The sequence below is a fragment of the Zingiber officinale genome, chromosome 7A (assembly GCF_018446385.1).
Source record: "Zingiber officinale cultivar Zhangliang chromosome 7A, Zo_v1.1, whole genome shotgun sequence".
Classification (NCBI taxonomy): Eukaryota; Viridiplantae; Streptophyta; class Magnoliopsida; order Zingiberales; family Zingiberaceae; genus Zingiber; species Zingiber officinale.
In genome coordinates, this window is record NC_055998.1 from 115481743 (window position 1) to 115553831 (window position 72089).

The following is a 72089-nucleotide window of genomic DNA, read 5'->3' on the forward strand; positions in this document are numbered from 1 at the left end:
TTGACTTTTGGATTTCCCATGAAACTCTAGGTCGATCAGACGCCTATTGTTCCCTCAACGGGGAACACATCCTCACCTGCTCCTCTTAGGAGAGTTTACCTGATGTCATACCAGTCATCTAGACCATTTGGACTTTTGCCCAATATTCGAGACTTCAGGACTTTCCGATAGATGTCCAATCCCCAATCTGTCTAATCTTCTGCCTGGTGTCTGCGACCTCTAGGACTTTCACCTACTATCCTAGACTAGTAGGATTTTCTACTTGATATCCTTGACTTGCTAAGACTTTTGTCTAGTCTCTCAGACCAGGACTTTCTTGCCTAGCCGCAACTAGGCTTTCCACATGCCTAGTATTCACTAAGACTTTCATCTTACTTAAGCTCACTTAGGACTTTCCTGCACACTCAGTCAGACTTATTAAAATTATATAACCCTTAATTTTGAATCATTTATCATTATCAAAATTTATGTTCGATCATCTTATGCTTCTTGCACCAATAATATATACATTCTATACACTTACTCATTCAATCCCATAGCAAAATTTTAGAAATCCAAGACCCCTAGGTCAATCAATAGGTTTCGGTCAAAACCATTGATAGATCTAGAGGATCCCGATCGGACCTATTCTAAGTTCAATGGGTTCACATGGCTCACAGGAGTCCAAATATGCCCTCATTTACTCTTTTTAGGTCTTCCCAGCATTAGTCCAAATGATTTGAATCTTTTTTGTACATTATGGTGCTGATCTAAGAAGATCAACACCACCTTGGTGCTAATCTTGAAAAACCAGCACCATGCTTTATGATAAGAACCCAAGACAACGTTAGTGCTGCTTTTGCAAGACCAACACAAATATGGTGCTAGTTTTGCAAGGCTATCACCACATTGGTGTTGGTTTTGCAAGCTCAACACCAACGTTCTTGCCACTTGGCACATAACCATAGATTCTTGTGTTAGTCTCATAATGATAGTTGGAGAGTATATATACATTCTATACACTCACTCATTCTATCCCATTCTAAAATTTCAAAAATCCAAGACCCTTAGGTTAATCAATAGATTTCAGTCAAAATCTATTGATGGACCTAGAGAACCCCTATCAGATCCATTCCAAGTCCTATGGGTTCACATGGCTCATGGAAGTCCAAATATGCCCTAATATACTCTTTTTAGACCTTCCCAGGATTAATCCAAACGATTTGAATCTTTATGTACATTATGGCGCGGTATGAGAAAATCAGAACCACCTTGGTGTTGATCTTCGAAAATCAAAATCATGCTTTGTGATGAGTTTTGCAAGATGTTGGAGCTACTTTTGCAAGACCAACATCATGTTGGTGCTAATTTTGCAAGATCAACACCACATTGGTGTTGGTTTTGTAAGACTAGCACCAACTTTCGTGCTACTTGGAATGCAGTCATAGATTCTTATGTGAGTCTCAGAAACATGGTTAGAGGACATATATATACATTCTATACACTTATCTCTTCCATCCCATTCTAAAATTTTAAAAATCCAAGGCCCCTAGGTCAATCAATGAATTTTAGTCAAAACTCATTGATGGACTTAGATGACCTCAATCGAACTCATTCTAAGTCTTATGAGTTCACATGACTCACAAGAGTCTAAATATACCTTAATTTTCTTTTTAGACATTCCCATCATTGTTCTAAATGATTTGAATCTTTATGTATATTATGGTGTTGGTATGAGAAGATCAAAACCACCTTGGTGTTGAAATTCGAAAACCAACACCAAGCTTGGTAATCAAAAGTTCAATGAATTTGGCCATTATTATAGTGAGGCCCACCAAATATATAGTAGTAATCTATGAAGAAGCCTATCAAAATAGAAATTCTTAAAAGTGTTTGGAGTATGTTCAATGCATGCCAATTTTGTCATGAATGGAAATGTTAAAACATTATTGTAAGGGCATCACGAAATCTCCAGAACGAAGAAATTGATTAAACAAATTCAAAATGACATGGAGAAATATTCATATTATTATAAGACCTAAGAGTTTAAGTTTTGATTACAAGATAAATATTAATCTTCAAAGGATACGTTTTTGTAAAAAATGTATGAAGTAACTAATGAAAGACTCCATTGGAAGATGGTTAGGGATGATTTTCCTTTTATTGCTTGCGCTTGGTCCTCTGGTTAATAGCATCTTCTAGTGTTAACTCAATTTCACACAATTGTTGGCTCAGCAAATTAAATTTACTTTGATTACTCTCTCCTAATGGAGGGCAGCATTCAGTTTGCTTCATGCTTGGTCTCGTTGCTGCATTAAGATCCTTATATGAGGCGAATCCAACTCTTGTTTAGGATTTTGGTCAGATCCTATTTTAGTTAACATATCTAGATTGAGCATAAAATTCAAAAACCAGATGTATCCACCGCAAACAAAATAAATTGATTAGATGGTAAAGAAAAGAGTAGTAAGATGTCACCAGGAAGCAGAATAAGTTTCCAAATCTGAGGAATCCATTGAAGTAAGAAAAGCATGATTAGAATTCAAAGAGGATTCCTCTAAAGGGAAGAGAATTTTAACGATCCCCTCACAAGGTCTCATCTTTCAACTATTTTGTGTCATCCACACTCACAAGGAAATGAATGAGGCATAGAAGAGATGTAAATAAACAAAGTGGATGTGGAAGAATGGTCTTGGATATCCATTTGTAAAGAAACTATGAAAGTCCTGTCTATTCATGATGGGAAGTTACTATAAGGAAAAGCTGCCTTACCCCCTCGAAAATGTAAGTAAAATAGTGGAATGTTATGCAACACTTTGAATTATGACAAGACTTTTTGACCAATGATGTTCTCTCCAAATTTTATCTTGTTATATTTCTATCTTCTCCCTCATTGTAATTTATTTATTACGTATACTTATGCATACTTATTAGTAATTGATATTTTCTTATAAAATATTTTAGAAAATTAAAAACATATTTAGTATTTACTATTTACTATTTACTATTAATTTTCTATAAAATTTATCCTTTTCATAATAATATTCTCTCATTATCTTTTAAAATTTTACTAATAAAATTAATAATGTTATTGCTACGTGACCTAATTGATCATTGATTTTCAATTTTTGATTGTAAAAATATTATTTTACCAAGTATAAAATTATCCTTTTTAAAATTTTACTGATAAAATATTTCTAATATTATTTCTATTATTTCGAATATTATTTCTTTTATTTTATAAGACCAGAACTAATGTGGTGTTAGTTTTACAAGACGAGTAGCAACGTGGTACTAATTGTGAAAGACCAGCACTAACGTGGTGTTGTTCTTAGGGGATCCGCACCAGGGTTGTTAATTTCATACCCGATCCATTAATTTCATATACACTTGATCCATAACTTAACCATTTAATTTCATATAGAACAATACCAATGTGGTGTTGTTCTTGAAAGGTCCCTCACAGTACCAAAATTTGGCGATCTTCATCTCAAGTGTCTCCTGACTCTCCTTCAACCTGTACGTTACTTTAGTTTTATTTCATTAATGCTCTATCCTAAGTTTTTCAATATATTTTCTAGTATTGGTGGATTAGGGTTTATGTCGATAGTAGTATAGTATAGGGTTTATTAGTCATTGCCTAATATGTGTTTAAGAGTTTAGGAAGTCTTAACATCAAAGCTTGGACTCTCATGTTCCATATATAACATATTCATTGGTTTATAGTTCGAGATGCCTTCTGATTCATCTAGTGCGATTGTTGCTTGAATAGTCTGTAGGATTAAGATGCGCTAGAAGGGGGTGAATAACATTTGTGGCTTTTTCACACTTTTCGAAAAATAGAGAATAACACAGCGGAAAGAAAGAGAAGAGAAACAACGCTAACAAGACCAAGTTTTACTTGGTTCAAAGCCTATAACGACTCCTACTCCAAGACCCGCGATCGTTGATCGCTTTCTTTGGGTAATCACTATAATTTCAAAAAAAAACTTTATAAATTACAGAATTACAAGTTTAGAACTTAATATTGTAATTTAAAATTATACCGACAATGTGAAATTATGAAAGCAGAGCTTTTAGTCGTCGGAGCAGCGTTACAGCTTCGTTGGATCGTCTTTAAAGCAACACGCAAGAGAAAAATCACGAAGATGAGTTGTTGTGAGGTATCTGTTGGGACTTTGACGTCTACTAGAGGGGGGGGGGGGGTGAATAGCATCTCACACAAATTGTCACTTCCTACACTTGTTAGTATGCAGCGGAAAATAAAATATAAACTAACAAGAAGAAAGCTAAACCCTATAAACAATAAGGAAAAGACAATAAACCAAAAACAAATCGTAACACAAGGCGTTTACGTGGTTCAGAGATTAGGGCTCCTACTCCATGACTATCCGTAAGGTGGAAGATCCCAATCCGTCGGTGGATGACTCCCCAGAAACCTCCGGCTAGCTCAAACCTCCTTCTCGGTGGAGAAACCTCACCACAACCTTGATCCAAACACTCTTAAATCACAAGAAGAGCTTAGAGGCTTTGGAAGACTATTAATAGGGGTTAACCGCCTTTATTTCGTCAACCATGCCCAAGCATCTCGAGCTCTATTAAATAGAGTTCGGGAGGGAAACACCAAGTGTTTTCCCGCCACCATTCGCCTGGTGTATGCACCAGTCGACTGGTCCTTTAAGTAAAGCCGACCATTACCCAACGGTCAGCTACCAGTTGATTGCTACAATGTACAGTCGACTGCTACAATAACGAGTCGACTGTTACAGTACTGCTACAGTGTTGCAATAGTACTACTACACTGTCGCTACAGTAACTCTAAAAAAAATAGGATTTTGTCCCGAGTGCAATCTCTCAGCACTCGTCCTCGCCCGACCAACCTAGACTTAGCCTTCTAGCCTCCTTCATCAGCTTCGCGTCCCTCGGATGTCTCCCCATCCTTCACGTCTTACCTTCTGGAGCTTCCTTCGGCCTTGCCCTTATTGTCGGGTCTTCCTTTGCCAAGAGGCTCCTCACCTCCGAGACTTCATCCATTGTCACGTCACACTTGGACTTATGTTGCCAAGACTACATGCTTGGACTTACACTGCCAAGACTCATCCTTGGACTTTCCTCCTTTGTCAAGATCACACTCAGACTTTTCTTGTTGTACATGTATCCTGCACACTCACAATGCATATCAAATACAACAATAAACCTAACTTAAACCTTTACCAAACATCAAAGCCTTAGGTACTCAGATTGCTCCAACAATCTCTCCCTTTTTGATGTTTGACAACCCGTTTAAGTTAGGGAAAAAAATATAACAATACATATATAAATAAATATGCAAATCAACTCATGGATAAATAATGGAACCTAAATCCCTAGGCTCCTCCTTCACCTAAGCTCCCCCTTGAGCTAGGATTTCCCGCAAAGGTAAACTTCTCCCCCTTTGCCTAAACAATCGCTCCCCCTTCACCTAAGCTCCCCTTAGCTAGGATTTCTTGCAAAGGTGTGTAGGTTTCCCACTTAAACCTAAATTTCTCCCTCTTTCCCATATATCAAAAAGAGCTTCAACAATATCCCAATTATTGAAAACTCGTCATCCAAACTGACCCTGAACTCATGTATTTATCTCTCATAGATCTCATACATCTAAATGAGTTGATACGATCAAGAATAGTGTTGAAAAACACTTCCAGACTGGTATCAGTCGACTGCACTATAGGTACTAGTCAACTGCCCCCTTCAATTTCCACTCACAAAGCTCTCTATGTTCAAAATACACTATTACCAGTTGACTAGTATCGGAACTAGTCGACTGCCCTCATCAAAATGAGCTTATAGAGATATTTTGTGCTAAAAAATACTATTACCAGTCGACTAATATCTGCACCAGTCGGATGGTACCCTATTTCTGTAAAAATCAACCTTTTCTGACCAACTTCAGAAATGCACCAGAAATTCTACAAACCTCCAAAAAATTCTAAATTTTGTGGTGAAGTCTATTTTAACCTTGTCTACTTGGAAAAAATATATATATAAATATATTTATTATAGATCCCAAGATTGACATAAAATTCAAAACTAACTAAATTATTCAATTGAATCTTAACTTAAAGTCCTAGTTTTGACTTCCTCTTGATGTATCAACCCATACTAAACTACAACACATCCCTATCATTGGTTTATATGACATCTATACATCTAAAAATAATTTTCATGCAATATGAACTCAATTCATATTTCCATGCATGAAATACATCCCAATTGTGTCAACCCATTAGGTTAGAGACTCAAGTTCGTCTCTTAACCACTTGACACATTTGATAATTCATCTACCATGGGTCCCAAAGGATCTTCCTAACCTTAGGATTCTTAATCTTAGCCACCTCCCTAGGGGACTCATCAACTATGGCTAGACCACTTCAGTGCACCTCGGGTGACACTTGACCTACAAAACTCACCTTCTTAACCTTAAACTCCTTGTCTTTGGTTAATTTCTTCTTGTCCTTAATCTTGGACACATCATCCTTGCTATAATTATATGTCACCCTAGCATATTCCTTCTTATTAGCTTTGGATGACTCCCCGTTGTCCTTAGTCACACCTCCCTTACTAATATCATGTGTCACTTTAGCATTTGACCTCCTTTTGGTCTTGGAGGGACAAAACTTGATATTTTTGGATCTTTGACCACCCAAATACAAGTCAAGTCCTTTAGGTCGAATAATGAACCTTTATAGGACTTTCTCCATTTCCTCAAGCTTTGCCTTCAAGACTTGATTTTCCAACTCTAGGGTTTTAACCCTAGAGTCAACATGTTCACCTTGAACATCTCTAGACCTACCCACATTCCTAGGCATATATCTCCCTTTCTTGGGATTAATGCTTAGGTTTTCACCTACTTTTGTTTCTTCCCTTTGGCAAAGTGGTTTGAGTCTTATTAAGTCTACTCTTACTAGATTTAGTATAAATAAGTCTCATAGGGTTATCTCCTATATTAACCTTTTTCTTATCATTATATCTAAATCCATGATTATGCTTGGATAAATAATAAAAATTATTTCTAGCATGCATGGAAGAATTTAAATTTGAACTTGAATTCAAATTAGAGTTTACCTCCCTTACCCTTGAAACTCTCTTCTTCTCCCACTTCTTCAGGTGCACTAATTTCTTGAGCACTCCTTTCCTTGGGCACTTTGTGTGGTAGTGTCCCCACTCACCACACATGAAACATCTAATGTGCTTCTTCTCCTTCCTATAACTCACATTAGTTAAATCAACCTTGTTGAGTTTAGGCTTTACCTCCCTTACCTTTTAGAGCATTGGACACTTACTTTTATAGTGTCTCATCTTACCACACTCAAAGCATTTGATGTGATCCTTTGTACTCTTTTTGGTAGTTGAGGTTGAGGGTTGAGCTTCCAATACCTCCTCATCCTTGGATTGCTCTTCTTCTTCTTCACTTGAAGATGTGGATGGTTCCACTTCGTCCTCCCTTGAAGATGTGGATGATACCTCCTCATTTTCCTTCTCCTCCTCAGATGTTGAATTCGTGTCAATATCCGATTGGTCCTTCTCTTATTGGACCAATGAGTCCTTCTCCTTGGGCTCCTCATTTTCTTAGATTTGTGTAGGACTCTCATGAAGTGCAATTACCATTTTCCAAAGGTCGCTTGCATTCTCGTATTCACCTACATTCAATACTGCATTAGGAGGTAATAAATTAATTAAAATTCTAGTTATCTCCTTGTCCATCTCCGATTGCTCCCTTTGCTCCTCGGTCTAATATCGAGGTTGGAGACGCTTTCCCTTCTTATCCGTTGGAACTTTAAACGGTTCTTCCAACGCAATCTATTGGTTCTAATTCATTTGGAACCACGTCTCTATGCACTTCCTCCAATAGTTGAAGTGCTCGCGCTCGTATGGCGGTGGGATTCGGATGTCCCATCCTAGCAGACCTTCCAACTCTATCTTCTTCCTTTAGCACTCGCTTCCTTGGCTATTAGTCTAACAAGAGCTCACCTAGCTCTGATACCACTTGTTGGGACCTTAACATCCGCTAGAGGGGGTGAATAGCGTCTCACACAAATCATCACTTCTTACACTTGTTAGTACGTAACGGAAAATAAAATACAAACTAACAAGAAGAAAGATAAACCCTATAAACAATAAGGAAGAAATAATAAACCAAAAACAAACCATAACATAAGGTGTTTACGTGGTTCGGAGATTAGGGCTCCTACTCCAGGCTGTCCGTAAGGTGGACGATCTCAATTCATCAGTGGATGACTCCCCGGAAACCTCCGGCTAGCTCAAACCTCCTTCTCGAAGGATAAACCTCACCACAACCTTGATCCAAACACTTTTAGATCACAAGAAGAGCTTAGAGGTTTTGGAAGACTACTAATAGGGGTTAACCCCTCTATTTCGTCAACCATGTCTCAACACCTCAAGCTCTATTAAATAGAGTTCATGTCTTGCCTTCTGGAACTGCCTTCGGCCTTGTCTTTATTGTCGGATCTTCCTTTGCCAAGAGGCTCCTCACCTCCGAGACTTCATCCATTGCCACGTCACACTTGGACTTACGTTGCCAAGACTACATGCTTGGACTTACACTGCCAAGACTCATCCTTGGACTTTCCTCCTTTGCCAAGATCACACTCAGACTTTCTTTGTTGTACATGTATTCTGCACACTCACAATGCATATCAAATACAACAATAAACCTAACTTAAACCTTTACCAAATATCAAAGCTTAGGGTACTCAGATTGCTCCAACAACATCTGCTCATGGTCTCCTTTTATGGGCTATTGAAGGCACCTTCAACCCCATGGAAGGTGTCTCTAGCTGTGAAACTTATCCCCGCAGCTTCAGTCTCGATAACTTCCGCTTTCTGCGAAGTTTATCTCTTAGAAGGCGCCTTCAAGCTCATGGAAGGTGCCTTCCATCCAGCATCCAAGGCGCTTCAGGCGCATGGAAGGCGCCTCCGCGCTTCTCCACGTGAGCCTTCAGCCAAGCCACCCGAGGCACCTTCAACAACCTCTGAGGCGCTTTGAACATTGTTCATCTGAGCTTATCTTATGCTTTTCACTCCCTGCAAGATACGTTAATCCAAAATACCAAACATACCCGGCAAAACAAGATTAACATAATAAAATATGATTAATAAAATGTTTGACAATCTCTGGACTGTCCAGTTCTAACTTTCAAATTTCCTAAAAATCCTAGGTTGAATTGATGTCTATTGTTCCCTTAATGGAGAACACACCCTCACCTACTCCTCTCAGGAGAGTTTATCTTTTGCCAGATTGATCCTCCAGACCGACTAGACTTTTGCTCAGCATCAAAGACTTCAGGACTTCATGCTGGGCGCTCACTTCATCATCCATCTAGTCTTCCACCTGATGTTCACGACCCTTAGGATTTTCACCTAGACTGCTTAACTCTAGGATTTCATCCAAAATCCTCGACTTTCCAAGACGTCACCCAGTCCCCTAGGCTAGGACTCCGTTTCCTAATCGCAGCTAGAATTTGTCTTTGCCTAAGATCACTTAGAACTTTTCTACATACTTAGTTGAACTTGTTAGATCACAAGATAACTTAACTTTGAACCCTTTACCATAATCAAAACTTATGTTCGATCATTTGGTACTTTCTGCACCAACATAGTCACCTCATGAGAGGTCGCATGAAGAGAATAGATTGGAAAATCAATGTTTTCTAATTCAAAAAAATGATTACATCTGTGCCCTCAAATATTGAACAAACAGAAGCTTGGGTTTTGGGCTGTTGGTTGCTACTCGGAAAACCTAGAGGTTCCACTGTATAAAAATTTTGTACAAATGTCTGAACCTTTTCCTAGCTACCATGTGTTCTTTTAAATTAAATTTTGGATTGCCTGCGGAACTTAACACGTTTGATCCAAAACTTAATCTATTCGTTCTTTTAGGTTTTGACTTGGGTCTCCTGCGGAACTTAACACGTTCGACCCAAATCATCTTAAGTTATTAATTTCATTAAATATTAATTTCCATAATTGGTTCCCAGTACTGACGTGGCGAGACACATGGCCTTCTTGGATATGGGAGCAACCACCACCGACTAGACAAAACCTTTTATGGAAAGCTAATATTTAATTTCCTAAAATAACTTTAGGTTAACCGAAAAGAACAATCAAATCACAAGGAAAAGAAAAACAAAAGAACACTATATCGAAAACAAATTCGAAACTCTAGAATCGTATACCTCTTGTATTTGGTATTATTTCCAAAAATAACTAGTATGATGCGGAAAGAAAAATTACTAGTTATACCTTTTAGAAAGACCTCTTGATCTTCTACCGTATTCCTCTTCTAACCTCGGACGTTGTGTGGGCAACGATCTTCCGAGATGAGAACCACCAAGCACCTTCTTCTTCCTTGCAAGTTTCGGCCATCAAAACTTCTCCTAGGATGAAGAGGTTCGGCCACCACCACCATGCTCCAAGGGATGCTAGAAAAGAGGCTTCTCCTTCTTCTCCTTCTTAGATCCGGCCACCAAAGCTATCTCCACCATGAGAAGGTTTCGGCCACACAAAGGAGAGGAGAGGAAAGAAAGGGCCGGCCACACCCAAGGAAGAAAAGAGGGAGAAAAATAATAGAGTCGTTCGTTTTGAAGCCTCCTCTACCCCCTCTTTTATAATCCTTGGTCTTGGCAAATAAGGAAAATTTAATAAAAACTTCCTTAATTCTTTTGCCAATGAAAAAGAAAATTTATTTAATTAAAATAATTTTTCCTTTTCAAATTTCAATGGCCGGCCACAACAATAATCTTCCAAGCAAATAAAATTTTAAACACCAATTAAAACTTCCTTATTTGCTTCCGGAAATTTATAAAATTTCTCCAATAATTTTATCCCTTCATGATTGGTTTATAAAAAGGAAATTTAATAAATTAAAATCTTTCTTTTAACATGTGGATAAAAAGAAAGTTATCTTTAAAAATTAAAAACTCTTTTAATCTACAAATAAGGAAAGATATCAAATCTTTTCTTAATCTTTTGTAGAAACTTATAAAAGAGAATATTTAATTTTAAACTCTCTTTTAAATCATGAACATGGTTAAAAAAGAAAGTTTTCTTAAAATTTAAAATCCTCCTTTAAATAACAAATAAGGAAAGATTTCAAATTTTAAACTCTCTTTTAAACATGTAGATGATTTACAAATAAGGAAAGTTTTTACCAAAAATTAAAACTATCCTTTTAAACTACAAATAAGGAAAGAGATTAATCTCTTCTCTTAATCTTTTGTAGAAAGCTATAAAAGGAAATTTTTAATTTTTAAACTCTCTTTTAAAATCATGATATCCATATAAGAAATAATTTTAATAAAAATCATTTTTAATATTCTAGTGGTCGGCCACCTAAGCTTGGGACCCATGCTTTGGCCGACCATCTACATGGCTCATCCACTTGGTCTTGGCCGGTCCTAGCTTGGGTTCCAAGCTAGCTTGGCCGACCCCATTGGATGGGTAAGAAGGTGGGTATGCGGTGGGTATAAATCTCTATATACTAGAGGCTACGATAGGGACCGAAAGGAGGAATTGGTTTTGGTCTCCCGATGAAATTAAGCATCCCGTGTTCGCCCCGAACACACAACTTAATTTCATCAATAATAATTCATTCCACTAAAGAACTATTATTGAACTACCGCACTAATCCCAAATTACATTTTGGGCTCCTTCTTATTATGAGTGTGTCAGTCTCCCTGTGTTTAAGATAACAAATGTCCACTAATTAAGTAAGTTACTGACAACTCACTTAATTAATATCTAGCTCCAAGAGTAGTACCACTCAACTTCATCGTCATGTCGGACTAAATCCACCTGCAGGGTTTAACATGACAATCCTTATGAGCTCCTCTTGGGGACATTCTCAACCTAGATCACTAGTGTTAGGATCGATGGTCGCGGCTAGAGAGGGGGGTGTGAATAGCCGACTTCAAATTCTTTCGTTTCTTCCTAAGATTAGGGTTAGTGTAGCGGAAATAACAAATAGAAACGAAAAAAAAGAGAAGCAAACCTCAACACGAAGATGTAACGAGGTTCGGAGATGATACTCCTACTCCTCGGCGTGTCTGTAAGGTGGACGAAGCCTATCAATCCGTCGGTGGATGAGTCCCCGGAAAACCGGCTAATATAAACTCCTTATGGGTGGAGAAACCTCGCCACAAAAACTTACAACAGCAAGAAAGAGTACAAGTACAGCAAGAAGCAAAATACAATACAACTGTAAAACCTTCGCTTACTTGCCTTCTCTTCGACTGGATGAAGCAGCAGCTTCAAGCGACACCTACAACAACAGGAACCCAGCCGAAAGGAAGCTCACGCGAAGCTTAGACGAGAGCTCAGCAAAGCTCTAGAGAAAGTAGTAGCAGCAAGAAGGAACAGAGAGGAAGAAGAAGAGTAAGAGAGAGTCGCCCTCGATCTCCTTTTATACCTGCACTGCAAAGAAGACAGTGAAGAAGACGGAGATAGCCGTTGTCTCTCAACGGATATACCTGGACCGATCAGGACATATCCTGATCGGTCCAGGAAGACCCTGATCGGTCCTGGGGACCGATCAGAGCTTACTCTGATCAGTCCAGGGACCGATCAGCATGCATGTCCCTTCCTTTTCTCCCCTTCTGATCGTTGTTTCCTGATCGGTCTGCAGACCGATCAGATAACACTCAGTAGGCTACTGTTTGGTTACTGATCGGTCACCAGACCGATCCAGATACCCAGTGTATCACTGGATCGATCCACTGATCGATCCAGAGCTTGGTTTTTGCCCAAACCAAGTCCCAAGCCTTCCAAACCAACATCCGGTCAACCTTGACCTGTTGGTACATCATGCTTAGCATCCGGTCACTCCCTTGACCTGCTAAGACTCCCCACCAAGTGTCCGGTCAATCCCTTTGACCCACTTGGACTTTTCTCTTCGTGTCACGTATCCGGTCACTCCCTTGACCTACTTGACCTTCTCAACACCAGATGTCCGATCACCCTTGATCCATCTGGATTCTCCCTTGCCCGGCTTCACTCACCAGGACTTTCACCTAGCTTCACTCACTAGGATTTTCACCTGGCTTCACTCACCAGGATTTCCAATCTGCCCGGCTTCACTCACCAGGACTTTCCACATCCGGTCCAGAGAACGAGCTACCGAGCCCTCTCCGACTTCCATCCGGTCCAGAGAACGAGCTCCCGAGCCCTCTCTGACCACAGTCCGGAGAACGAGCTACCGAGCCCTCTCTGACTTCCCATGTGCCAAGCTTCCATACTTGGACTTCTCCGTGCCAAGTCTCCATACTTGGACTTTTCCCGTGCCAAGCTCCTTGCTTGGACTTTTCATCATGCTAAAACTCCCTGCTTGGACTTTTCACCATGCCAAACTCCCTGCTTGGACTTTTCCCATGCCAAGCTCCCTGCTTGGACTTTTCCGAGTCAGGTCAACTCACCTCGGGTCAACCAGGTCAACCTTGACCACAGGTTGCACCCACAATCTCCCAAGCTTGTATCCTTGTAAAACATCAAGATACAACGTCAAACATTGTCAAGCATAACTCGTCAAACATCAAAACACAACTCGAGTCAAGTCAACTCGAGTCTGGTCAACCAGGTCAACCTTGACCTAAGGTTGCACCAACAATCTCCCCCTTTTTGATGTTTGACAAAACTCATAATCAAACTTAGGTTTTCTAATGTTCTTCCTTGAACATTCTCCTTAAACCTACACTCTCCCCCTTTTTGACACACATCAAAAAGAGTGAATCAAGGTCAAGAGTTTCTTTCTAATGAAGGTCCCATACCTTTCATTGAAACCCTTAATTTCCCCCTTGATACTAAGGTCAACAATTAACTTAGTGATAATCTCATATCACTCAAGTCTTTAGGAGTAAAAACTCCCCCTAAAAGTCAACTCCCCTTGACTAATAGGTAAAATTCCCCCTAAAGGTCAACTCCCCCTTGACCATTGCACCAACAATGTCTTGGAGAGTTTCAAACCTTCAAAATACCAACTCCCGAGCTGAAATTTCAGACAACCAGTCGAATTTCAGCAATTTGGCACGCCCTGATCGGTCACCAGACCGATCAGGTGACCGATCCACACAAACCTGGACCGATCAGGGAACCTCCTGATCGGTCCACGACCTCTGATTTCTGAATTTTTCTTCTCCCGAAATTCAGAAATCTCTAGAAAATCATAGAAAATTTCAAAAATTGTAAAATTTTGAGGATACATTCCTCATAACATATACTATCATGGAAAAATAGTTTTCTATGAAAATAACTTCCATTTTTAAAACTTGATACAAAGTTCGAAAAACTTTGAAATAGTTCAAGTTTAACTCAACTTTGTTTCAACTTGCTCAATGATGAATGCTATCACTAGAAAAGCTTCATCAAGGTTTTTCAAATCAATTTTGAAATGATTTTAAACCCTTCAATTTAGGACCATAATCTTAGGGCTAAATGTACATGACTTGTACACAAGTTTTCCCTATGATCCCCAATTAGAATTAGGCTCATCTAGGTACAAGAACTATGCACCTTGATCCTAACTCACAATCCTAATATCTCACACACATCTAAGGTGTATCAAACACATTCAAGTCAATTTTGATGTGAGATATGGGTTTAGGTCGTCTTAAGCTAAGTTCTCATGCATTTTCTAAACAACAATTTGATTTCCATATCAAATTATGTTTTTGTCCTTAAATCAAATTAATTGATTATAAATGCAAAAGATGATGACATGGCATAAAATAGTATCATAAATGAAAACATGTGCCATTGTCATGATGTCATGACATAAAGTGTGAAACTTAACTAGAGCATGACATATAAATAACTTAAGCATTATCATGACATTTCAAATGATGATAAATTAAGTATGATGTCATGACATGGCATATGACAAGCAATATATGGCAAATAACACGTAAAGGTATAGAAAATACCTAACTCTAGCCTTAGTTGCCATTTTTGATCATTTTGCCATAAAATCCATATTCCTAAGTGTATTAAACCTAAAATCATATACTAAGGATTTTTAGATCACTATGTGCCAATTAGATTGACCCTAGAAAACTCTTCAATTGTGATTGACACATCCTAAACACCTTAGGAATAATTTTCCATTTCATTTCCAAGGCTTGATTACACCTTGAAAATTCCTAAAGTGCCACCTTTTGCCATGATTAGGTTAACTACCTATTCAAGTAAGGTTGGCACACCCTAACTCATCTAGCGTGATGAAATCACGCTCCAGGAACCCAATACCTATTGGAGCTCATTGGGTTCACTAAATATTCACTAGGGATGACTTCCCTAGAAACCCTCCTAATGACCCTCCTAGGCTTTAAAGCCTTGGTCATTTGGGACTCATCAAGATCCACTCTAGGGGTGACTCCCCTTGGGACCTTGGTGATGGTCTTTCTAGCCCTAGGTCTTGTTCCATAATCGAATGGAACATTGTGATAAGTGGGCTTGACCACTTGGGACTTAGGTTTGTGACCCAAACCTTTCTTGTCCTTGGACTTGGGTTTTTGACCCCTAGACTCTAGAGTCAAATCCTCAAGAGCCTTTTCTAGAGAGTCAAGTCTTGACCTCAAGACAAGATTTTCCTTCTTTAATACCTCAAGACTTGATTTGTCATTTTTCTTTGAGGCATTCCTAGACATGTGTCTAGTTGATTTGGGATTCCTACCTAGGTTTTCCTTAGCCTTAGATGAGTTAATTCTAGGGTTGGCTTTCCTAGTGTTATCCTTACCTAGGCTAACATGTTTAGCACCTAAGCACCTATATTGGTTCCTAAAGTTAACATGCTTATCATTATTAACAATTGCAACAAAACTACTAGCATGTGTCTTATTGCAAGAGTGAGACTTAAATGTTACCTTAGGGTTTGCCTTCGCTCCCCCTATTGACGTGCTCGGTCTCTTGTCCTTGTGAGGTTGCCTCCCCCTTGGACATTGGCTCCTATAGTGTCCCCTTCGCTTGCATTGGAAGCACACCACGTGCTCCTTGCCCTTACATATCGGGACTCCGGCTTCCTTGACTTTTGGTGCCGGTGGAGTCTTCCTAATCCTCCTTGGACACTTACTCTTGTAATGTCCATACTCCCTACACTCAAAGCACATTATGTGTAATTTATTTGAAATTGAAATGCTTGAGTTACCTAGGGTTGAGGATGGATGAAGACTTTCTTCTTCATCCCTTCCGGAGGTAGAAGCTTCTTCATCTTGCTCCATTCTTGAAGAAGAACTCTCCTCCTCTTCTTCCTTAGATGTTGAGTAGCCCTCAACTTCTAATTCCTCTCCTCCATGATGTGAGCTACTTGGCTCACTTGACTCCTCTTCATGACTTGAAATGGAGCTTCCCTCATGGAGCTTGGCCAAGTTGTTCCACAACTCCTTGGCATCGTTATATCCACCTATCCTACACAAGACATCATTAGGTAAAGAAAATTCAAAAATTTTCAATACCTCATCGTTGACTAGGGATTGGTGGACTTGTTCCTTGGTCCACTCCTTCTTCTCTAGGGTTTCTCCTTTCTTGTCTATCGGAGGCTTGAAACCTAATTGAACACAACTCCAATTTTCAAGGTTAGTCATAAGAAAGTACTTCATTCTTACCTTCCAAAACGCGAAGTCGTCACGATCGTAGAAAGGTGGAATTGTGACGTCTTCTCCAAATAACTCCATTCTCTAGCTTGTGCTCCCTTGGGTGTTAATCCGTCGAAGAGCAACCTTGCTCTGATACCACTTGTTAGGATCGATGGTCGCGGCTAGAGAGGGGGGTGTGAATAGCCGACCTCAAATTCTTTCGTTTCTTCCTACGATTAGGGTTAGTGCAGCGGAAATAACAAATAGAAACGAAAAAAAAAGAGAAGCAAACCTCAACACGAAGATGTAACGAGGTTCGGAGATGATACTCCTACTCCTCGGCGTGTCCGTAAGGTGGACGAAGCCTATCAATCCGTCGGTGGATGAGTCCCCGGAAAATCGTCTAATATAAACTCCTTATGGGTGGAGAAACCTCGCCACAAAAACTTACAACAGCAAGAAGGAGTACAAGTACAGCAAGAAGCAAAATACAATACAACTGTAAAACCTTCGCTTACTTGCCTTCTCTTCGACTGGATGAAGCAGCAGCTTCAAGTGACGCCTACAACAGCAGGAACCCAGCCGAAAGAAAGCTCACGCGAAGCTTAGACGAGAGCTCAGCAAAGCTCTAGAGAAAGTAGTAGCAGCAAGAAGGAACAGAGAGGAAGAAGAAGAGTAAGAGAGAGTCGCCCTCGATCTCATTTTATACCTGCACTGCAAAGAAGACAGCGAAGAAGACGGAGATAGCCGTTGTCTCTCAACGGATATACCTGGACCGATCAGGACATATCCTGATCGGTCCAGGAAGACCCTGATCGGTCCTGGGGACCGATCAGCATGCATGTCCCTTCCTTTTCTCCCCTTCTGATCGTTGTTTCCTGATCGGTCTGCAGACCGATCAGATAACACTCAGTAGGCTACTGTTTGATTACTGATCGGTCACCAGACCGATCCAGATACCCAATGTACCACTGGATCGATCCACTGATCGATCCAGAGCTTGGTTTTTACCCAAACCAAGTCCCAAGCCTTCCAAACCAACATCCGGTCAACCTTGACCTGTTGGTACATCATGCTTAGCATCCGGTCACTCCCTTGACCTGCTAAGACTCCCCACCAAGTGTCCGGTCAATCCCTTTGACCCACTTGGACTTTTCTCTTTGTGTCACGTATCCGGTCACTCCCTTGACCTACTTGACCTTCTCAACACCAGATGTCCGATCACCCTTAATCCATCTGGATTCTCCCTTGCCCGGCTTCACTCACCAGGACTTTCACCTAGTTTCACTCACTAGGATTTTCACCTGGCTTCACTCACCAGGATTTCCAATCTACCCGGCTTCACTCACCAGGACTTTCCAACTGCCTGGCTTCACTCACCAGGACTTATCCGTCTTCCTGGCTTCACTCACCAGGACTTTCCATATCTGGTCCAGAGAACGAGCTATCGAGCCCTCTCTGATCACAGTTCGGGGAACGAGCTACCGAACCCTCTTCGACTTCCATCCAGTCCAGAGAACGAGCTCCCGAGCCCTCTCTGACCACAGTCCGGAGAACGAGCTACCGAGCCCTCTCCGACTTCCCATGTGCCAAGCTTCCATACTTGGACTTCTCCGTGCCAAGTCTCCATACTTGGACTTTTCCCGTGCCAAGCTCCCTGCTTGGACTTTTCATCATGCCAAAACTCCCTGCTTGGACTTTTCACCATGCCAAACTCCCTGCTTGGACTTTTCCGAGTCAGGTCAACTCACCTCGGGTCAACCAGGTCAACCTTGACCACAGGTTGCACCCACAATCTCCCAAGCTTGTATCCTTGTAAAACATCAAGATACAACGTCAAACATTGTCAAACATAACTTGTCAAACATCAAAACACAACTCGAGTCAAGTCAACTCGAGTCTGGTCAACCAGGTCAACCTTGACCTAAGGTTGCACCAACAACTAGGACACATTTTCCTTCTATAATCAACAACACACACTATAAGTGATATCATTTCCCAACTTATCGGGCTTATTGATTCATCGAACTAAATCTCACCCATTGATAAATTAAAGAAATAAATATCAAATATATGTGCTTGTTATTATATTAGGATTAAGAGCACACACTTCCATAATAACTGAGGTCTTTGTTTCTTTATAAAGTCAGTATAAAAGAAACGACCTCTAATGGTCCTACTCAATACACTCTAAGTGTACTAGTGTAATTATATAGTTAAGATAAACTAATACCTAATTACACTACGACCTTCCAATGGTTTATTCCTTTCCATTATGGTCGTGAGCTACTGTTTATAATTTATAAGGTATTGATAACATGATCCTCTGTGTGTGACACCACACACCATGTTATCTACAATATAAATTAATTGAACAACTACATTTATCATAAATGTAGACATTTGACCAATGTGATTCTTATTTCTAGATAAATGTTTATACCAAAAGCTAGGCTTTTAGTATACACTCTAACGCATCCCTGAGAATCCATATATTAGAGGTCTTGTTCAAAATATGTTTGATAATTGGGATGCTGAGCAAAATGCCTTCATTTTCCATGAAAAAAAACTAAACTTCACAAGGATCGATGTAACGATCATTCTTAGCTTTTCAGACTGAGGAGAACCAGTACCAATGGAATTATATGATGCCTCTAGTCCACTATATTTGCAACATTTCAAGGATAAAAGTTGTACATACAAGAAGGTGGAAAAACATATAAGGAGTTCACGATCCCTTGAAAATCTAGTATCTAACAAGCTATATTTCTAGCTGATTATTTTATATTTTTTGTATGTATTTTTTTCTACTACTAGCAACATTCCTATATTACATGTGTTATCACTAATAGACTTCCTAGATGATTTTGACAACCTAGCCAAGTATAACTGGTGTCATGCGCTCTACAATTACATGACTCCTCAAATAGAGTCAATTGGGTTGGTAGTAACATTGAGATCAAAACCACAAAACGTTGGTACGATGGGATTTCCTATACTAAGGGATTTCCAACTTTATTGGTTGTAAGTTAATTTTTTTTCATAGTATTAGTATTTATTATTTTATTTACATATTATGATCATGTTGTAGGTGTGGATGTGTGAGCATGTCCCTATCATGAATCCACAATAGCCTTATGTGTTTCCCATGTTATTGAGATGGACAGAATTTGCCTCTCATATAAGTAATGTCAAAAGGATGATAGATTGTCTGTCACCAGATAAAATACTGATTGACTTATTGATTCTAACAGAGTCAAAGGCCTATCTGCTATAAAAAATAGCTCCACAAACTCAATAACCTGAATATGTTGTTGCATCAGTCTCACACTAGTCCCCTAATACTTCACAATATGATCCTAAAAAAGAAACCTATGTATATTGTTAGGAAAAAGACCTTATAATCTCTTAGAAGGATAAAGACATTGAAGATCTTCTTCAATGTATGGATGAGGTTAAAAGAGATTACTCCTTCATCATCTCTAAGAAGGAAAAAGAAAATCAATAGCTTCTTAATCCCATTAAAGAGGTGAAAAAAGATATGGACAGTGTCATATCTGAAAAAGACAACATGATAAATGAACTCAAATTGTTAATTGCTGAAAAAGACTATTTAATAGCTTCAAAAGAATTAATAATTGAATCAAATGAGGGCGTAATAGTTCAACTACATAAGGATGTTGAACAATCCAAGTCAAAGCATCTAGAACCAACACTAACACTACGATAGCCTACCGGTATTGATATAAAAAAAAAAAGAAAGGTTTGTGGTAAAAAAAATGTCTTCTATTAGAGGAAAAGCAAAAGTGAAGCTCGATAAGCAATTAGTTGTTGTAGAGTCTACCCAATCATCCGGGAAGGGTGGAAGTGAAATGGGTGGTGAAATTGGTGCTCAACATGAACTTACTGGTGGCCATGAAGTAACTAACAAAGACACTGATGTTCACAAGGCGAAAACATTGAAGAAATGGAAAAGGATCCAATTCAAGTTCTCGATGAGATGAAAAATAAAATTATCAAGCAAGTGTATGACCAATTTGGCAACAAGTTGGATCTAGTTATTGATGATTCAGTGTAAAGGATCAAGAAGTTAAAGTGAGATAATTGTTCTTACAATAATATTTTTTTTATTCTCCTGATTTGATCTTTTGTTCAACTTTGATGCAAGACTTATTGCTTCGTCACTGTTTTTTTGGTGCAGCTTAACAAAATAGGCAATATGGTCAATATATTCAATCTTATTATACATGAATTCATTATTAACGATATTCAACTGGAATATTGACCAATGGGGAATGCATTGATCTTTATCTTATAGTATTAGATGATAAGGGGAAGTTAGTGATCATGCCTACCACCCATCGATCTTCTGTGTGTCCGACTTCCCTGTAGTTTGAGCTTCCTTTTCTTTTAACCATAAAATTTTATTACATTCAGCAACTCTGACTTTGAATTTTACACAAGTTATGTTCCCTGTGATGGGAACTAAAGCATTCGTACATACGGTTCAAACCAATGGAAATAATAGATTCATATACATATTCTATCCAGTGCATCATGAACTAGCTAAACACTATCACCTTGTAGTGTTTGATTTACAAAATTATGAGATTGTATATTATAATTTCATAATAGAAAAAGAAGTATACTTGGAGCAATCAAACCTTTTAGTAATTAGTATTTTTGTATCTTATACTACAACATATGTTTTCTAGTTGATGATTGAGTATGTTTGATGGTTGTAGATTCAAGTATTTTTAAGAATGGACAAATCGTCTTATGACAACCGACATCTTGAACTCCATGCCACAATGCATGCCCACCCATTCATAGTCAAGGAAGTGTTTGTTCCCAAACAAATTAAATTTCATCTTAAGTAATTATATTAACTTTAATAGTTAATCATCTTATACTAATTCTTTTAATTATTATTTGTTTATAGATATGACTGTGGATTTTTGGTATTATGATACATTGAATCACTATATTATGGGATAACTCTAAATTTCACACAAAGACACATGAAGAGTTATAGATTTACAGTGGGGAATAAGATAATGTGTCATTCAGCTTTCAAGTTTCTACTATGACAAATCTTATCTAGTGTTTTAAGCTTGTAGACACTATTTTTTATGGGATAATAATACACAGAACTAAAAATTTTACATTAATATGTAACTAATTCTTTTGTATCTAAACCATCTAAATTATAATTTGACAGATAAATTTGTGTGATACAAGGGTTGTCACTACCACTTGTGATGGTTTTCTCAATAATAAATGATGCATAAATTATGAATTTTTGTGAAAAGGTATATATGGTGTGTCATGTGGACCCATAGGACATGTAATGAGTCTGATTGAGGTCCTCTAAGTCCATTAATAGATTTTGATTAAAACCCATTGATTGACCTAGGGGCTTTGGATTTCTGAAGTTTTGGAATGAGATGGAAGGGGTGAGTGTATAGAATGTATATATACCCTCCAACCATGGTTCTGAAACTCACACAAGAATCTTTGGCTATGTGCCAAGTGGCATGGACGTTGGTGTTGGTCTTGTAAAATCAACAACAATGTAGTGTTGATCTTGTAAAGCTGGCATCAACGTCTTGCAAAAGCAACACCAATGTGGTGCTAATCTTGCAAAACCATCACCAATGTGGTGCTGGTCTTGCAAAAGCTAACAACACTAACGCGGCCTTGAGTACACATTACAAAGTATGATGCTAGTTTCTGAAGACCGACACCAAGGTGGTTATGATCTTCTCATATCAGCACCACAATAGACATAAAGATTGAAATCATTTGGAACAACACTGAAAAGTCCAAAAAGAGTAAATTAGGACATATTTTGACTCTTGTGAGCCATGTAAACCCATAGAACTTGGAATGAGTCTAATCAGGGTTCTCTAGGCCCATCAATATATTTTGATCGAAACCTATTGATTGACCTAGGGGCCTGAGATTTTTGAAATTTTGGAATGAGATGGAAGGGGTGAGTATATAGAATGTATGTATTCTCTCCAACCATGGTTCTGAGACTCACACAAGAATCTATGGCTGAATACTAAGTGACACGGATGTTGGTGCTGGTCTTACAAAAGCAGCACCAATGTGGCCTTGGGTACTCATCACAAAGCATGGTGCTTGTTTCCTAAGATCAACATACTACAATGTACAAAAAGATTCAAATTATTTGGACCAATACTGGAATGACATAAAAGGAGTAAATTAGGGCATATTTGGACTCTTGTAAACTATATGAACCCATAGGACTTGGAATGAGTCTGATCGGGGTTCTCTAGGTCCATTAATGTGTTTTAATCGAAATCCATTGATTGGCGTAGGGGTCTTGAATTTCTGAAATTTTAGAATGAGATAGCAGTGAGTGTATAAAATATATACCCTCCAACCATGGTTATAAGATCCATATAAAAACTATGGTTGCGTGCCAAGTGGCACGAAAGTTAGTGCTAGTCTTGTAAAATCAGCATCACAGTGGTATTGATCTTACAAAATTAGCACCAACGTGGTGCTGGTCTTGCAAAATCAGCACCAATGTGTCCTTGTGTACTCATCATAAAGCACAGTGCTAGTTTTCGAAGATCAACACCAAGGTGGTTCTGATCTTCTCATATCAGCATCACAATGCACATAAAAATTGAAATCATTTGGAACAATACTGGGAAGGTGTACAAAGAGTAAATTAGGGCATTTTTAGACTCCTTATGAGCCATGTGAACTCATAGGACTTGGAATGAGTCTAGTCGGGATCCTCTAGGTCTATTAATGGGGTTTGACTGAAATCCATTAATTAATCTAGGGGCCTTAGATTTCTAAAATTTTAGAATGGGATGGAAAGAGTGAGTGTATAATAGATATATATATGTCTTCCAACCATGGTTTTGAGAAGCACACAAAAATATATGGTTGCATGCTAAGTGGCTAGAACATTGATGCTAGTCTTGTAAAAGCAGCACTAACGTGGCCTTAGGTACTCATCACAAAGCATGGTGTCGGTTACCTAAGATCAGCACCAAGGTAGTGTTAATCTTTTCAAACTGGCACCACAATATACAAAAAGATTGAAATCATTTGGACTACTGCGGGAAAGGCCTAAAAAGAATAAATAGGGGTATATTTGGACTCCTGTGAGTCATGTGAACCTATAGGACTTGAAATGAGTCCGATTGAGATTCTCTAAGTTCATCAATGAGTTTTAACTGAACCCCATTGATTGGCATAGGGGTCTTGAATTTCTAAAATTTTGGAATGGGAGAGAAGTGGTGTGTGTATAGAATGTATGTATGCCCTCTAGCCATGGTTCTAAGACTTACACAAAAATATATGGTTGCGCATCAAGTGGCACAAACGTTGGTACTAGTCTTGTAAAACCAACACCAACTTGGTGTTGGTGCAAAAGTAGCACCAATGTGGCCTTGGGTACTCATCACAAAGCATGGTGCTAGTTTCCAAAGATCTACACCAAGTTGGTTCTGATCTTCTCAAACCAGCACCAAGGTGGTGTTGATCTTCTCAGACTAGCACCATAATGTAAAAAATAATTTAAATCATTTGGACCAATGCTGGGAAGTCCTAAAAAGAGTAAATGAGGGCATATTTAGACTTCTATGAATCATGTGAACCCATAGGATTTGGAATGAGTCCGATTGGGGTTCTCTAGGTCTATCAATGAATTTTGACCAAACCCATTGATTAACCTAGGGGCATTGAATTTTTAAATTTTGGTATGAGATAGAATGAGTGAGTGTAGAGGATGTATATATGCACTATAACCATGGTTTTGAAACTTTCACAAGAAGTTATGACTGCGTGCCAAGTGGCATGGACGTTAGTGCTAGTCTTGTAAAATCAGCACCACGTTGGTGCTAGTCTTGCAAAATATGCACTATGTTGGTGCTAGTCTTTCAAAACCAGCAATATCCTGTATCAATTGCTAGTCTCCATTTTATGAATCACAGCATCAATGACTTGTATACAATGACATCATTTCACTATCAATATTGGTAGCATTCACATGCAGAACTAAGCTTCATAAAAAAAATATAAACCTTTGTTAAAAATATGGCAGATATAAAATATCAACAAAGATTTAAAAATTCTAGTTTTACAAATTCCAGGTCACATGAGAAAAATTGTCTACACGAAGGCCAAACAAGCCAAATGTCATGTCGCACACAGTTACAGATTAAGGAAGCACTTCTAATCCCAATACTAAGGGAATTTCAACTTGATTGAGATATGGGGCATGTGTAGTCCTCCTATATAAACCTGTGTGTAATGTAAATCAATATAAATAAATTGCAATAACTAGAAAATAACGCATGGTTTATACACAATGAATTTCAAAATGAATTTCTGAATTCATTTTGAATATTAGAATGAATTTCCAAAGTTTGTATCTTTTTTGGGTCTGGAAATATTTGCATTCAGATACACTAAAATAGAATCATAAAAGGCTTAAACCAATCCACTTCTTAACTATTAAAAGACTTGGGTTTTCATGTGTAAATTGTAATTTTAAAGTATGAGAAGGTTTTATTTTTACATGAACAGAAGAAGTTAGCAATCCTATCTAACTTCAACAAACTCATATTCAGAATAGATAGCATATAGGAAAATCATAATATATTTTAATTTGTGAAATATAACTAGCAATAACTTGTAACTATTAAATGGAATGTAAAATATTTTAAGTATAGGATTGAAACCTAACACTGTGACTAGCGAACAAGATATAATAACAAGTAACTGCACGTCCTCATTCTCATCAGTATTCTAAATCTGCACAAGGTATGAACTCCAATTCATCTAGAGAAAATTCAAAGTAGTTATTTCACTATTCTCAAACTATAATTTAGTTAATGAAACCTTTTATTAGTAAGAATGCTAAAAAATACAGATAACAAAGATGATGTTGCAATATTAAAATGAAGAATGCAAATAGAAGAAAGATGCTAAACCTTCATTCATCTTACAGTATGTTATTAGAACCTACAACAATAAAAATAATTACTAACTTCAATTTTCTTAATCAAATGCTATAATTTAATAAAAAAAACTTTGATAGTACCGACTACATATGACAAATATTCTTCATATATGTTGTCATCGCTTGTCACATTTTGGTTATCTATAATTGATTTGAAAAATAAACACATCCTTATATTTACATAATTTAATAAAACTAATTGATTGGGAATTAAAATTATAATACCAATATAGAATTAATCGACACATACTCTTGCTGCAAAATTAGACTGTTGTGCTTGTCATGTGATACACCTTGAAGCCCGCATCCACAACATAGCCTAGACTTTGAGGTTGACTTCTTTTTTAATGATTTCAATCTCTTCCCACTTCCCTTTGTTCTTACTAAAGATAGATCAACAATACCAAGGGCTTCATCTATGAATTTATTTCTTTGACTTTCATTGTCGCATGTTCTACTAATGTTCATCTCTTAAATTTTACTATTGATACAATTGAATTGTTGATCCAAGAAATTTATCCCCTCATCCGTCAAAGACGTATCATCAATTAATATTGAAGCTCTAAAGGATAACCTCGAGTGTCTTATCATCAAAAACCTTTCTGGATCATTGGTTAAATTTTCCTTTTCCAAAGAAAAACTAGCTTCAACCTTTGCATCTCATGTCCATCGTTCAAGTATATACTTATCAAGTAAATGAAACACTTGGTTGATATGAAAATAAGCTAACATATGCCTGTATGAAATACCCTTGAACTCAAATTTCATACATCTACAAGATATGTAGTCCCTCTATTGGTGATGTGTGGGTGTCCTTTAGAGGAAGAATAACTTTGAAAATTCACCACATGGTAAACCACTGAGTCAACTAATGTAAATGCTTGTTACACATAATAACCAAGATTATCACTCATTTTACTTTGAAACTCCAGCTACATCTTTTTTGTGTACAACTTAACTATTTGAATTTCTATTGGGTAGTTTGTTTTAATCTTGGGATACTCATTTATATCAATATGATTTGCAACTGACTCATTGTGTCTTTGATGTCTTAGTGTCCTATTGAAATGGATGATAAAATCCATTAATGAGTTCTAATTTTAGACATACCTCTTGAAAAAGAATATGAGCTTTCAGATCTCTGACTACTTGACATTCTAACGTAAAATATATGCCTAAAATAAACTGGCACGCACTTGTGTGACAATTCATATATCAACAATAACTAATCATTTTTCTTCAAGTTAGCATACTTGATAACCTCTTGGCATGACTTCTCAAATTCATCTAAGTGTTGTAGAATTTGCAATAACATTCTTTATGCTTTGATAGTGGTTTCAAAAATTCAAATGGTGTAATTTATATGGGAATTTGTTCATTATATACCATAAACAAAATCGATGCACTATTTGAGGGAAAACTTGGGCAATAACTTTCATTTTAGTAGGATCTTGATCTGTGATGATCACGTTTAATGCACCTTTAGGTATGACTTCTATGAACTTCTTAAACTCAAACAAAAGATTTAGTTTTCTCATCACTTAAAAAACCACAACCAAAAATAATTATTTGATGATGATGACTGACTCCTACAAATGGTGCAAAAATTAACCTATATTTATTGGTGTTATATGTCGTATCAAATATAACTATATCACCAAATACACTATATGTCCTCCTTGATACATGATCCGTCCAAAAATATCTACTAAATTTGTTATCTGAATCAGTATCGTAATCAAAGAGAAAACCTAAATTTTTCTCTTTCTTAGAGGAAAATAACTCAATTAGTGTTTCAACATCAATGCCTTTTTGTTCATCCCTTAGCTTTTTCTTGAAGTTTCTAATATCTCTTTCTATGCAACCTACATGCTCAGACCCTCCATACTTTATATCCAATAATCATACTTGTTGACAAGTTGGCACATTAGCATATGAAAACTGTTGAGTCAATGCTTTCTTTACTGTTGAAACTGTTGGGGTTGCAAAGTTACAAACATAGTTCCACATTGAAAACACATGGGAAAGATCATGAGTTTATAAGAGAAAAGATATCTCCATTGGTATGAGACCTTTTGGGTAGAGCCCAAGAGCAAAACCATGAGGGCTTAGGTCCAAAGTGGATAATATCATATCATTGTGGAGATATCTAAATTCTTTTCGATCCTACAATTGGTATCAGAGCCCGGACTGCTAGAAGATTTAATCGCTGACTGTGTACAAGAGCTATGGTCTGATTGAGCCATGTGGGTACAATATTGACCTCGAACAAAGAAAGTGGGGACTCCTATGTTCGGATCAAGAGGACCAGACACCAGGTAGGAAGTCCTAGTAGGTCGGGTGGACCGAGGGGCAGGAAGAATTGGTGGGGTCGAGGATCGGACGTAGGAAGCCTGTGTCATTTGTTTGAGGGGGGAATTTTTGGGGTTGCAAAGTTGCAAACATAGTCCCACATTGAAAACGCATGGGAAAGATCATAAGTTTATAAGAGAAAAGATATCTCCATTGGCATGAGGCCTTTTGGGTAGAGCCCAAGAGCAAAACCATGAGGGCTTAGGCCTGTCATTTGTTTGAGGGGGGAATTTTTGGGGTTGCAAAGTTGCAAACATAGTCCCACATTGAAAACACATGGGAAAGATCATAAGTTTATAAGAGAAAAGATATCTCCATTGGCATGAGGCCTTTTGGGTAGAGCCCAAGAGCAAAACCATGAGGGCTTAGGCCCAAAGTGGATAATATCATACCATTGTGGAGATATCTAAATTCTTTTCAATCCTATAGAAACACTATGATGTGAGCGTAGAAAATGTACCTTTATAGGAGTTGAGAGTGGATGATTCTGATTTTCAATGAAGTTAGTGAGAACCCAATTAGGTCTAATTTGTTCCTTCACTAATGAAACCTTTGACTTACATCCAGTTCTAACTTCGCCATGTGGTCTTATCTTTTTTATTTTATCACTTTGTGTCTGCATATTCCGTTGAACATCTATATGTTCTTCTTTAAAGCATATAAATTTTTTCCAGGTTACCTCATTAGTTTTCTTATTTTTTCTTGTTATTGCTTATTCCCATGCTAAATCTAGCTTCTTGTGCATATTGATTATAGAACGTAAATGCCTCCTCGAGTAATGCAAATTTTATCCCAGTTTTTGGCTTTCGATCATTATCAACTTAGGGAACGTATAGCTGATCATCACAAAAAATTTCTTTCATTAATGTAGAATGCCAAATTCAAAAAATCAAGCAACAGTACAAGCGAGAGCACAAACAATATATCAATTACTAGACAACTATAAGTCGAGCAACAGTTTTCTTACTTAATCCATGAAGTTCACTACAATCATAATCTCATCCAAAATATAGTATGATATTAAATTTTTTTTGTTCAATCAAGATAGGGAAGAATTCTACAAAGGTCCATGTGAATTACAAAATGATAGTAATAATAACAATACAAAATCCAAAAAAAACATTACTTTGTAACACTAGGTACGTTAGTGCTGGTTTATAATAAGCAACAAATATAGTGTTGTTTTTTATAAATTAGCATCAATGTGGTGTTGATTTTTAAAATCAGTACCAACATAGTACTGGTTTTTTAAAACTAGTACCAATGTGAAGTTGTTTTTTTTTTAAAAAAAATAGCCCAATGCATCCAAAGCAACCAAATCGTTGCGTAAGAAACTTCCAAATAGCGTTTAAAAATTATAACTTCTATACCCTACTATCAATCAACTACAAGAATCAACTACAAAATGGATCAGCTATAAAATTAATCATAAAACATGGTGAAAAATCAACTACAATGTTGGTGCTGGTTTTGAAAGATTAGCATCAAGTTGGTGGTAGTTTTCATAGATCAGCACTAACGTAGTACTCATTTTGAAAGACTAGCACCAGCGTTGGGGCACTACGTTTTGAACGACCAGCACCAACATGGTGCTAATTTTTAAAAGAAAATTAGCACCAATGTAGTGCTGATTTTTTAAAAGACAAGGACTAACGTTGGGTCCAGTACCAACGTGGTGTTGGTTTTGAAAGACTAGCACCACGTTGGTGTTGGTTTTGAAAGAAAACCAGCACCAATGTGGTGCTAATTTTTTAAAGGCCAGGACCGACGTTGGGTCCAGCACTAACGTGGTGCTGGTTTTGAAAGACTAGCACCACGTTGGTGCTAGTTTTGAAAGAAAAATTGTCCCACCGTTGGTGTTGGTCATTCAAAACCAGCAATTGGAGTTCATAAGGTCGATGTGGAATGTGGATTCTGAAAATGAGTAGAAAAGGAGAGAAGGGAGATGACTAGTATAGTTTCGAGGAAACCCCTAAGGTCGATGTGGAATGTGAATTCTAAAACACGAGTAGAAAAAGGAGAGGAGGGGTGTGCAGTATAGTTTAGATGAAAACCCTAACTCACTTGCTACGAATTGAGAGTTAAACAAGATAACCTGTATCTAGGGTTGGAAGAGGAGGAAGAGAGGAGTGGATAAGTGGTGAAGAGGGTTTAAGGATTTTGTTTTAGGGAAGAGAGGCGAGCGAAGGAAGAGAAGAGCAAAAATAAGCTTAAGTGATGGAAGAGAAGAATTAAAAAATTTAGATTTTGGTCGTGTCAAATGTCCACGTAAGCTGTCACCCATGGTTACTCATATATATATATATAATTTTGGCGAAGTCCAAAATAAAATTATGTTAATGTTATTTTTTTCACACTAAAAATAATTTTAAGGTTTGTTAGTAATTTTTTCTGGTTATTTTTTATAGAAAAAATATGTACTATCATGGTTCTCTTAAGCCCCATATCTTAGGATTGGTAACACCGCAAGCGGAGAAACTTCTATAAATACCTTGGGTTGGCGCCATTAAAAGCATACATTTCTTGACCTTGTGGCTAAGATCAAGTATAGTATCACTTCTTATCAGTTTAATATCTAATATAAAAAATTAAATTAATTTTTTATGAGAGAGAGTCCGTTACAGTAGTTTGTTGTTGGGGTTCCTGAACATCGCCCTTGCATTGCACTGCTACATGAGCCTGACGCATCTTTACCAAGTCCAATTTATGGGCCTTAGACACTAAGTTACGTGTATTCATGCACTGTATTACACATGCAACGCATGTGCAATGACTAATATATAAAATTCATCAGATTGAAAAATCAGATACCTCTCTCTCTATATATATATAAATATTATTCAAACTAATTAATTCTAGAGATGACTAGTCTAGTCCCATTAAAATTTTCCACCGGTCATAAAGTAGATCCAGAAAGTGCTTACATTATTAGACATTGATAGCCAACTTTCACAAATCGCTCCTTGCCGATGAGAGTCATGGTCCACCTGAGTACTCAACTATAATTCGTAACACAACTGCTCCGCCAGTAGACCCAAACCCATGGATAATCATTTTGTGTTCACAACACAACCACTCTGCTAGTCGATTTAGACCCATGAATATTGATACACTTTATGTTTTTTCAAAGAGTGGATCCTCTGGATCGCACTTTACGATCCAAAGGATGATCCACTGTATTCATTGGTTGATTTGAATAAACCTCATCTATTTAGCAAATGAGATCCATCCAAATCAATCAATTAACATATGTGATCCATCCTTTGGTCCAGAAAGAATCCCACCTGACTTTTTCATCAAATAGAGCATAAATATAATATTATGCAACACGAACTATTTCATTGCACAAGATTTCACTTTTTTACAATAACACAGTATTGGAGAATCAATCACTTTTTTACATTTATAGAGGCCAAAGCACTATAATTTCTCACCTAAATGTCAACTAGACAAACAAAAACATCAGCAAGAATGAAAAGTAAAATTCCTATCTAAACATTCCCAAGTCAACCACGCACTGGAATTACTTAAAACAAGACTTAGACTCTGACAAAACACACTGTTTCAAAGAAAAGAGCAACATCTGTTTGACTCACGGGCATGAAGAACAGCAAAGCCATTAGCACCATCGCCCAGAACAGATGGTCAAACTAATTATGCATGTTTGCTACTCAGAAGTCACAGCATTGCATCAAGGTAAGAGTAGTTTCGTGTGCGGCTGTACTGCAAGAGGCTACCATAAGTTCTATCAAATACACCAACAAAAAGTGCTTCTGTGTCAGGACTGAAAGACATGCCCGAGATTTCACCAAAGAAATCTAGCTCCTGATGTTTGTTGTACCCAGTTCCCACCTCGTAGATATGAACAAAATCCGCAGGTTCTGCCATTGCCAAAAATTGGCCATCGGATGTGAATCGGACCGACCGGATAGCGCCTAGATTGCCTCTCAATGCAGTCACGGAACTGGAGAGGTTCCTGGTGTCCCAAATGCGGCAAGTCTTGTCCTGGTTGCCAGTGGCAAATGTGCAGCCATCGGGATTCCATGCCGATGCAAAGGAGTAGTCACGGTGACCTTTCAAGGTATGTACAGTCTGCAAGAACCAGAGTTATGCAATTATTCACTCAAGCTTTACTTGAATTTCAAAAGCCTAACCTCCTGGTATAGCTTTGTTAGACAACTACGGCCCATTTCCACTATGACAACTTCTAAAAACAAACATTTTCAAATCATTATTTTAAAAAAATAATAGAACAGATGTAAAATTCTTAGATTCTCAAAAACTGTTCTGATTGTTTCATCCCTAGTACAGTTCTTACCAAGATAGAAATTTTGGATAATACAAACCTTTCCTGTGTGAGAATCAACCAACATGCCGTCAGGATCATCTCCAACAATGACAAGAAGCTTTCCATCAGGACTAATAGATGCATGCTGCAACAAGAACAGAATTGCAGATGTGAGTATATGTAACTGAACAAAAATAGCATTTTGTAAGCAAAACAAACAAATTGTCAAGATCAAAATCCCAGTAGGCTGCCGCTACAACTGATTGAGTTGAGTTTCCTTTCTCAACGAAGCGGCACCACTACAAGCAGAAATTCAGACCGACATAATATGGGATGCACATTAATGTGACTAGAAACTAGATTAACTCAAAAAGAAATGCATTATATCTTACGTTCACAGGCCATGGAAAGCTGAAATGGCTGCAAAGTTGAAACTTCTCCATGTCAAAATCTCGTACTCCGGAGTCATTATTAGAAGACATGAAGTGAACAGCCCCACTGGATAGATTATAGACCAGAAAATCAAGCAGACAACTAGATATTTTTAGGAAAATCAGTAATTTACATTTACCTACAACTTTCAAAAATTTCGAGGGCATTAGTAATTGCATTGTCATCGTATGTTGTTCTGCAGCAAAAGCTAATTCCTTCCCGATCTAAAAACTGTTTCAATTTGAAGGAAAAAAATTTGAGGTAATATTGACTTCATCATACCACACTTCTATGAAACAGATGGCAGGACAGATAAATTGAAACAACAAGTTCTGATAATACCTATTGATATCATATTTAGCTAGAACAAGCACATATGTAAAAAATTCACTTACAAATTTAAGGGTAAATGGGAACAAATAATCACAAAGAAGAAAACACAGAAAATAAATTAGCAGAAGTTCATTGATCAGAATAACAAGCACATAAAAAAATAATCAAAGCACTTTTATATAGACACTAACAAATAATATCAAGCTAATCATGTCAAAGGATGTCAAGTTCTAACTTAAATTTGATTCCTCGAACAATTAGCTTCAATGGGTATGACCATCATCATCATTAGGCTGTGATGTCAACCACATGAATATTCCTTCATCAGTTATATGCAATGTTATATCACTAGTAATATTCAAATTGATTAAATAAATTTTTTATTACATCAAGTATTGTTTTCTTTGGTCTCCCTCTAATCTGAACACCTTCTAATTTGATAGATTTCAACTCTTGTAACTGATAGAACGTATTGGTCATCTTTGATTATGGAAAAAACAATCTGCCTAAAAAATCACAATATGCCAGAAATAAACATCCATTAAAGATGATTTTTTCCAGGTTTTAATCAAGGTTTAGGATTTAAGTATTTGTAAATTTTGGTTTGGGTCTAAATTTCTGATTTTATTTTATTTTATTTGCAAAATTGGGTTTTCCAAGTTTTAGGTGGGTTTCAGCTTTTAAAGCACATATATAGAATCCAGAGCCTTGGCGCAATGGTAAAATTATTGTCGTGTGACTTTGAGGTCATGAGTTCAAGTTGTGGAAACGACCTTTTACAATGCAAGATAAGGCTACACACAATAGACTCAATGTGGTCCGACCTTTTCTCACATCCCGCATTGGCGGAAGCTTCTACACCAGACTGTCTTTTATATCATTGAAGAATCCCACAAATCTTACATACCTTAACATATATCTTATAACACATATCCCTGAAAAACCCCACAATTTTTTAAAAAAAAACTGAACTGAAAAGTGGTTAGGATTTTTTTTCCCCAAAGTTAAAGTTCTGATTTTGAGTTTGTTTTCCTTTTTGGTAATCCAACCTTTCAGGTCAACATTTCAACCCTACTCAGTGTCAAGGAACCTGATGGTTGTTTTTGTCTCAGATGATGTTTTTGATGAGTTAAAATCCACTGATCTTCTCAATGTGGGTGCTCCATTTGGCATGTCAATAAAAATGGTTCTGATGAGTATTTGTTCAAGTGCCAGAGCCATTTTAGATATAGAAGAGTTGCTACCTTAACAAGGGGCATTCAAACATCTATCTTTATCAGCTAAATTTTCAACAGATTATACTCTTTCAACTTCAGTGCCAGTAACCCCTTTAAAGCATTCTCATTTCCAAAAATTAACAACATAATTGACATACAAACAATGCCTACCTATTGTAGCTCATGAAGTCATGATCACTGATGATGAAATTTGCAACTTGGTACTTGACAAGATTTTTTTGGAATTGAACACCAAATGTCAAAGCTTGGCTTTAGGCATTTTTGATCATTTAAAAAATTCCCCTCTCCTTTAGTCCCTCTCTTCTCATACCAGAGATTGCCAGGTTAGATACATGGCTCTATGTTGTATCATCCATACTTGTAAGATGAAGATGAAGAATACCATGGCAAACGAGGACCTTTCCTCAAGAGAAAAAAGGCTACATACAAAGTCATGGTTATCTTGCCATGGAGGCAACCCAATATTAGTCATAAAGCGATACTTTAGTATTATCCTAATTTCTTCCATGTTCAGTTCATTGAGATCAATCAAATAAATTTTTTTTGATGAAAATCTTAATTTTATACCATATACATACTTCGATTATTTCTTTTACAGCTTTCCTTTGCAATATCACTCATGGGACAATAACCTATTGCTTAACCATAAAATATGTATATTAATGGAGAAGTGTTGTCTTGACAGACAGATTAATTGACCACTTGTTGCAGAATGACGCAATGAGCTTGTTGATCAACCACATCTATGGTATGACAAATTGTTTCAAATGTAGGCTGACAACCAGAAAGAAATTACCTTACATATAAGTTCTCCTTGGAATCCTCCTGCTACAAGCATATTATCTTTCACAGCTAGTGTACTAACTTGAGTATGTGAAAATCCTTCCAACAAACTTCCAGGGTGTTTCTGCAGAAAAAGATATGGCATTTATGAAAGACAAATGTAAAAAAGTATTCAATATATCAGAAGGACAGAAGCCCATAAGTACGCAGATCACAATTGACAACTCATTCATAAGCAATAGTCAAGTAAACAGATTCCTTGAACACACCTCAAAAGGAGCTATGTGCCCCGAGACATTGATAACTTCATATTCCTTGCCATTTAGAGCAGACCAATGAAGCACAGCATCATGTGACATTAGGTAGACGTCATGCTTTGATGTAGCCCATACCAAATTTCTCAACTGAAAATTAAAATATCAATCCAGGTAAGTCTAATGTTTCATAGCTCTGTCCATCAATAAACAGAATTCAGACTCCTAATGATTCAGACAGCTTAAGAAATGAACGGCTGAATAGGATGAATTATAGGTTTCAAAAATCCACAAAATAACTGAGAAATGGATATGTAAGGTCATATTCAACTACTTGTCGTGGCAAACTTTTGATACAAATTTGTAAATATTCCACATAATTTAGGTTTTTCAATTCAGATATGAAAACAAAAAGGTCATCCAAAATCTTCTAGTATCATGGAAAGTAGCTCCCATGCAAACAATAGGAACTTGCAATGGATATGCAGTAAGATACCAAATAAATTCTTAAGTCTTCAAAGAGAGTTCAATTAATCAAAACCATCAAATATCATCATTCTTTTGTGAGGAGAAATTGATTGCAACATTAAGATTAGATACGAAGAGTTTTTGTGCTAAAGCATTGTCCTACCCAGAAAAATGAAAAGCTTGGACAAACAAGAAGAACATATTAATGAATGCAATTGCTTCATAACTTATGGGTTACTTCCTGACATGTACCATTGATGACAAAGTTTGCATAATTCTAATTGAAGCCTTAAGGTTAGCATAACACAATGGCTAAATTTGTAGAATCTACAGGCACCACTGGTGGTCAAATGATAGGGAATCATCGTTAACAAGCCCAGAAAGTGGTGGAATTGCTTGCCCCTGCAGAAAAATGCTCACCTGGAAATGAAGGATTGTTGATTTGACAGATCTTGTATTTCTCTGAAACTCGTAATACATGCCACCTTTTTGGGTTGCTTTGCATTCCTGTATGATTAATGGGCAAATAAGTTTATGATCAAACAAGTATAAGTAGTGAGGAAAGTTAAAATTGAACCACTTGCTTCATGCCTTTTCTGATGCTTCCCCAGAATTTTGTACATTCTCATAGTTTTTGTATTGTTCCAGCCTGGTTCGTCTGTAGCTCTCACGTGTGATGTTTAGCGTACCCCATGGAATTCCTTGGATATCTTTTCCTTTCCTTGCTTGAGCAGAGGAAATATCAATTTCTCTTTCATTCTGAAATTCAAAACAAAGGTAAGTTGTGAACAATTGATTACTAGAGAAATAAAGAACAGTTTGGATAACAATCCAAAGTACAACTATGAAGAGAACCACCATCAACCTGCAATTTTCCTGACTATTTCTGCTACATGGATCTTAAACATTCATCAAGCTCTATGCAAGTTACATCGCTAATAATATTCATGCCAATTAAGTCTTTTTAATCTTGTTTAATCTCCCTCTACTTCTTGTGCCTTCTCTCTCTCCAAATCCATCAATGCTCACCACCACCATCATCATTGTCCCATCTAAGTCCCAAACATTTGGGGTTGGCTAATGAATCTTAATCCTCTATTACAGTTAATAACTTAATATCGATCTTAGGTTTAGATTTTAATATTGACTAGCAAGGCCTAAAGCAGCCCTCAAACTTTTTCAGCTTAGGCCATCTACTGGTGATTTTCATAATTTATCCTAGATAAAAACTAAAAATAGAATGATAATATTACAAAATACAAATGATATAATCCTGTTGAAGATAAGAAAGGGTGCAGCAGCAGACACAGCATACCAACGGGTCATAATCTTCGCCATCAGAGTCTGAATTGCCTAGCGCTCCACCATAGAATTCTTCATACATATCTTCTCCATCTCCCATTTCATGATTTTCCACCATTTCATCCATATCATCAAACTGGTGATTTTGCATGGAGTATATGCCTCTGCCAAAGATAAAGAGATTTCAACATACTCTTTGAGTTAACTTTGAAATGCATTGTTTATACTCACACATACTTAAATCAGAGCGGTAATTTCAGCATATGCAAGGTTATGCACCTATTCCTATTATTCTATTTGGAGATAAATTGTCTAAGAGCATGATTATCACATAACAACATATGTGTCCTACTTATTGAGAGCTCAAATTAGCAACTAATTTTATAGTCTACTCTAACCAGAGTAACTGGTACCTTTGATTTTGGAAACAGTACATTCGTAGAGTAAGCAAAAGTACATGCATCATTAAAGCAGATATAAGAGTAATAAAAATAAAATATAGTGGCCTAAATGGGAAGCTTCAGAAGTAACAACTGTATGTTTATGCTTGCTAACAACAAACAGAAGTTTTTCATAGGGTTGTATAATTTTATCAAAATGTGATGCCTGATCCAAATAAGTATTTGGACAAGACCCATTCACCTAACCTGCCCCACCTTCCCTTTTAGCTCATAAGGGAGTGAAAAAGAATAGAGAGATAGGGAAGGAGATTAGAGTGCCATATGTTGGTTTTGTCTCGGAAAGGAGGATGAAGATGTTGGAGATGCAGTGCTGCAGACAGGAAGAGGAGAGAGAGGGAGACTCACTACAACCACAGGAGAAGTGGATGCGAATGAGAAGAAAGAATTAAATAAGGAAAAAAGAAAGACAAAGGAGGAGAAAGGAGAATGGGAAACAACAGTGTCTACACGAAGTGGATATGAACAATCAAGGCAAAAACTTTCAACAGAATCGGATTGTAACTGATAAGAACAAGCCTAAAAAACAAAATTTCGAGCCAAATGAAATCAAATTATCCAAAAACATAGAAAAATGCATTCAACCCAAAAGAAAAGGGGGTTTACCTTCAACGAGATCCGTCGACAAAGCAACAATAAGAAGGAACACCTAGACTTTCGCACTTAATTAACGACACAAACGACAACAGAAGCCGATGGCCTATGAACAGATCACAGACACCAAAGAACTAATCATGACAGGTGAAGCATCGCGGGAAAAAAAAAAACCTTAATTTTCATAATTGGCAATTTGGTATGCACCTGTGATAGGGTTCAGGAAGCCTTCGGATCTCGATCGAAACGATGCTGATGTCCGAATAATCGGACGCCTTGTGGCAGAAATCGAGCGAATTCTGGGAGCTAAAAGGATCGGATTAGGTTAAGGGCCTTTTTTGGAAAAAAGAAAATTATAAAAAAAAAGTGAAATACGACTGGATAATACAGAAAATAGTCGGCGCTATATTTACGGAAATATCATTCTCTGAATTAATTCTTTTGCGATTTTCCCAAAAAGTTATTTTTATTTATTCATGCCCCTTCTTAACAAGTTTTTTGTCCCACAAATAATTAAGTATATTTAATTACTAAATTATAGATATGTAATTTATTTAATTAATATATTTTTTGTTTGTCACATAATATTAACTTCAAGATAATATATGTAATTATAGATTCCTGAAATAATAAATCTTTTTAAATGCTATAAATTTATTTTAAAATTTGCTTTAGATAATTATGATACTGCATAGAAAATAATAAATGAATAATATCGTTAATCATAGTTTTTAAACGTATATAATTAACAGTTGTTCGCCAGCCCCTCCTGCTGCGGCTGGTGGCTCCCCGCCGGCCTTTCCCTGATCACTTCGCTGGTGGTCCTCGGCGAGGTGCGCGTCGAGCATGGAGGTTAAGCGGCTTCCGCTTGCTGGAACGTCGTTACAATTTTGCCTCCTTTCGGTCGCCGGAATCCTCTTCCCCGCCTCCCGGTTTGTACTCTGCGGTTGATGCACTGATTTGCTTGCGACGACGACGACGACGACGACATTTCTCTGCTATTTTAATTTTGGATTGCTTTGGAGATTTTATCTCCCCAAAACGATTTTAATTCTGTGGTTTGTTTAATGAAATTTCGTGCGGTACTCCTTTATTGAGGAAAAAATAGCAAAAAAAAGAAGAAAGTATAGAAGTGAATCATGCGTTTGATATTCATCTAATACCGATTTATATACAAGACACAAGACACCAATTAAATTCTAGAATTCTAAGAACCATCAAAAAATAATGACTATTCTAGAAAACATGCAAAAGACATTAGAAGAAGAAAAATATAGGAAAATGGTGAGCTATTAAAAGTTCACTTATCCCAAAAATCTTAATTGTCAACATTCCCTCTCAAGCTGGATCCAAAAGATTTTGAGATCCAAGCTTGCTTAAAAGCCATTGAAACTAAGCTGAAGGTAAAGCCTTGGTAAATATATCAGCTAGTTGATCTTGACTGCGTATATAACAAGTTTTGATAAGCTTTAATTGAACTTGTTGTCGAATAAAATGACAATCAACTTCTATATGCTTCGTTCTTTCATGAAACACCGGATTAGCAGCAATGTGCATTGCTGCTTGATTATCACAATAAAGAATTATAGGAGTAGCACAATGATATCCCAAGTCTGAAAGAAGACTTTTAAGCCACACAAATTCACAAGCAGTAGAGGCCATGACTCGATATTCAGCTTCAGCACTAGATCGAGCAACAACTTGTTGTTTTTTGCTTTTCCAAGAAACTAAATTTCCCCCAACGGTTATACAGAAACCCGTAGTAGATTTTCTATCAAGGGAATTACCGGCCCAATCAGAATCGGTATAGCCTTCAATATTAGAGTGTCCATTTCTAGTCATAACAATTCCACAACCAATGGATCCCTTTAAGTATCGCAAAATTCTTTTTACCAGGTTCAAATGTTGATTAGTAGGAGCATGCATATATTGACTGACAATATTAACAGCATATGATAAATCTGGTCGAGTGATTGTCAAGTAAATAAGCTTGCCAACAAGTTTCTAATAGTAAGTAGGATTTTCAAGAAGTTCACCTTCGCATAATTGTTTTAATCTGCTGTCAAGAGGAGTACGAGCAGGCTTGGACTCAATCATCTTGGCGTCCTTGAGTAGATCAAGAGCATACTTCCTTTGATTAAGGTAGAACCCTTTGCTGGAATTTGCCATTTCAATTCCAAGAAAGTATTTCAAAGAACCAAGATCTTTTATAGGAAATAACTGTTGAAGATGTTTTTTTTCAGTTCTTTGATAGACTCAACATTACTTCCTGTCACGATAAGGTCATCCACATATACTAGAACCATCAATTTTTCAGAATATCCAAGTTTAACAAATAGAGAAGAATCAGCATTGCTTTTTGAAAAACCAATCCTTTCAAGTGCATCACTCAATTTTGCATGCCAGGCTCTAGAACTTTGCTTAAGTCCATATATAGATTTGTGAAGTTTGCAAACCATGTTATCATCATTATGTTTTATGAACCCAGGAGGTAATTTCATAAAAACTTCTTCTTCAAGATCTCCGTGTAAAAAAGCATTTTTTACATCCATTTGAGATAGAGACCATCCATTGTTAATTGCAACTGACAATAAAACACGAACAGTTGTCATCTTTGCAACAGGAGCAAAGGTCTCTTTATAATCCACTCCATATTCCTGAGAAAAACCTTGAGCTACCAAACGAGCTTTATGTCTCTCAATTGAGCCATCTGAGTTAAATTTGGTTTTGTAGACCCAACGACATCCAATAGCCTTTTTTCCTTTAGGAAGAGGTACAATGCTCCAAGTAGAATTCTTAACAAGAGCATCCAATTCTTCTTGCATAGCATTCCTCCAAACATCATTGGAGTTGGCTTCTTGAAAAGATTGAGGATCTTGGATAGAAGAAATTTTAGAAAGAAAAGCAGAATGTGCAGAAGAGAAATTCCGATAAGACAAATACTTTGATATTGGATATCTTACAGAATAAGCAACAAAGTCTTCCATTCTCTTAGGTTTTTGACAATGACGAGGAGGATTTCTTCGAGGCTCAACTTCTTGATTAATTGGAACAGAATGAACATCCTGTTCAGGTTCTTGATTTAGAGGAGCAACGGTATTCAAGATGTTATCAGATGCATTTAGTAAATCAGACTGACTTATTTCTGAAACAATGTTTTCAGTATTCAAGAAGGGAAATAAATCTGTAGTAATTTTCCTTTGATCGGAATAGGAAAAATATGGTTTGATTTCATCAAATCGAACATCTCTTGTGACAACTAACTTTCTGGAGCAAATGTCATAACATTTATATCCTTTCTGTGTATTTGAGTAACCAAGAAATACACACTTAGCAGCCTTTGGGTCAAGTTTATTTCTAGAGTTGGCTGGAACATGAACAAAACATGTGCAACCAAATACCTTTAAATGAGAAATATTAGCCTTTTTATTCATCAAAACTTCAAGTGGACTTTTGAAGTTGAGTATTCGACTAGGAAGTCGATTAATCAGATATGTTGCTGTAAGAACTCCAAAAGACCAGAAGTGTTTAGGTACATTCATTTGAACCATGATGGCTCTAGTCTTTTCTAATAAATCTCTATTTTTCCGTTCTGCAACTCCATTTTGCTGTGGTGTATAAACACAGCTAGTTTGATGTACAATGCCCTTACATGCTAAGAATTTAGTCATATTGTGGGAGGTGTATTCGGTGCCATTATCAGTTCTGAAGGTTTTGATTGTTGTAGAAAATTGATTAACAATCATAGCATGAAACTGTTTGAAAATTTCATAGACATCACTCTTAGATTTTAGTAAATAGACCCAAGTGACTTTAGAAAAATCATCAATGAAAGTCACAAAATACTTGAAATTATCAATGGAGTCAAGAACAGGACCACATACATCAGAGTGTATTAATTCAAAAGGCTTAAGACTTTCTGTCATAGACAACTTAAAAGGAAGATTAGATGACTTAGAAAGATGACAAGCTTCACAATCATGAGCTTCCAATGACAGATTGGGCAAAATCTTTGAAAAAATGAGACTAGAAGGATGAGCAAGACGCTGATGCCACAACATTTGCTGATGACGTTTCGGATTAACAAGAGCTTGAAGGCTTATAGAACCATTGTGATGAGGAGAAAAATAATACAGTCCTTGAAAGAAAAACCCTTCACCAATCATTTTCTTGGTGATACGATCCTGAAAAATAACCTTAGAAGGTGTGAATAAAACTTCACAATTAAAGACTTCAACCATTTTATGAACGGATAATAATTGGAAAGGAAAAGAAGGGACATAGAGCACTTCAGAATTTATGGATTCTGTCGTGAGTTTAATTTTTTCCCTTTCCTTTAATTTGAACACTTTGACCATTAGCAATGGACACAAATGAAGACATGAGAATATAATCACATACGTTACTAAGATTGTTAGTTATGTGATCAGAAGCACCAGAATCAACCACCCATAAGTTTGAAGTTGAACTAATTTTCAAGGCAGTAGTAAAGGCAGATAAGATACCTTCTTTGCTCATAGAATTCGAAACGTTAGCATCAGCAAGAAAACTTGCAAATTTGCTTAAAAGTGCAGTTGGCTTATCTTGCCCTTGTTCAGCATCTGAAGAGGTATCTGTTTGTTGTTTGTTTTGCAAAAAATTAGCAAATTCATTAAGCAAATTGACAGGATTAGAAGTAAAAGATTCCGCAGAATGAGATGCAACATTAGCTCTGTATTTGAACCTACGTCCTTGATCACTTCCCTTTTTATCCTTGTCAAATTTGATTTTTAATTCCGGATGAAGAATCCAACAACGATCAATAGTGTGTCCAATTCGTCTACAATGATCACACTTTAAATCTGCACGCTTACTTTTGAAGGGGGGTTTTTTCTCATTGAGAGTTAAGTAAGCGTGAGAATCAGAAGTACCAGACATATTAGACTTAGGCATAATTTTCCGGCGTACCTCTTCTCTCTGGATGGCAGCACAAACATTTTTCAAAGAAGGTAATTTTGTAGTCATTAGAATATGACTTCTGAATTCTTCATAATCTGAATCAAGACTTGCAAGAAGTTGGAATACCCTGTCTTCCTCAACACGCTTCTTGAGAATGACAGAGTCAGTGGTGTGAGGACGATAAACTTCTAGTTCGTTCCATAGATTTTTCAATTTACCAAGGACACCTACGAAGGACTTTCCATCCTGCTTGAAACTTGTAATCTCTTGCTGAATTTGAAAAATTCTAGCAGAATTGTTTTGATTTCCATACATATCTTTAACAGCGTCCCACAATTCCAGAGAAGAAAAAGAGTAGCTGAAAATTTCAACAATATTTCGTTCCATAGAATTCAACAGCCAAGACATAACCATTTGATCCTTGGCTAGCCATGCTTCATATTCTGGTGCAGTTTCTTCAGGAACTATCTCCTTGCCATTAATGAATCCAAGTTTTGATCGACCACCAAGAGCAATAGTGATAGCTCTAGACCAGGACAAATAGTTGTATTCGTTGAGTAATACTGAACACAGTTTGTGAGAAGTATTAGGCTCAACATCAAAGCTGTTAGAACCAGCAACCTCAGAAGAGGATGATATAATTTCGTCAGTGCTCATGACGAATAAGAAAAATATCAGAAAGAAACTCCCTGCTCTGATACCATGAGGAAAAAATAGCAAAAGAAGAAGAAAGTATAGAAGTGAATCATGCGTTTGATATTCATCTAATACCGATTTATATACAAGACATAAGACACCAATTAAATTCTAGAATTCTAGGAACCATCAAAAAATAATGAATATTCTAGAAAACATGTAAAAGACATTACTAACTTAGGAAGAAGAAAAATATAGAAAAATGATGAGCTATTAAAAGTTCACTTATCCCAAAAATCTTAATTGTCAACATTTATTCTCACGATATATCCGCAAGTGTTGATTGCAGAATTGATTACAGAGATAAAGTCGATCTCCTCTTTGCCGCTCAACAGCAAGCACTGAACACTCCGTAGCCTTCATCACAGTCGCTGTCGCAGAAGGCGGTCGCTCAGACGAAGCGACGGCTCCGCCGGCACTTCCTGCTGCCGTCGCCGTCGTCGTCGACTCCGGAGAATATGATCCAGCTGGAGATGATGGAGAGCCAGGCGATGATGAGGCAGTACATGACTTCCCCCCATAATCCTCGGGCGTCCATCCCTTCCATTCCACGTCGCGCCTGGCACACTCTTCTTTGCCCGGAATTTATAGGAGAGGCGATGAAAAGACCGCCGGCGAGTGAAGTACTTGAAGATGTGGATAGGGTTCAGACGGTGACGAGGCGTGCATGCCATGAATGATCAGGTGACGAACGAGGGCATTCATTGTGGAGCCATTGGCTTTAATTCGATCGAGATGTGTGACATTAACAGAACGGCGAGGTGGTTGTTGATCACGTTCGCATTGAAAATAATGGCAGGCTACGGATTTTTCTTAGATTCTGAAAAGAATTGAAGATATTTATTAGGCAAGTTATCAATGCTAATTTTACTGAAATTAATATGGTAATTTATAAATAGATTCCAAATTTACCAACCTAAACTGTAATTAAACGTGTCCTTCTCGTGACTGTTACGAAGCATCAAGCCACAGCCTGACTCACGAGGAATCATTCCCAGTGATCGACACGTACCACTGGCGAACAGCGTAAAGTAATCTCCTTTTCCTTCCGTTTCTCTTTATTTAATCTTCGACCGCTTCTCCTATTAATCCTCTGATCCTTCTCTGCATTAATAACAAATGGATGTTCCCAAAGGCTTCTTGGCTTCACTCTGGAGTTTCGTTGCCTTCCTTCCGTTCTTCTTCTTGCTCTTGGTCCTTGGCATCATCAAAGGTATGCAGGCGCAGACAAGGTGCTCGCTTTATTAACGTTGAACCGCTAGTATCACTATAAAAGCTTCTGGAGTTAAATTTTTTAGTTAATGTCACTGTGAGTCTGTGAAGTATTTAGTCCAGAGAAAATCTTAAAAAGTTCTATCTTTTTTGAATTTCTTGCTGACTTAATATGTCCTTGCATAGCAGTAATTGAAATATTCTGCCAAATCATACATTTAATGGTGGCTATGTTCTCGCAGCTGCTGTAATCGGCCCTGTTGTGACTTCTATAGTTTTAGTTGGGAATTCGGCTGTAGTCATCGGCATGTGGCCAGCACATTTCATCTGGACTTATTATTGCGTGCTGAAGTAAAAGCCTCTTACGTTTTCTTTACATCCTTGATTTTGAATTAGTAGGGATGTGGGAGATGGAGACGGTTTGATTTGAATTTTTGCCCTTGTTTTGGCTTTTAAGGATAAATTGCAGTCTCGCCTTCACCTTTTTCCCTTTGCAGGACTGCAAAGCTTGGGCTTGTTCTAAAAATTTTCTCATTGGTTGCGTTGCCATTTCCATTACTCTTGTCGCCAGCATTAAGCGTTCTGGGGAGCCTTCTAGTTGGAATAGGCTATGGATTCTTTGCTCCTCTAATTGCAACATTTGAGGCTGCTGGAGAACAAGTGGTTGACAAGCTTTATCATTGCTTTGCTGTAAGTTTCATGAACCATTGCCGATGGTGATGCAACCTCACAGCCGAATAGTATATCTGTTTCTTCAATTGCACATGTCAAGATATGCAAATGATCATTGAAGTCGATGAATTGAGACGAGATAATAAACAAACATGACATGGTGCTATGGCAGGATGGATGTGTAGACACTGTCAAGGGAGCTTGTACGTTGGTGGTGGACTTCACAGATTTTTGCTTCCACTCCTACTTCTCATACATGGATGACCTCATTGAAAACCTTGGAGCTGGGGAGAATCCAATGGATATCAAGTATGAGTTATTACTCCTTTAGTTGCATGTAGAATTGTCGTATCACTTTGCAAATTATTTTGTAGGTACTTTAGGATACCACTGTGTAACATACAATGCTCATCAAGGATCCTATAAAGTTAGTCCAGCAAAGTTTGTAGATTCTGAGCTAATGCCATCTAAGTTTGTAGATTCTGTCAGAATCTAATATTTTTTGGAAGACCTATAGCTCCCATATTAGCCAACACTATAGAAAATAGTTATCTCTTTGCCAATTTAGTATGAAGTGAACTAGCTATGAAGTTTCAACTATTTTTCTTTTGTACTGCTAGGTTGACAAAGCTACCAAGTTGTTTGCTGGTTTCTCTTATTGGTACCCTAGTTGATGTGCCTATGATCAGTATCGTTGCACTTTGCAAGAGTCCCTACATGCTAATAAAGGGCTGGCAACGCCTATTTCACGACTTAATTGGAAGGGAAGGACCTTTTCTGGAGACAGTTTGTGTACCCTTTGCTGGTTTAGCTATTCTATTATGGCCACTCGCCGTCATCGGGGCAGTAATCACTGCATTTCTGTGCAGCTTCCTTCTAGGATTTTATGGGGGCATTGTTGTTCATCAGGTATGTATGCTTGGGGACATAACATGTCTCTTCACTTTTCACTGTCTCATTTGTTCTACACCTTTAGGAGGACTCTTTTCGCATGGGAATTGCTTATATTGTGTCTGTGATCTCAATATTTGATGAGTACACCAATGATCTACTTTATCTAAGAGAAGGATCATGCTTTCCAAGGTATCATACTTTCTTGCCCCATGCTTGAAATTGTAGAGCTAATTTATCTCATGAATATTTCATTTGTTCTAGCCTTGATCATTCTGAAAGTTAATGGCAGCCAGGCCCAAGTATCGAAAATCAAATGCTGATCGAGAGCTTCTTGAGAACAAAGAAGAGGTTGAGAAGAAGAAGGCCCAAAATGGGAAAGTTCTATCAAGCTCGAATACAGCAAAGTTAGCTACTCAAAGATCAACTTTGAAGGAAACAATACAGCAACTGAAACCTATTCAAGTTAGAAATCTCTGATGCTCCATATGAATATATGCTCTTGCAAAAAAAAAAAAATAACCAAAGATGTTCTTACAGATATGGGATTGGCTCTTCATGTCTTGTGAGATCAATGGAAGGATACTATTCGGAGAGGGTTTGATCACAGTAGAAGATATAGAAGAATGCATTGTCAAAGGGAAATGCAAGAAGTTAAGCATAAGATTACCTTCATGGTGTATTCTCCAGTGCCTGCTACAATCCGTGAAGTCCGACACATATGGCCTTCGGATATGTATGAGAGACTCTGCTTCTTTGCATTCCTATATCTACCTGTAATATCGATTTATACCTCTTTGAATTCTTCAGCTGATGAAGTGGAGCTTACTAATTTTAACTGGCCAAGGGACAAGGTGTTTGATTGGATTCTAGGACCACTCCTGATCATCAAGGAACAAGTAAGAAAACTTCAATTGAAAGAGAACGAAGAAGCTTGCTTAAGGAAGTTGATACTGATAGGAAAAAATGAGAAGCCGGAGGACTGGGATGAAGTTGGTTTTCCATCAGATGACCATGTAAGAAGAGCTCAATTGCAGGCGATATTGAGAAGGTATTGCTATTGCTTTTCATGATTCAGTCCAATCTTTGGCTCAGAAAATTTTCATTAGGTTAACCTTTGCAGGCTTCAAGGGATCGTTGCAAACATGTCCAGGATCCCAAGTTTTCGTCGCAGGTTCAATAGTCTAATCAAATCCTTGTATCTGGAGGCAATAAAGACTGGTGCTTTTGGCAGCCAGATAGGAGAAAGCAGCAGCAGCAGCAGCAGCTGGAAAAAGAGAAACAAACACATGATGAAATCAAACAGCCTCGATGTTTAACAGTGCACCAGATGATTTTGTTTGGAAATTCGATCACTCAAGTGGAATGTATTAATGTTTTGTCTCCAAGTTTAATCACAGACGAGATTCTGACCGTAGAGTAAGATTGACGATGATGACGTATACTATATAGATTATAGACACGTGGTGGACCCATTCAAACCGTCCGGTGGCAGAATAATATTGGTCTTCGATTCCCCCCACCCTATTGTGAAGCCGACTCACCTCACGACCCTTCCCCAGTCTCCTTGGCGGCAGCGACGGTCCCCTCGCCACCGTCGCCTTATCCGGGGAAGGCAATTGCTCCGGCGTTCCCAAGGAGAGTGGAAGATCGGAAAGGTGTGCGAAGAAATTAATGAATTGAATTCCAGGTGGTCGGTAGCAGCTCTCGTTCTCCCTTCGCCTATTAATCTGATTCGCGTTTGTTTTATTTTTGTTTCTATTTTTCTCATCCTGCTCGATCCACTGGCGATTGACTTGATCGTGCTTCTTATCAGTAGAATCTTCTTTTGTTGAATGATAATTTACGGAATCCTGACATCACTGCGTACGATCCGGTTTTTGACGGCATTCGTCGAGATTGGTCCATGAACTCTAGTTTTTTTTTCCTTCAGAAATATTGCAGATTTGGAAGTACTGAGGGGCGCCATCTGGTTTTTCTTCTCGGACCAGGTTCCATCGATCTCCTCTTCATCTTACCGTCGCGTTCTCCTCCATATACCTTTCTCGCCGTGAGAGCGAGCGACACGAATCAGGTTAGTTCTCATCTCCATCCCCTCTTCTTCGAGCCGTCTTTATGACACTCCGCTTATTCCCAGTGGGCTGAAAGAGTGTTTAGGCGATGGATATATGTGTGTTTATGAGATACATAATTTGGGTGTGGATCAGGTGTTACCGAGGTGTTGAGGCGACTGAATGGTATCTTTTCTTTTTGTTCTAATGTACGTTTGATCAGTGTGATTCGTGTTTCTTTCAGTTTGGGTATCAGTGGTGGTGGATTTGATCTGTAGTCGTTGGTAAGTTTTCATATTCTCTAATCTCCTGGGCTAAATTTCTTCCTCTATTTTCTGTGGATCGTCGATGCTATTTAATAGTCGTTGGTGTTTTCTTCTATATAGCAGTTAGGTCTCTAGGAGCAGAGAGAACCACTGACTTGGCTGTAGAGAGAGAGAGAGAGAGACGGAGGATGTCAATAAGCTTGAAGGAGAAGCCGGCTCTTCTGGGCTTCCACATGCCTGCGGAGTGGGAACTCCATCAACAATGTTGGATCGGATGGCCTGTGAGTGTTGATTGAAATCTGCCTCTTGATTCTCTGTTTTTCTTAGTAATGCAAATTTTTTCTCCACAATTTAGAATTGAAATAACCTGTTGCAGATTGTTTTTATTTGTATGGATTAATGACCTTTATGAGAGATTTTATTTTAATCTTTTCATGAATGACTGCATTCTTAGACCAACACTATTTAGTCTTTTGTCATTTGTTTAGTTATTTAATCAATAATTAATCTGGATGATTAGAAGAACATAGTGCTTTTTTTAAATGATTGTTTTTTATCAATGTGTTGCATTTCCTAATCTTCCATCATTTCTATTAGCTTTTAAAATTGATTGTCTCAGTTTATGTGTTTTTTAAAGTTGATTGAGAATCATTTCCATTTCAGGAACGCCTTGATAATTGGCGGGATGGTGCACTTCCTGTTCAGGACACTTTTGTTAAGGTGGCAAAAGCAATTTCAAAATTTGAGCCCGTTACAGTGTGTGTTATCTCAGATCAGGTGAACTTTTATCTGTGTTATGAACCTAAAATTTGTTGTTACATGGCTTCTCAATGTGGAGGTGCCTTTCTTGTGAATTATGTATTCAAATTTTTTTACTTGATTTATATGTGAAACAGTATACAAAAGCTTATGATCGGCTTCATGAAAATGGTAACATCCGAGTAGTGGAGATGAGCATGAACGATGCCTGGTTTCGTGATATTGGACCAACAGTATGCCCCTGTTATACTCTTTGTTCAGGTTATCTATGATTTTGTTTCTGTAGCTTATCAAAAAATTTGTATCAGTTTGTTCGGCGTGTCAAGTCTACAACAGAAGATCAGGAGCATCAAATTGCAGGAATTGACTGGAAGTTTAATTGTTGGGGTGGTATGGTTTAAAATTGTTTCTTATGTTTATTCCTTGAACAATCCTTTTCATTTATCTAGCACCACGATTATTGAACATACTAATCATTAATATTCATTTTGTGAGCCCTCGAATGCAATGAATAAGAATGCTAGAAAGAAATTGCAAACAAGTTATGATCTTCTTCCAAATAACATGATGTTTTTTAGGCAAATGACATGAACAAATATATTACAAAAAAAAAGAGAAGATATTTACAAGATTCTTCTGTTCTATACATCACAGGAAGAGGCAAATTCCAAAGAGAAAGGTAATGAATTACTTTTCTCCATGTCCAAGAGAAGAACTACACCGGAAAAGGATGAACTATATCTCTAGTAGTTGTACCTGTGCAACAAACCACGGTTTTGCTTTTTGCAAAATAATGCCATCAGTTCTTTGCAAATAGTTGCATTTGTGCATTCTTTTTCTCTTGCCAACCACTGCAATCTGAAACTAGATTGCAAATGACTTGTTTTTAATAGTACAATATGTTCTTTCAAAATGCTTCAACACATGATATTTCCAAATGCAAAATATATGCAAATTTAGCACATCATTTTGTATCAACAGTATATACAAGGATGATAAAATTTCTAGAAGCAACATTCTCTATCTTAACACCTAATTAGCAATCCTTTATACCTTTTTGAAAATGTCTCAAGTGTGTAGTGCTTTTTGTAGCAAGTAATTCAACATGACTCAACATAGTATATGCAAATATGGATCAGAAACACATATTTACAGGAACAGTTCATCTACAACTATTGCCACACAAGCTTAATCGACACCACATTTCCTCTGATTATGCCAATTATTTAAGCAGAGTTTTTATCGTGGTTCTTTATTTATGTTGTTCCTTTTGTTGGATAGTAATGGGAGTCTTATGGCTTGTAATCCAGGACCAGAAGATGGTTGCTATAGTGATTGGACACTTGATGTTCTTGTAGCCCAGAAGGTAATTGATACGTGCTAGTTTGATTCAAATTTTCAGTTTCTACTGACCAATTTTCTTGAAGCTTTCTTTGTTTGATGCTCAATATATGCTATTTTTTGTTTTTAGATTCTCGAGCTTGATAGAATAGCTAGATTTTCACATAGGATGGTTCTTGAGGGTGGAAGCATTCATGTAGATGGAGATGGTACTTTTCTTCTATGTTTTCTAGCAGCTGTTTGTATTATTCTGGTATATTATATATTTGTCGTCAAAATACATGTTTTCTCCACAAAATTTGAAGTTTGGAGCTTGATTCATAGATCAGCACACCTGACTACGTGTGATTTTATTGCTAATTAGGCTTGCTACTTGAAGTCTATAGTTTCTATTAGAAGCGTCTCTTAAATTTGTCTATATTTCCTTACAGGTACTTGCATTACAACTGAAGAATGCTTGTTAAATCCAAATAGGAATCCTGATATGACAAAAGAAGAGATAGAACAGGAACTGATGATGTATCTTGGGGTTAGTAAGGTCATCTGGTTGCCTAGAGGACTCTATGGTAATTATAAATGTGCTTAACAAGTTATCACTATAGTGGTTGCTTACCAACTCTCATCTTCAGAAAGATTTTCAAATCTGAGGTTTCAAAGTTTTTGTTGTTGGCTAATAACTGCATTTTTTCAAGCTTTCAAAAAGCATATGTAGGTGCTATACTGCCTTTCCACTATAGCGCCTATGGATATGCATGGGCATATGTGGTCAAATATTACAAATATAAAAAGTATATTAATAAATAATCACCAACATATATACAATAATCAGCACATTCTCTCAATTAAGAAATCACATTCTCAGTTGAAGAAAGCACATTCTCTCAATTTATCGTAATTCTTTTTGCCTCCGGGGGTAGGGTGCCGTGGTTAGGTTCTCCAACGGCAGGCGAGGCATATGGAGTTCGAGACTCAACTACGGCGTATTGTGGGGGATTTTTCCCTCAATGGGTAGTGGACCCGAGAATGCTGGTTGTCAGGATAAGTCTCCACGTACGCTTTCCCGATTTACCTTGGTGGTCGGTAGAAAACTTATGTGAGGCCGAGCCGGTGAATCCTAGGATTAGTCGGGCCGAGGCTTGGATACCTGATGCATCCTAGCAAACATCCTCTACTCAAACTTGTAACACACTTTTGCAACTGAGCCACATCTCAAGCTTATCATTCACACCGCACACCCCTCTGATCTACTCACCTACAGGATCATTACTGAAGACCAAAGTCTCTGATAGACTGATACCTTACCTTGGTGTGAGATGCTTACGAACCAGAAGTGATAGGAAACTTAGGTGGGTTGGATGTCTGTCTTATTTATTCATTATCATCTCCTTTTATATCTGCTGACATCAAACTAAATAGATTGCCTTGCTTTGGTGTTTGGCATGAGCCACTGAAACTTACATAGTGTTGTAACTGTTAGATCGTAGAGTTCGCTAGAAAGAGGAGGGGGATTGAATAGCGATCGTTAAGAATTCAAAAATCGATTCGAGGATGTAGTGGAAATAAGAAAAATAAAGACAATGCTAACACAACCAATTTTACTTGGTTCAGAGCCTTCGTTGACTCCTACTCCAAGATCCACATTCGTCGAGTGCTTTCGTTGGGCAATCACTAATAACTCGTAAAAATGATTACAAAAATAAGTACAGGAATTATTAAAAGAATATCGACAACAGAAACAGAAGATTAAATCGTAGGTTGTCGGAGAAGTCTCGCGGCGTCGCAGGAGCAGTGCGCAACAGAGCAGTCGTAGCAGAAGTTGTTGTATCGAAGCTATGGTGGAGGCCTTCTTTTATAAGAGTGCTCCGGGTGCTCGGATTTCTTTCGGGCGCTTGGACTACGTTGTCAGACCAATCGGTGCGCTCCTAGCTGTCAAGATAGAAATTGCCTTCTAGGCGCCCGGACCATCATTTTCCAGCACACCTTTTTCCTACAAGAAAATGTTAGTCTGAGGCAAAATACAAAATACAATTTATACTACCCTGCAAAACAAAGTGTTAGCACAATTATATTCAAACAGAGTAGTAATTAGATTCTGTCTCACCGAGACCAGAATCTAGTCACAATCTCAACTTAGATTTCCGAAATGGTTCTAAGTTGAATCGACGCCTAAGTTCCCTAATTGGGAAAGCGTCCTCACTAAGTCACTCCCCTCCAGTGACTTACCTTAACTTACCTGTCAGACATCCGGTCAGCCCGTGGACTTGTCTGGACTTTGTGTCAGCTATTTGGTCAATTCGTCGACTTGTCTGGACTTCGTGCTGCTATCCGGTCAGCCCATCAATCTAGCTGAACTTCCCTGTAATACTGAGTTAGCACAATAGATAAAATAGTATGACAAAACATTGTTAACAGAATTCAAGTATAACCTAGGTTATCTCCTCCTAGGATTGCCTAGCTTCACTCACTAGGACTTCCATTGTCTAGCTTCACTCACCAGGACTTCCTCCACCTAGCTTCACTCATTAGGGTCCGACTTCACTCACTAGGACTTCCACCACCTAGCTTCACTCACTAGGACCCGACTTCACCAGGACTTCCACTACCTAGCTTCACTCACTAGGGTCTGACTTCACTCACGAGGACTTCTACGTCCTATCTTCACTCACTAGGGCCCGACTTCACTCACCAGGACTTCCACCACCTAGCTTCACTCACTAGGGCTTAACTTCACTCACCAAGACTTCGACCTCCTACCTTCACTCACTAGAGTCTGGTTTCACTCACCAGGACTTCTACTACCTAGCTTCACTCACTAGGGTCCGACTTCACTCACCAAGACTTTCACTTTGCCTAACCTTTGGTTATAACTTACCTTTGCTAATCATCTAGTCCTAACTAGACTTCTCTCTCCCAAACATCAAGTCTTGTTTGGATCAACCCTTGGTCAAATTGACCAAACTTAGATATATTGTCAAACATCGAAACCCTAGAGGTTGATTGCACCAACAGGACTCTTATTTAGTTTTCTGGCAAGCAAGTGCTAGTTGACATGTATTCTCCACTAGCTAGATGATTAAAAAATGGTGAAGAAGAAACGAGTATTCTCCATGGTTTTACTTCTGTGAAGCTTCAGTTGGCTTAGTATGGAAAACATTATCAATATAAATAAGTCATGCCTCAACTGCAAACCAGTTCAGACTTTACCAAACCCACTGAATAGCATGGCAACTATGAAATTAAGTTCACAACAACAGATAGTACTAACATATAATCTGTCATATCAATTTTCGCCATTTTCTAGCTGGAACAATCTATTCTTGTTCCGTTGTAACTTTCTCTTACTAAAATGACAAATATATACGGTTAAAATTCTCCTTTTTCCCTTGAGATATGCTCAATTCTTAGTTTCAATTTTTATTATTGTCTAACACCATTAATAACATGTATTAATATATTGCATGAATGGACTCTCTCCTATCAGCTTACAAATGCTTCATTGACTTGTTTGATTCTGAGTGTTATTGTATGATCTTGTGAAGCTCGTGAATAGACTCGCTCCTTTTAGCTTACAAATGCTTCCTTGACTTGCTTGATTCTGAGTGTTAGTGTATAATCTTGGGAAGCTCGCTATTCTAATTTGTGTAGGTGATGATGATACCAATGGCCATGTAGACAACATGTGTTGTTTTGTTAAGCCTGGTGTCGTGCTTTTGGCTTGGACTGATGATGAACAAGATCCTCAATATGAGCGTTCGGTTGAGGCATTTTATGTTCTTTCCAACACAACTGATGCTAAAGGTAGAAACATAGAGATTATCAAACTTCACATACCTGGCCCACTTTATATCACTAAAGAAGAAGCAGATGGGCTTATTTCTTTGGTTAGTATTATTGTTTTCCTGTATTCCATTTATAATTGCTTCTAATAAATCCTTCTGGAATGGTGATATTCAATGGCGTAGCCAAGGCTGGGTTTCACTGAGAGCTAGTGCAGCGCAGCAGCCTAGCAATTTTTAGACTTTATCTATTGAGCTCAAATCCAGCAATCTAGCAATTTTAGGCTTTCAGCCCAGTGCAGCCTAATAATTTTTAGGCTTATAGCTCAAATCCAGTAGCCAGCAATTTTTAGACTTGTATATTGAGCTTAAATCCAGCAGCCCAGCAAATTTTAGCCTTGTATATTGAGCCCAAATTTAAAAAGGGCTTTTTCTGTTTGTCATTCGACGCATCAAGGAGCATCAGATCACAGACAAGTAACAGCCCAGGGCAGTTGAAGATCCTGGCTACGCCAATGGATATTCAGACACGTCTTCCCAATAATATTACTGTTTTCTTTCATGAGGCTTCACTTGAGGAAACATAATTAATGGCAGAGGCGAAGCAAACAATTTAACACTTTACTTTCTTTTAAAGTATGCTTTCATTGAATAAACATACTGATGTGTGCTGCACTATTATTATCCATAAACCAAATGGTAAATGAATACTACGTCATGTAATGTGGTATGAATCTGTATGTTCCTTTGTTTTTTTTGTTTTACCCTTTTGGAATATGCATTCATGTCGTTTCTCCAGAACCTCTTCTGGAGTTGCATGAGGATGATGATCGTTTAAAAGAGACTGACTACATTAATGAATAATGAAGGGCAAATGTTTGTGTGATTGTAAAGATGATTTTCTATTTTTCTGCAAATTGCTGACCTGAGAACTGTGCTCGTAGAACTTACTCAGACCTAAGTTGAAGCTCTACACTATATGGATTATTTAGACAATGAAAATCTCTATTGTTTTATTATTGCATTTGTGATTGATATTCTATGTCTGTAGGTCTTCATTGCTTTGTCAACTTTCATTAAAGATAAATAATTAAATTGGCTTTCGAAACTTTAGATATTAACTAGTTCCAACATGGAATTTCTTACTATTTTGTATATTTGATCATAGGATGGGAATGCAAAACCAAGACTTGCAGGTACAAGGCTAGCTGCTGCCTATGTGAACTTTTATATTGCCAATGGTGGAATCATAGCACCAGCATTTGGTGATGAAAAGTGGGACCAACAAGCGTATGCTGTCCTTGCATCTGCATTTCCTAATCATGAGGTAAATACAAAATTTCACAAATAACATGTTTTTTTTTTCATTTGGAGTTGATTCCATGTCGACATCTTTGAAGAAAATATATTTTATAGTTAAACAAGCTGAATCGATCAAGGATAAATAATAGGAGAAAAGAGAACGCTCTATTTGAATTGGAAAAACATTTTCCATGAAATAAACTCACCCTTAGACCTAGTCAATTGTTATGTTTGGTATCAGTCTGGTTTGCTATGAGATCTTCCTTTGCTTCGTGTATTAGAATATATTCAGCTCTTTCCGTTCTCCATGGACAATAGAAACATTTTTCTTCCACTTTTATTTTTTTGTTTGTCCCGTAATGAATCGAGGAACACCCACTGGTTATATACTTCCACAGGTTGTAATGATTGAAGGTGCAAGGGAGATTTGTCTGGGAGGTGGCAACATCCATTGCATCACCCAGCAGCAACCGGCTGCCATACATGCTCCATTTGTAGCTTCCAAGTAATGGATCAACACACTAGCAATAAGACTAGAGACGTATTCTTCTCTGACGAGCGACGTGAATAAAATTGTCAGTGAATAAGTCCTAGCATATTTATTTTTTTGAAAACAATGTTTTTTTTTCATAAAATGATATTTTGCATCAAAATTCGTGGATATACTGAGCAAAATTCGTACTGTTTAAGTTAATTTTTGCTCAATATACAATTTATAATGACATTTAACTATTTTGTGCCGATAGATTTTTCTTTTTCTTTTTATATTGGATCCATATGAATATTATATAAACTAATTAATTGATTAAAATTTTAAATTTTAAAATATCCATACATATAGTATGCATGTCAGTCTCTACTCTACAAATAGAATGCCACTCACACTTTTGCTTTGACCTTCGCCGTCAGAATCCAAATAAAAGTCAAATGCCGTTGAAATAAACCGATTCGCCCGGCTCGCCGGTGATCCCAACTGCCCCGGCCTAACCTCTCACCTTGGCTTCCTCATATCTCTGCACTAATGCAACCACCGCGCCCCACGGGGTTATCTCGACTGGTAAAGGCGTGGAAGTTTGCCACTGAGAACATGGGTTCGAGTCCACAGGGCAATGGAGATTTATTCCCTATCCCTGTGCAAAAAGTCTCGGCCCACTGCGTACTTGCCACCGAGCTACCGTGATTTACCTCCCTCGTGATGACCCTGGGCAGGGTGCGGCGGGGGCCCTGAGGGCGAGGGTTTCGCCTTTTGCCACTAACGCAACCACCGCCGCTGCCAGCAATGACGATTCTCTCGTAGTCTTCTATAAATTGCTCCTCCCCCCTTTCTTTCCCTCCGATCCCAGCCACCGCAGCCCCTCCAATTCTTCTCTGCGGTAGAATATATGTATTGCAGCTGATATGATATGTTATGAGTCGACCCAGTAGTAAGGCATGGAAGTCAACGTCAAGATGAGATGGCGGTCAAAATCAGGATGAGATGGGAATCAGGGTTGGAGTATAAGCAGATAGTCAAGTTGCTCTCATCGAGACTCAGCTCCTCACTCCTTAACACTAAGACATTCAGCATGAAGCCGGTTGGACTTAAGGGCCTCAATGCTCTACACCTTAGTACCCAAACACACAGAATAAATCCGATCGATCCAAGGGTTGATCAGGTTTATAGAATATAGTTCCCTATTTTACAGCACTAAGGCAACTCTCAGCATATGGTCGGTCGGTCCAAGCGCCAGTCTGGTTTAGAAGGCATAACTCTCTACCTCTTAGCATATGTTTGGTTGGCCCAAGGGTTGGTCGGGTTTACAAGGCTTAATTCCCTATCTTGCAGCACTAAGGAAACTCAATATATAGTCGGTCGGTCCAAGTGCCAATCGGATTTACAGGGCATATCTACCTATCTCTCAATATATGGCAAGTCGGTCATAACACTGGTCAAGCTTACGAGGCTTAGCACTCCCACTTATATATAATACAAATGTATGAGACAATTCTCAGTACAAACCTGATCGTTCTAAGAGTCGATCATACTTAAAGGACTTAATTCCTCATTGCTATTGTCAGTCTCCCATCATACAGCCAGTCGGCTATTAGGTCAGTTGAATCGTCTATAGGGATAATATTATCAGAGAATCGTAACAACTTATCAGAGAATAATAACTACTTATCAGAGAATATTTTGTTGCTATAACATGTATGTGCAATGAAACCTTCCTCGAATGGTGGCTATATACTTTCCATCATCTAACATTCTAATGGCATATTCTCTCTACTACCTCATTGATGACAAAAGTTATAAGAAGTGATTCATATATCTGTGACGGAAGATTCTTCGGAGGATGACTACACATTTTCTAGGTTGTACATCTTCCATTACTAGACATATTCTGACATCAAATATTCCTTATCACCTCATTATTGTGGAGGTTATAAGAGATTACATAAAAAGGGGACTTCAGTTCGAAGTTCGGAGTCCTTTTCTCTCCAGTTCGAAGTCTTCTCGTAGTTAGAAGAAGAAGGAGCCCTTTTCTCTCCAGTTCGAAGTCTTCTCGCAGTCAACAATAGAGCCGCGTACCTAGCGTGTCATCTCTCTTGCTTTCAGACAGGATCAAATTTGACGTCATCTATGGGAATGGTTTGCTTGAATCTGAAACAAGGAGATAGAAGAAGTTGGATGACTCACAACCATCACTTTATCACATAAAGATTTAGAGTTACTCATAGTTGCATGAGTACAGAAATTGGCATAGCAGCAACAAGCGATAGCGGAACGTCCCTTGCCAAATGACCCGGCCCTATCAGTGATAAGACAACATGCCGAGCCAAGGACATGGGTGGAGGAGTCAACTGGGTTTCAGCTGGCTCCTCCTCCCCGAACTAGTTTCATGCAAGCGCCTACGCAACCAGTTAACCTGCGGCTTGTGCCACCATCCTTGATTGCCTATCACTAGGCATTATTCCACACGCCTCTTGAGGAGGTGGGTCTAGAAGAAAGGACCTAAGTATCGTCTTTTGGAGACGCGCCCACTCGATATCTGTGTAAGGGAAAAGCCTCGATGGTTAGCGGACCCCTTTAACAGATAAGCATGTCGTTATCTCACAAAATGTTAAAAGATAAGCTGCCGAGCCACTTCTGACCCCTGATGCTAGGGGAATATGGAGGGACAACCGATCTAGGAGACCACCTCTTTAAGTTAAAAAACGCAGTCATCCTTCACCAATATACAAATGGCGTAAAGTGCCGAGTATTTCTCATCATACTCTCGTGCTTGGCACAAAGATGGTTCAACCAGCTTCTTACTGAGTACATCTAGTTCTGTAAAGATTTTCACAAGGCTTTACTTCACCACTTCGTCAACAACCATAGGTAACACAAAACCATGTTGAGTTTATTATCCCTCAAACAGGAGCCCAAGGAGACGCTGAGGGTCTATATCAAAAAGTTCAACTAGGTGATCATGGATGTTCCTTTAGCAACCCCAGGGATTCTAGTGAGCACCTTCTCTCAAGGTCTCATAGACAGTGAGTTCTTTCATTCCCTGATTAAGATGCCCCCAAGGGACTTCGATCATCTACTTGGTTGGGTGACTAAGTACATTAATGTAGAAGAAACCCAATATGCTTGGAAGAAGGAAGTCACCCCACTCACCGTAGCCTCAGCTCCAAAGCATCGAGCACCACCTCTGCCTCTTCCTCATAAAGGACTCTGAGTGGGCCCTCCACAGCCTGCCCCTAAGCTGGGACCCCACGCTGTACAACACATGGGGGCTAGGCAGACACAATTTCCTAAGCCCCCCATATGGGCTCCAAAATTTTATACCAACTATCGGTCTGAGGCACACAACACTCAAGATTATTACTATTACAATCAATAGAAGTGTCTGGTAGCTAACCAAAGGTTCCGCCAACGTTCACCATCTCTCAATCGTTATCGCTATGAGTAGCCTAATGAACCACCCCAAAGAGACTACCAAGGCACTGAGCAGCACCGGCAAACACCACAGCAGCAAGATAACCAGGTTCATACCTCCGTAGGGTCGAATAGGAGCGTCACCCGACATAGCAAGAAGAAAATCATAATAATGTCACTCGAAAGGATATTGGTATGATTGCAGGAGGCCCGATTGACAGATATTCCAACCGATCGAGGATGTCACACGCCCGCCAACTAAAAATTCACGTCGCTAGTTGTTGCTAGGAGCAGGCACAAGGGCCCGAGATTAGTTTTGGGCCCAAGGATTTAGAAGAGGTGGAAATACCCCATGACAAGGCTTTGATCATTAAAGCTGTTATAGCCAATTATAACATACATCATACTTTTGTTGGTACGGGTATAAGCAAACGTGCTCTCACACCAATATCCCAGACTCCTAAGCCTTTCGGCTAGGTTATAAGAGAGCATACTCTCGCTCCTATGTCCCAGACTCCCAAGCTGTCTGGCCGGATTATAAGCAAGGATGCTCTCGCGCCTATGTCCTAGACTCCCGAGACGTCCTATCGGGTTATAAGAAAGCATGATCTCGCGCCTATATCCTAAACTCCTGAGCCATCAGGCCGAGTTATAAGCGAGCATGCTCTCATGCCTATCTTCTAGACTCTTGAGTTGTTCGGCAGGGTTATAAGCGATCATGGTCTCGCGCCTAATCCCAAACTCTAGAGCCTTTCGGCTAGGTTTTAAATGAGCATGCTCTCGTGCTTGTCCTAGACTCCCAAGATGTCCGACCTCATTATAAGAGAGCATGCTCTCGTTCCTATGTTCCAGACTCCCGAATTGTTCAGCCAGGTGATAAGCAAGCATCCACTCTTGCCTATGTCCCAAACTCCTGAGCCGTTAGGCTAGGTTATAAGTGAGCATGCTCTCACTCCTGTCTCAAACTCCCAAGCCATTCGACCGAGTTATAAGCATATATGCTCTCGTGCCTATGCCCCAAACTCCCATTGTCACGCCCCGGGGGTATAGTTCACGGTACCCCACTTGGTGATAGTATAATACAAGAAACCATAAAAATCATTTAAACAAAATAATCAAGAAATTTATCTATATATATATATATATATATATAAAATCATTTTTATAGATAAGAAAACTATACAAATAACACGACACATGAAACAAAATATAAATACAACGAAACGAAATTAAAGTAAACTAGGAATCAACACGTCAAGATCTCTGAGCAATTCTATGTAAAGTCGAGACCAACTATATAGTATAAAAAAAGATCCCTGTGCCTACAAAACTGGAGGCCAAGGAATGCAGAAAGTAAGCCAAATTGCTAAATGGGTAATTAGGAAAGATGTGTATGAATTTAATGTTGTTTAAGAAATTAAAGAAATATAGTAAATTACAATCTCTTATTACAACTTTAAGTTCTTCTTAAAATTCTCCATTTATACATAAATATATATGTATAATCATCTTTAGTTATCATCATCTATAATCAGGTAATATTTTTATATTAGGATTTAGAATCTTCACTTTATCATCATTTATTATCATCAATTAAAATTAATTCTCTAGTCTTATTATTTAATCAACTGGTATACAAGTCATCCATGGTAATATCAACATATATATCAATGGTCTAAATTTGATAAATCAACTAAAAAGTGAATTACTGGAGCTAATATCATCAAAGTGTAATATCATATATATAAGCTAAAAGCCTCCTTAGAGTATAATATTGTCGCATACATCATTTGACGTACGGGCTACCAGCCCTCACCAATGGAAGACATAATAAACACTGACCAAGAGTTACATCACGCCACCATTCTTTGGGTGTGCAGTCAGGTACTATGGACTGCGAGCCATAACTCTACCATAATAATATGTGGGTAATCCAGTACTCAGATATAAAACTCTGGTATAACGCTAGGCTCATAGTTTTTACTTTTTAGTATTCTTCATTTACCATTTTTATTATTCCACTTTAATCCTTTTTACCATCATTGTTTCCTTCTAAGTTCATGTCTTATTGGTTAGTCTAAATGACCATTCCAAGTCAACTTTTTTATATAAATATATTAATTCATTTAAGTATTATCATAAATTTCATAGATAAAAATCATCAATAAAAAAGCTATAAGTATCAACAGATAGAATATCAATAAATATGGAGTATGGAAGGTCAAGGAGGTAAAAAAATGTTGGAAGCAATCTTGAGGGTCTGATGTGACCATGAGTTTTGATGTTTGAGCAAAGGGTTTAAGTTAGGTTTACCCTTATATTTAATATATGTATTTGAGTTGTGTAGGTTTGCAGGATACATATATGACTTATCTTGATGACTTTAGGTCCGGTGAAGGATGGAGCGTCTGAGGGACCGTGGACAAGGCAGCAAGGACAAACTGAGAGGAGCGTACTTCGGGACATACACGAAAGATGATATTGAGACAAGTCATGGGCTTGAATATATCCCAGGGATGAGAGCCAAAGGAAGGAGACTTAAATTCAAGAGATTAAAGTTGTGAGGAAGAGTCAAGTGAGTTGTAAAGATCCAAGTGTGAAAGAAATGTACTCGGGAAGGGAAACCCTAAATTTAGTATTTTACCAGCCGACTGGCAACTGGACTAGCCGACTGGCAACTGGACTAGCCGATTGCCAACTGGATTAGTTGGGGTAGGGCATTGAATGTTTTTATGCACAACGACTGTAAAAATCAGTTAATTGGTATTGTAGTCAGTTGATTGGTACTGTAGCCAGTCGACTAGTACATTATAGCCAGTCAACTGGTACACTATAGAAGTTGACTAGTAAAGAGTTGTTGGCAGAATCACGGATTCTGTAGAGTACCTTTGGCTAGCACCAGTCGACTGGCAATGGTAAAATCACCTTGCTGATTTCCCCAAGTTCTATATAATGGAGTTTGGGGTGGCTAACCTTGGTGACGAAATTAGACTAGGTTAAAGCCTAATTAAAGTCTCCAAGCCTTCATAGCAAATCCAAGGTCTTGATGGAGTTTGTGGCGAACTTTCTCCATGGACAAGGAGGATTGTGCTAGCCGGAGTTTCCAGAGACTAATCCATCGATGGATAGAGATTGCCCACCTTATGAACAACAACGGAATAGGAGCTTTATCTTCGAACCATGTAAATCTGCGTGTCATTGTGGTTTGCTCTTCTTGTCTTTAGATTAACTTCTTCCTTGTTGTTTTGTTTTTCCGTTGCGCTAACATTGTAGGAAGTTAACGTTTGAGGTAATCGTCTATTCAACTCTCATTCTAGCCAGTCCAAGATCCCCAACAAAAAAGATAGATATCAACGAAAGAGTAATTTAGAATATTTGTTTAATTTTTAAAACAACCCTTTTCATATTAATCCCCATACGAACCCACTTAATGTACAGCAAAAACTTTTAGTGTCGACAAGTCACCGTGCTCCACCTGAACTCATATCTACATGTACAATACAACAATAATTCAAATACATAAATGATAATAAAAATCATGACATAAGATCTAAACATTATCTACGACTCGAAGCCGATAGATTATTATTTTTGATCTCGCTATCTTGTACCACTTGGCATTCCTAAATGAGACCTCATTGCTATCTAATTATTTACCCATCCTAACCATAAATTGATTAACATAAAGTATAAAATATACCTTTTGCAGATTACTGTGGTTGCTGGAAAAGAGGGCAGCAACTAAAGTTGTTTTCCCTTCGTCGCTAGTAGTCTCAGCTAGCTCCCGGTGAGCTCTGGCGAACTTAGATGAACTCCGACAGTGTTGCCAAGAAAAGGACAACATCTAGGGCTACTGTTGGAGAAAACAAAAGGTACCAATGCAAGTTAGGGAAGGCTGAAAAGAAAGAAGACTGCTGGGATAGTGAAGGGGAAAGGAAAAACCTTTTCCCTTTTCAGGGATTGTCTCGATGAGCTTTGACGATGGCCATAGCTAGCTCCAGTGGTTGTTGTGCTTGGCTAGAAAAGAGGGCATCAACTTGGGATTTGTTTGCCCCCTCTTTTCTGGTGGTCCGGCAAGCTCGGGCACACTCCGAGGAGCTCAAATAGTGCTACCAGGAGCAAGGGTTGGTGGCTGGAGAAAAAGGTAGCAAGGTTGCCTGCTTTGCTCTTCATTGGAGTAGGAGAAAAGGTACTGGAGGAGGAAAAGGGGGTTGTTTTGATTTTTATATGGTTGAAGAGAAGCAGAAAAGACAAGGAATGAGAGAAGAAGAAGAAAAGAAAGTCAGGGATGGGGTGGGCCAAATGGGCATGAGCGTGGTAGGTATGGGTTTATCCTTTTTGTTTTTTTTTTAAATTATTTTTTCCCAACTTAACACCCGAGCAGTTCGGTCGAGTTATAAGAGAGCATATTCTCATGCCTATATCCCAGATTCTTGAGTCGTTTGGCAGAGTTATAAGCGACCGTACTCTCACGCCTATCCTAGAGTCCTGAGCCGTTCGATCGGGTTATAAGAGAGCATGGTCTCACACCTATATCCTAGACTCCCGAGTTGTCCGACCGGATTATAAGCGAGCATGATCTTATGCCCTAAGCTGTTCGATCGGGTTATAAGCGAACATATTCTCACACCTAAGAAGAAGAAAAGAAAAGTCAGGGATGGGATGGGCCAAATGGGCATGAGCGTGGTAGGTATGGGTTTGTCCTTTTTGTTGTTTTTAAAATTATTTTTTCTCTACTTAACACTCGAGCAGTTCGGTCGGGTTATAAGAGAGCATACTCTCATGCCTATATCCCAGATTTTTGAGCCGTTGGACAGAGTTATAAGAGACCGTACTCTCACGCCTATCCTAGAGTCCTGAGCCATCCGGTCGAGTTATAAGAGAGCATGGTCTCACACCTATATCCTAGACTCCCGAGCTGTCCGACCGGATTATAAGCGAGCATGCTCTTATGCCCTGAGCCGTTCGATCGGGTTATAAGTGAACATATTCTCACATCTATGTCCCAGACTCCCTAGCGTTCGGTCCAGGTTATAAGTGAGAATGCTCTCGCGCCTATGTTCTAGACTCCCGAGCCGTTCAACCTGGTTATAAGCGAACGTACTCTCAAGCCTTTGTCTTAGACTCTCGAACTATCTGGTTGGGTTATATACGAGCATGCTCTTGCACCTATGTCCCAGACTCCCGAGCCGTCCGGCTGGGTTAAAAGTATGCATGCTCTCACACCTATATCACATACTCCCGAGCCTTCGAGCAGGGTTATAAGCGAGCATACTCTTGAGCCTATGCCCCATACTCCTATGTCGTTCGACCAAATTATAAGCGAACATGCTCTCGTGCCTATGTCCAAGACTCCTGAGCCATCTGACCAGGTTATAAGTGAACATACTCTCATGCTCTCATGCATATGTCCCAGACTCTCGAGCTGTCCAGCTATGTTATAATCGAGCAAGCCCTCGCATCTATCTCGGACTCCTGAGCCGTTTGACCAGGTTATAAGTAAACATGCTCTCGTGTCTATATCCTAGACTTCTAAGCCGTCTGGCCGGGTTATAAGCAAACATGCTCTCACGCCCATATCCCAGACTCCCGAGCTATCCGACCGAGTTATAAGTGAGCATGCTCTCGAGCCTGTCCTAAACTCCGGAGTTGTTTGTGTTAGTCCCTTGGTGGGCGGCAAGAGGGGAGGGGTGAATTGCCCTACAAAAATTAACTCAACCCTTTCTCGACTTATAGCTTATAAGAACAATTGTAATAAAAAACTAAGAGACTAATTAGAAAGACAGACACAAGGAGAATTACTTGGTTTGCAATCAGAAGATTGCTAATCCAAGAAAATTGAAGCGCACTTTATGAAGATCTCCTTCGAGCGGAGTAGCTTCTTACAACGTTAACAGTTTACAAATGAATGTAGAACAGAAAGAAATGAATTACAAGTTGTTGTCTGAACTACTGAAAATAGGGCTATATTTATAGCACTATTTCGGGCGCTTGGAAGGGTTTGGGGTGCCTAGAGTGGGATAGAATTCTATCCTTGATGCGTTGGTCAATGGACATGTCAAATCTGATAAGATCGAGATTTCGGGCGCTTGGAAGGGTTCCGGGCGCCCGGACGCTTAAAGTCAACACAATTGACTTTTTCGGTCCGGACCCTCTGCTCCGATTCTGCTCGCCTCAGCCTGGTGCTCTTGAAGAAGATTGGGCTATCTAGCCGATCTAGCTATCTTGAACCTTTTGGTATTTTTCAGAGTTATTCATTCTTTGATTTAATTGCTTGATCTCATTCTTCATTTCCCTTTGTTTAGCAAGAATTTCCTCAAGCATCTTCTCTATTCTTGATAATTGATAGCCTTATGATAGTTGTTGTTGATAAATTTGTTGCCCAGGTTAGTAGCTTGGCTTTGCTCTTGTAGATGGTACCTGGTCCTGATTATTCCGGTAAGAAAAATTTGAATGACTCCTCCACCCAGAGTTGTAAGTGTTGGAGTACGGATTGTTCTGTCTTTGAATGTAACTGACTAATGCATCACATTGCTCACGTTGATTTATTTATGCAGAGATTGTCCCTAGGGGGCAAGTATCTTAAGCATGATCCGTACTTTCGCAAGTCTCGCACACACACATAATTACATTGGTAGTGCTATTTCCCATAGTCTTAAACTTTTTGGTCAGAGCATCCAACTTTACAGACATGAGTGTAACTGCATCTACATCAAATTTTCCTAAATCCTTGATTTGATTCCCAGAAAAAGAGCCTTCAGATCTTTCAGATGCCCACTGATGATGGTTCAAGACTACATTTTCAATGATGTCTTCGGCTTTATCTAAGCTCTTGTTCATTAATGCCCCTCCCGCTGTAGAATCGAGGGACACCTTCGTGTGATAGCTGATGCCATTATAAAATATATGTAGGACTAACCACTTCTCTAGCCCATGATGAGGGTGTTGGTGCAACCTTAGGTCAAGGTTGACCTGGTTAACCTGACTCGAGTTGACCTGACTCGAGTTGTGTTTTGATGTTTGACGAGAAGAGAGTTGTATTCTTGATGTTTGACAAGAATAGGTGTTTGGGAGATTGTAGGTGCAATCCTAGGTCAAAGTTGACTTGGTTGACCTGATTCGGGAAAAGTCCAAGTATGGAGACTTGACATTGGAAAAGTCCAAGTACGGAGACTTGGCACGGGGAAAAGTCCAAGCAGGTAGCTTGGCACGCGGAAAGTCCAAGTATGGAGACTTGGCACGGGGAAAGTTCAAGCCGGGAGCTTGGCACGCGAAAAGTCCAAGTATGGAGACTTGACACTAGAAAAGTCCAAGTACGGAGACTTGGCACGGGGAAAAGTCCAAGCAGGTAGCTTGGCACGCGGAAAGTCCAAGTATGGAGACTTGGCACGGGGAAAAGTCCAGTGGGGTTTGGCAGGGAAAAGTCACAGTGAGTGAAGCAGGCAATCGGAGAAGTCACGGTGTGTGAAGCGAGGCGGTCGAAATCTGGTGAGTGAAGCGGTGAAAATCCTAGTGAGTGAAGCTAGGTGAAAGTGGAAGTCTGGTGAGTGAAGCCGGGCATTGGGAAAGTCCGGTGAGTGAAGCCAGGCGGTTTGGAAGTCCGGTGAGTGAAGCCAGGCGATTGAGAAATCTGGTGAGTGAAGCCGGTGAAAACCCTAGTGAGTGAAGCTAGGTGAAAGTCCCGATGAGTGAAGCCAGGAAAATCCAGATGGATCAAGGGTGATCGGACATCGGTGTTGAGAAGGTCAAGTAGGTCGAGGGAGTGAACTTGACAAAAGAGAAAGTCCAAGTGGGTCAAAGGATTGACCGGACACTTGGTAGGGAGTCTTAGCGGTCAAGGGGTGACCGGATGCTAAGCATGATGTACCAACAGGTCAAGGTTGATCGGATGTTGGTTTGGACTTGGTTTGGGCGAAAACCATGAGCTGGATCGATCTAGTGATCGATCCGGTGATCTTCGAATATTCGATCGGTCGGTGACCGATCGCTATCGATAGCATCTTGTGTGATAACTGATCGATGCGGTGACCGATCGAGTCGATCAAGTCGAATAGGGCGAGGCGCAAGAGGGGCTGATCTGTTTGGGGACCGATCAGCAGCTCCTGATCGGTCCCGGACCGATCAGGAAGTTCCTGATATCTCCTGATCGGGCTAGGTTCTACGTCTGCTGACTTCGTTGCAGGTTCTTTCTCCGCAGGTATATAAAGAGGTCGAGAGCTACATTGAATTGCTACTTCTTCTTCCTTGGATTGAAGCTTCGCTTCCGTGCTCGAGGTTCTGAGCTTTGTTGAGCTTCGCGTGAGCTTCCAGTCGTCGATCAGCTGCTGCGATTGGGTTGTGAAGTTGCTGCTTCATCGCCTCCGATCGACAGAGAAGGCAAGCGAGTGTTGCATTCATATTGTTGTTTGTATTTGCTTCTTGCTTTCCTTGTACTCCTTTCTTGTTGTTACAAGTATTGTGGCGAGGTTTCTCCACCCACAAGGAGCATTTATTAGCCGGTTCTCCGGGGACTCATCCACCGACGGATTGATAGGCTTCGTCCACCTTACGGACACGCCGAGGAGTAGGAGTTTATCTCCGAACCTCGTTACATCGGTTTGTTTGAGGTTTGTCTTCTTTCCCTTTCGTTTCTGTGTTTATTTTCCGCTGCGCTAACACGTTTTGTAGAAAGAAACGACGATTTGGGGTCGGCTATTCACACCCCCCTCTCTAGCCTCCGTACGAAGGATCCTAACAAGTGGTATCAGAGCAAGGTTGCTCTTCGTCGGATTAACACCCGGGGGAGCACAAGCTAGAGAATGGATCGACTCGGAGAAGACATCACGTTTCCACCATTCTACGAGTGCTGCGACTTCGAGTATTGGAAGGTAAGAATGAGGTATTTTCTTATGACTAACCTTGAAAATTGGAGTTGTGTGCAGGTAGGGTTTACTCATCCGGTGGATAAAGACGGAGAAACCCTAGAGAAGAAATAGTGGACAAAGGAGCAAATCCACCAATTCACAATCAACGATGAGGTAACGAAAATTCTTGAATTTTCATTACCTAATGACATTTTGTGTAAGGTAGGTGGTTATAACAATGCCAAGGAGTTGTGGAACAACTTGGCCAAGTTCCATGAGGAGAGCTCCACTTCAAGCCATGAAGAGGAGTCAAGTGAGCTAAGTAGCTCACACCATGGAAGAGAGGAATTAGAAGTTGAGGGTTACTCAACTTCTAAGGAAGAAGAGGAGGAGAGCACTTCTTCAAGATTGGAGCAAGAAGAAGCATCTACCTCCGGAAGGGATGAAGGAGAGAGTCTACATTCATCCTCAACCCTAGGTAACTCAAGCACTTTAATTTCAAGCAAATTACACATAATGTGTTTTGAGTGTAGGGAGTTTGGGCACTACAAGAGTAAGTGTCCAAAGAGGGTTAGGAAGACTCCACCGGCGCCAAAGGTCAAGAAAGCTGGAGTCCCGATACGCAAAGGCAAAGAGCACGTGGTGTGCTTTCAATGCAAGCGAAGGGGACATTATCGGAGTCAATGTCCGAGGGGGAGGCAATCTCACAAGGATAAGAGACCGAGCACGTCGATAGGGGGAGCTAAGGCAAACCCTAAGGTAACATTTAAGGCACATTCTTGCAATAATAATAAGACTCATGCTAGTAGTTTTATTGCAATTGTCAAGAATGATAAGCATGATAATCTTAGGAATCAATATATGTGCTTAGGTGCCAAACATGTGAGCCTAGATAAGGATAACACTAGGAAAGCCAACCCTAGAATTAACTCATCTAAGGCTAAGGAAAACCTAGGTAGGAATCCCAAATCAACTAGACACATGCCTAGGAATGCCTCAAAGAACAATGACAAATTAAAACTTGAGGTATTAGAGAAGGAGAATCAAGTCTTGAGGTCAAGACTTGATACTTTGGAAAAGGCTCTTAAGAACTTGGAGAAGTCATCTCTAGGGTTTAAGGGTCAAAAACCAATGTCCAAGGACAAGAAAGGTTTGAGTCACAAACCTAAGTCCCAAGTGGTCAAGCCCACTTATCATAATGTTCCATTCGATTATGGAACAAAATCTAGGGCTAGGAAGACCATCACCAATGTCACAAGGGGAGTCACCCCTAGAGTTGATCTTGATGAGTCCCAAATGACCAAGGCTTTAAAGCCTAAGAGGGTCATTAGGAGGGTTGCTAGGGAAGTTATCCCTAGTGAATATTTAGTGAACCCAATGAGCTCAAATAGGTATTGGGTTCCTAGGAGCATCTTCTCTACCCCATAGATGGGTTAGAGAGTGTCAACTCCGATTAGAAGGGTAGTTAACCCAACTTTGAGGAAATTGACACTCAAGGAGCATTTTCAAGGTTTTTGGGAACCTTTGAAAATGAAATGGAATATTTACTCCTTGGAAGAGTAAAATGTGCCATCATGGAAAATGATGATGTTAATTTCAATTGGCACAATTTGGGAAAATCTAGAGAACTCTTGAGGAAAAATGAAACATGCCAAGATTTGAGGATAAATTTGATCTTTAAGTGGCATGAATGAATCTAGAGTTCAAGAAGTGTCAAAATTAGGATTTTGGCATATTAGGGCAATCAAGGGTTAAAGCTTAAGTATTAGCTAAGGCTAAGGATACTTAGATAGGTAATCTAGGTATGTCTTATTCATGCTAAATCTTGCCATGATTATTTGCCCTCACATGTCATGACATCATGTTTAATTTTATCATTTGATATGTCATGATAAAGCTTAGGTTCTTTATATGTCATGCTTTAGTTAAGTTTCAAACTTTATGCCATGACATCATGACATTGGCACATGCTTCTATTTATGATATTATTTCATGCCATGTTATCATCTCTTGCATTAATGATCAATTTAAATTGATTTAAGGATAGAAACACAATTTGATATTGAGATCAAATTGGTGTTTAGAAAATGCATGAGAACTTAGCCTAAGATGACCTAAACCCATATCTCACATCAAAATTGACTTGGAAGTGTTTGATACACTTTAGATGTGTGTGAGATATTAGGATCATGAGTTAGGATCAAGGTGCATAGTTCTTGTACCTAGATGAGCCTAATTCAAGAAATTGGGGATCATAGGGAAAGCTTGTGTACAAGTCATGTGCATATAGCCCTAAGATTGTGGTCCCAAATTAAAGGGTTTAAAATCATTTCAAAATTGATTTGAAAAACCTTGGTGAAGCTTTTCTAGTGATAGCATTCATCATTGAACAAAGTGATACAAAGTTTTTGAAATTTTGAGCTATTTCAAAACTTTTCGAACTTTGTATCAAGATTTGAAAATGGAAGTTATTTTCATAGAAAACTATTTTTCCTTGATAGTATATGTTATGAGGAATATATCCTCAAAATTTTATAATCTTTAGAATTTTCTGGAATTTGTTGTGAGTTTCTGAATTTCGGGAGAAGGAAATCAGAACTCGAGTCTGTCCAAGGCTGGATCGGTCACTGGACCGATCCAGGGAAGGCTGGATCGGTCTGGGGACTGATCCAGAGGGGTTCTGATCGGTCCGGTGACCGATCAGGCGTGCTGAATTTGCTGAATTTCGGCTGTGGTCTGAAATTTCAGCTGTGGGAGTTGAGTTTCGGGTTTCTAAAGGTTTGAAACTCTCCAAGACATTGTTGGTGCAATAGTCAAGGGGGAGTTGATTTTTAGGGGGAGTTGATTTTTAGGAGGAGTTTTTACTCCTAAAGACTTGAGTGATGTGGGGATTAACACTAAGTTGATTGTTGAATTTAGTTTCAAGGGGGAAATTAAGAGTTTCAATGAAAGGTATGGGACTTTCATTAGGAAGAAACTCTTGACCTTGATTCCCTCTTTTTGATGTGTGTCAAAAAGGGGGAGATGTCCCACGGGGGAGAGTGTAGGTTTTGGAAGAATGTTCAAGGAAGAACATTGGAAAACCTAAGTTAGGTTATCGGGTTAACCTAACTTGATTTTGGATTTTGTCAAACATCAAAAAGGGGGAGATTGTTGGTGCAACCTTAGGTCAAGGTTGACCTGGTTAACCTGACTCGAGTTGACCTGACTCGAGTTGTGTTTTGATGTTTGACGATGTTTGACGAGAAGAGAGTTGTATTCTTGATGTTTGACAAGAATAGGTGTTTGGGAGATTGTAGGTGCAATCCTAGGTCAAGGTTGACCT

General features: G+C 38.6%; 3 protein-coding genes and 1 pseudogene across 7 annotated transcripts; 3 read left to right on the forward strand and 1 right to left on the reverse strand.

Moving 5' to 3' along the window:
* Positions 1-30477: 30477 nt before the first annotated feature.
* Positions 30478-30656, forward strand: LOC122003157 (annotated as a pseudogene).
* Positions 30657-31282: 626 nt separating this feature from the next.
* LOC122002116 (uncharacterized WD repeat-containing protein C2A9.03-like) lies at positions 31283-38470 on the reverse strand. Of its 3 annotated transcripts, none has more exons than XM_042557178.1 (11): positions 38321-38470; positions 38126-38219; positions 37075-37225; positions 36351-36518; positions 36180-36266; positions 35307-35441; positions 35051-35161; positions 32823-32914; positions 32644-32749; positions 32310-32396; positions 31283-32055 (listed from the first exon to the last, which is right to left on the reverse strand). In XM_042557178.1, the coding sequence occupies exons 3-11, from the start codon at positions 37210-37212 to the stop codon at positions 31642-31644; spliced, it is 1338 nt and encodes a 445-aa protein (XP_042413112.1). In that variant the 5' UTR covers positions 37213-37225; positions 38126-38219; positions 38321-38470; the 3' UTR covers positions 31283-31641. The 3 variants fall into 3 exon arrangements, with proteins under 3 accessions (XP_042413112.1, XP_042413115.1, XP_042413113.1); XM_042557181.1 differs by having other exon boundaries at positions 38126-38247; positions 38321-38422; XM_042557179.1 differs by lacking the exon at positions 38126-38219.
* Positions 38471-44704: 6234 nt separating this feature from the next.
* On the forward strand, positions 44705-47984 carry LOC122002117 (uncharacterized membrane protein At3g27390-like). Of its 2 annotated transcripts, XM_042557183.1 has the most exons (11): positions 44705-44778; positions 44883-44960; positions 45202-45310; positions 45457-45649; positions 45804-45940; positions 46252-46540; positions 46608-46714; positions 46819-46987; positions 47063-47258; positions 47333-47573; positions 47646-47984. In XM_042557183.1, exons 3-11 carry the CDS (start codon positions 45267-45269, stop codon positions 47839-47841), a joined length of 1572 nt encoding a protein of 523 aa, XP_042413117.1. In that variant the 5' UTR covers positions 44705-44778; positions 44883-44960; positions 45202-45266; the 3' UTR covers positions 47842-47984. The 2 variants fall into 2 exon arrangements, with proteins under 2 accessions (XP_042413117.1, XP_042413116.1); XM_042557182.1 differs by lacking the exon at positions 44705-44778 and having other exon boundaries at positions 44806-44960.
* A 52-nt stretch (positions 47985-48036) lies between these two features.
* LOC122002118 (agmatine deiminase-like) lies at positions 48037-56762 on the forward strand. Of its 2 annotated transcripts, none has more exons than XM_042557184.1 (13): positions 48037-48180; positions 48456-48596; positions 48818-48857; positions 48960-49120; positions 49503-49616; positions 49736-49831; positions 49907-49988; positions 50909-50964; positions 51070-51148; positions 51371-51505; positions 54585-54820; positions 55884-56042; positions 56416-56762. In XM_042557184.1, the coding sequence occupies exons 4-13, from the start codon at positions 49028-49030 to the stop codon at positions 56524-56526; spliced, it is 1161 nt and encodes a 386-aa protein (XP_042413118.1). In that variant the 5' UTR covers positions 48037-48180; positions 48456-48596; positions 48818-48857; positions 48960-49027; the 3' UTR covers positions 56527-56762. The 2 variants fall into 2 exon arrangements, with proteins under 2 accessions (XP_042413118.1, XP_042413119.1); XM_042557185.1 differs by having other exon boundaries at positions 48963-49120.
* Positions 56763-72089: the final 15327 nt, after the last annotated feature.

Excerpts from the sequence above, each read along its gene's own strand:
- LOC122002116 (XM_042557179.1), bottom strand. The coding sequence starts at position 37,212 with ATGCAAAATCACCAGTTTGATGATATGGATGAAATGGTGGAAAATCAT. Across the intron at positions 32,915-35,050 it reads AAGGAGAACTTATATGTAAG|TTTTTAGATCGGGAAGGAAT; the intron begins GTAATTTCTTTC and ends AAATTGAAACAG. Across the intron at positions 32,750-32,822 it reads GAAATTTTTGAAAGTTGTAG|TGGGGCTGTTCACTTCATGT; the intron begins GTAAATGTAAAT and ends TAATCTATCCAG.
- LOC122002117 (XM_042557182.1), top strand. The coding sequence starts at position 44,867 with ATGGATGTTCCCAAAGGCTTCTTGGCTTCACTCTGGAGTTTCGTTGCC. Across the intron at positions 44,961-45,201 it reads GGTCCTTGGCATCATCAAAG|CTGCTGTAATCGGCCCTGTT; the intron begins GTATGCAGGCGC and ends ATGTTCTCGCAG. Across the intron at positions 45,941-46,251 it reads GAGAATCCAATGGATATCAA|GTTGACAAAGCTACCAAGTT; the intron begins GTATGAGTTATT and ends TTGTACTGCTAG.
- LOC122002118 (XM_042557184.1), top strand. The coding sequence starts at position 49,028 with ATGTCAATAAGCTTGAAGGAGAAGCCGGCTCTTCTGGGCTTCCACATG. Across the intron at positions 49,617-49,735 it reads TGTGTGTTATCTCAGATCAG|TATACAAAAGCTTATGATCG; the intron begins GTGAACTTTTAT and ends TATGTGAAACAG. Across the intron at positions 51,149-51,370 it reads CATTCATGTAGATGGAGATG|GTACTTGCATTACAACTGAA; the intron begins GTACTTTTCTTC and ends ATTTCCTTACAG.